We start from the raw sequence: 72,089 nt of genomic DNA, 5'->3' as shown, positions 1-72,089 counted from the left end.
ATGTAACTATGAACTACACTAAACCAGGCTCTTAGTGACTGTTCGAACAAAAACACGCAAGCATACACGGTCATAAGTAGTATAAGATTAAGTTTAGTTTGTTCTCACAGAGACTGTGTAAATTCAGAATGTGCACTTATGCAACAATGTGTGATTATTATTCACTTCTAAGTCAAGTATCAAGTTGAATTTGATTATCTAATTATATTAACTAAAAGTAATTATGCTACAATGAATTAACTAAGAGATTAAAATCAAGTTACTTATGTGAAATAAAACATGGGATTCCAACTTCATTAAATACCTCATTCAAAGTTTTTGCCTTCAAACCGTAGTATGTGACAGTTATAATAAATAATCAGCCAACACAAAATTGGTACACGCTATCTTTCGATATACGTATACCCTACCACTCAACATCCATAAATTAGATAGAAGCTGGAATACACCAATTATCTTTCGACCCTATAAGTCTATAAGTTCTAAAAACATAACAGGTTAAGAGCAAGTTATTCATTGAGATCACATAGGGCAGCGTAAGATGGTTAAAATTACAATACGAATCATGCATGTCAAAACATCCATAAACCTATGCTAGCATGGCAAGTACTAAACCTCTATATCCACTTTCGCATTCAATAGAGACTAACAAAACAACTTAGATGTTAGCTATGCATCCAAGAAGATTAAGCACAACCATACAAGGAAATCAATAATTCATTACACCCTGAAAACTTTAAGGCAATCAACTACTAATCTCCTTAAATAAATCCGTTAGAATCCCATGATAATGATTAGTTCATAATCGAATGGCTCATCATCATGGGTGTAATATCTGGGATATATCGTGTAATTATTTTTGCTAATAAATAAATATTATGTACATTCAGTATTTATTCTGTGAATTAATTGTTAAGTGGTATATGTGTTTGGATGTTTAAAAATAATATAAATTGAGTATTTTAATTTTTATATGTCCAAAATAAAATATAGACAATTGTTATATCTTCCTATTTATTTTTATGATGATTTATGGTTTTATAGGAAATTTGTGGATTTAATAAATTCTTTTTCCGAGTATTTATAAACTATTTTATATAATCGGGGACCATCCGACGTCACCCGTTTTTACGTGTTTATAACCCGAAACTCTTCCGAGAACTCCTTCCTAACCTAATTGCAATATTCCGAGCATTTTCCATATTTTGACTTTTTCGATCCGGTGTACGGTTTGTCTTGTGCGGGTCCTGGCGCAATATTTTCGATACAAAATTCATTTCGGTAAATCAATAAAACTCGTATTTTCGATAAACCGGATCTTTTTATTAAACTATTATAATTATCACCTCATAATATGTGTGACCAGGCGCTGAGACCAAGATCGCAGTACAAATTGTACATATTTGGATAATTATCTCGAAAACCGGTACCGTTTGGATCTGTTTTTATAAATAAGCGTACTATTTAATATCCGGAATGATTCAATGGAGTATTAATTTTCCGTAAATATAAATAGCCCTTATCGTAATTTATTTCGTACAGAAAATCATTTGCAATCAGTAAAATCTATATAAAACAAAGAAAATACTATATTTATAAACCGTTCTTCGTAATCAAACCTAAATCCGGAGGCGTTATCGATATCGGATTGAGCCGTGCATATACTCGAATCGAAGCCTGGGAAATATCTTATCTGATTCAGCCATTAGTTTCAACCCAGAATCAAAGGTTAATTTCCTATAAACTGATTTATATCCGAATTTTTAAGAATTATAATTAGGGTTTTGAGTTCGGGCAATTGTTTGTATGATTTGATGATTGCATGTTGATGATGTTTTCTTCCTGATCATTTTGGTATATTATATGCTTGATTTGGAGTTCAATAACATGTTCAAATTAGGGGTTGATTCTCAAATTAAATGGACACACGTAATATACATAACAATTATCCAAACAATCATGACCTCTATGAACAATAATGCAAGACTATAAATGAACTACCACTACACCTGCAATATGATTCCTATATGAACACGACTCTACTACTACTAATCCTTAAATTACCACCCCCAAACTTAAAATATTCAATGACCCCATTGAAGGCAATAATATGGATAGAAAGAGCAGACCTAGCTTTTGGCAGGATCACCCTCTTCTGATAGAGAATCAGGTGAAGGATACACCATGTTAGCTCTAAAAACTGGCCAATCCCTGCATCCAGCGATTTAAGAATTTCTTTCCCCACAACCCCTTTTATGATAGGATTAAGTCTTCTCTGATGTTCAACAGTAGGTTTACTTCCTTCCTCAAGAAGAATTTTATGCATACAATAAGAAGGTTGATTCCCTTGATATCTGCTATAGTCCATCAGATTGTTGATTTAAACTCTCTCAAAATTTGCAAAACCTTTTCTGCACCACTACTTGACAGGTAAGACGGAATAATAACAGGTAATGTACATGCGTCACCTAAAAGTGCATACCTCAAGTGATCCGACAGTGGTTTGAGCTTAAATGTGGGAGCTTCTTCAATAGATGGTTTAAGAAGCTCCTGAGAATTTTTTAGCTCTCCTAATCAAAGAGAATCGAATGGCATATCCAACTTCCTCCTAGGACAGCGTAAGATGGTTAAAATGACACTACAAATCATGAATGTCAAAACATCCATAAACCTATGCCAGCATGGCAAGTTCTAAACCTCTATATCCACTTTCGTATTCAACAAAGATTAATAATACAACATAGATGTTAGTTACGCATCCAAGAAGATTAAGCACAACCATACAAGGAAATCAATAATTCATCACACACTAAAAACTTTCAGGCAGTCAACTGCTAAACTCCATAAATAAATCAATTAAAATCCCATGATAACGATTAGTTCATAATCGAACGGCTTGTCATCATGGGTTCCAATGATGATAGTAAAAAGGTTCTTAATACTAAAAGAAAATATTAAAGTATTAGGGTTTAGAAAACAAATCCAAATCGAGCATCGAAAGTATCGTCTAATTAGAAGAATACAAAAATAATATGTAGAACTAAATCTTATTCTTCTTAGCCATCTTGTGCTCTCTGCTTTAGGTTTTCCCCAGAGTTGCATCCCCTTTCTGATTGATATCTTTCTGTATTTATACGTTCCAGGTAACTTGACCCCACAAAACTTCCAAAATAGAATTAAAATATCCTAGCAGCACGGGCGCGCTGAGTTTCTGTCCAGGGCAGCGCGGGCGTGCCAGGGTAGAGGGCGGTCGCGCTTGCCTTCTGCCGAAGAAATTCTGTTTTCTTTGTTTTTTGCTCTACTCCTCATGCAAGTTTTTGCCCTTCCTTTCCTGAAATCATACTGCCATAGAAGCATAAAAAACTCCATTCTTGCCTCCAGTTATAGCTCTACAAAGACTCAACAAAAATGCATCAAAAACACCACATACTTGAGGTCAAGTCATCAACTTAAGCCGATATGAAGCGTTCTAAATGGATATAAAATCAACTTATCAGTGACTCCTCAAATAAGTAAGGGTCTCCCTTCTTTCTTTATTTTGAAGAGTCACAACCCACTCTTAACTTATATTTTTTAATAAAATTATCTTTCCATTTTCCTTCTCTCATATATTTTTTATGTACTTTTATAACTTCGATGTACTTTTATTTATAAAATAATAAATAAAGAGTTGGTTTAAATATTATTGTTAGAGATGAACCTTCTTTATCATATTAAGAGCTAATTTTTTATAATGTTTATAAAGAGTGTACTAAGAGTCTGTTGGAGATACTCTTAGGATTTTTAAACTATATGTTTACTTTGTGTTTTGTTTATTTGAATATGTCAACGTGGTTGACATCTTATTAGTAACAGTGCGATTAGAACATGAAAGTAATAGTTCAGCTGGAGTAGTTTTGGGGAAATAATAAGAAGGGGTTGCTGGTTTGTAGGTGCCACTTTGCTCGTAGTTATATTTAGGTGTAGTAGTTCCTTTTCTTGATGTTACGTAACCCGCTCTCTATATACTTCATATATACAAAATCGAGTTTACACTCATCTAAGTTTCCTTCTTGTTTACGCGTTTATATATTTTTAATATTCTGGTAACAGAGCCACAGCCCTGTGACCATAAAAATACACACGTAAGTGAAGAAAATGGAGTCTAGGAAAAATTAAGAAGTTTCATTTGGTTTCCTCTATCAAATGCTTACTAAAACTATTTATACGACATCGGCTATGAAGAAGAAACTATTTATGCCAGCACATGAAGTATGGGAAGTAATAGAACCCAAGAATTTCAACGCAATTTTTGAGGATAAGATTGACAAAAAAGCATTACCTGTTATTTACAAGGGGATTGCAGAGGATTTGCTGTTGACACTTGCTGAAAAGAAAACAGTTAAGTAGACGTGGGAGGCCATTAGGACATTATGCCTAGGGGCAGAAAGGTGAAGAAGGTAAATGCATACACACTGAAAGGAGAATTTGAATCACTAAACATGAAGGAAATAGAGAAACTCGATCAATTTTATATGAAATTGAATGGCTTGATTACAAATATCTGGGCTTTGGGAGAGAAATTTGAGGAGACTTACATGGTGAAAAAATTGTTTTGAGTAGTACCTTTAAAAATTTATACGAATTGCTTCATCCATTGTACTATTTTGGAACTCGGAGGAGCTATCAGTGGAAGAAGTTACTGGGTCCCTGAAAAATCATGAGAAGATAATTTGGGGAGAGACAAAAGTGAACGAGGGAAATAATATTTTACCGATAAAGAACGAGGGGAGAAAACATGAGCAATCAGATGGACTACTCTTGCTTACCAGAGATGAATGGATAAAAATATCATGCAAGAAAGGATATCGAAGGAGTTATGAAAGTCGTGGAAAAGATGGTCAACATTGAGGATGTGGCCGAAGCAGAGTGAAGTGCTTTAACAGTGGAGCTCTTACTGCCAAAAACCATGATACGATAAAAAGAGTAACTTTGAGGTAAATTTAACCCAAATCTAACTTGGATTGTATAATTCTGACTTTATTGTTAATTTTTTAATTTTAGATTTTGTCCAGTTTACTATTGTGCAAAGATGTATGACATATAATTCTATAATTTTATTTTTAAGAAATTCATGAAGCACGGAACTAAAGGGTTTCGCAGAGAAAGTATCATCACCTCTTTGTCCGGGAAGGGTTATATTGGTCTAAAAGATGATGAAGTAAGAACAAAGTGAATATATCAATATTGTAAGCCTATTTGTCATGGATATTTATATTTTATTCCATTTTGAACAGATCAAGAAAGGAAGGTTGGAGCCAAAAGTACAACCTGATAAAGCACTTTTTTTGAAAAAGGCTCGCAAGGAAAAAAATGGGGAAGAGGTCGGTGAAGACTTGACTGCTGTATGCGACGAAATTTTAAGTCACATGTATGATTATATTTACATACTAGTAGGGCCATAAGTTATACTGAATATAACTGATTGAAATGACATTATTCCACTAATAAATGAAAAATTAAATGATTTAAATCTTCTTAATTTATATAAATAATTTGCATGATGTAGTTATATTTATCGTGAAAATGAAATATATTAATATAACATAGAGAGAAAGGTCTCTATGCCTGATAAACAGATAAATATTAACAAATACCGAAATGTCTTTTGAAAATAACAGAATCTATTATGCAAAATTCAAAATTTCACAGAACATTGTATGTAACAAAATTATTTCAATTTCAACCCCAACAAATTCTATTATGCAAAATTATGTTGGAAATAAATTTTATTTAATTTTATTTCAAGTCAATTGGATGCTTAGTTGGAAAAAAAAAGAAGGGTGAAATATAATTTGATGGATGTGATGATGTTCTCACTACAGCTTTGGAGAGTCGTGAGCATTGTGGAAGGGTTCATGCTATTGAAGTGTACATACCTCCGAAATTATACTTTAAGTTGCCGAGGAAAAAAATATTCGAATCAAGAAGGAAGAGTTGATGGCACTAAATCGACAAAGAGATGATAAGGTCGAGAAAAAGATGCAGGCTCTTGAGGCCGAGATTGCTCAATAGAAGGAAATGATTGCTTTAGTAATTCCTCTTCACTCTCCAATGCAGTCCGAAAGGGAAAGTCATCAGCCAGTTAAAGGAATTATATGTGATGCTAATGATGATGATGAATGTCTTCCTATAGTTTCTCACCCTAGGCCTTTCCCTCCTAATATTTTGGTAAATTTACCACAAGTTAGTATTTTAATTTTATTAAATAATTTCCTGGATAATTTGGTCATTTATATAATATAGGGATTGCGGTTATGATGTTTAATTGATTGTATTATTAATGTAAGAAAATCCGAAACATGGGTTTTAGATTGTATTATAATATTAGCAAATAGGTTACACAATTTGATGTGTTATATTTTTATCGAACCGCAAGTGCATATTGTCTACGGTAGTACAAAGTTGCTAGTGCAGGTCGTATCCATAAGAAGACTAAGCTTTAAGAATTTTAATTTAACTGTTACGAATTATTTCCGAGAGAAGAACGAACATTAAAGGTTTTTAACTAACTACTAATGCAAATAACTAGGTTTTTAATTCAATTAACTAAAGGTCTATGATGGTGTAGGTTCACCATGTTTACACCAAACTAATCATAAAGGTATAACAATTTAGTGGGACGAGTAATTAAAGTAAAAGTTAATCTTTCCCAAGCATTAACACTTTCAGAAATTCAATGATGCTCCCACTCTCACTTTCAATTCTGCTATCATATGTGTGTCTCTAGTCAGTAAAATCTCCCGGTCTATTTCCCCTATTGTCTGCAGTTTTACATTCGTTTATATTTAACACAAGAAGTTGAATAAAGATTTGTTAACTTTCCCAGAAACTTGTTTTCCTCGTTTATATATACACAAACACCTATATCTATATATATTGCGTTACAGGCAATTACAGGAGGGCTTCTATAGTTTGTATCGGTGTTGTGGTTTATGGCAGATATCGATGCCCAAGTACATGCCAAGGGGAACAACGATAGAGACAAGCTCAAAGAAGGGGGAGGTTGTCCGAACTAACCAATCCTGGCACGCGATAACTATACAGTATTGGTTATAAAAATGAAAGTGTTCATATACCATGGAATTCCAGAGGTTATACTCTTGTCTCTGGCAGATAAAACCACGGATAAGAAAACTTGGGTACCAAAATTAACTTGATTTGATTTTAATGTGTGTAGGGAACACTAGTACAGAAGACACTTTAGGAGTCGCCTAATGCGTCAGTTAAATAGAGAACCGACGCATTTTTCTATTTTTCAAAGCGAAAGGCGTCGGTCGTTTTAATTAACCGACGCTGCAGAGTTAGAATAGCGTAGGTCAAGTTGAATGTCGTCGCTAGTTTGGTCTTCTTTGTCGGTTGGTCAAACGACCGACGCTGTTGGTGTTGTTATTGTGTCGGTCTTTTTTTTAGCCGATGCTATTAAGATAATATACAGTGTCGGTATTCTTTTTGTCCGATGTAAGAAGAAATAATTTTAAAAAAAAGATTAAAAACAAACACGGGTTAACATACGGGTGACTCAAATTTTCATCTCCTGCTACTATTCCACTTTAAACCTTTCATGTCCTGCTACTAAAATTTTTCTTCGATTTCTAGGGTTCGATTGTTGGCTCTGAGAAAGGGTAATCGATTGGGTTTCGATTGTGGGGTTTTGGCTGCTGCTGCTTAAACAATCGAAGAGGGTACTGCTTAAGCATCTTCACAAAGGTAATCCACCAACTTGCTTTCACAGTTCATATTTGCTATATACATACATACATATATATATACACACACACGTGTATATGACTCTATAAATTTCAGAATCTGCTTTGTTTCGATTGAATTTATCCAGCATGCATCATTTACTTTATGTTAATGTTCTTGAGTTTCAATTTATTATAATTTGATTGATTGATTGTATCAGTTGATTTTAGATTCAGATAAGTTGTATTTACAAAGTGCCTCTGATCATTTTGTATTTTTTCCGAAGATGTGTTCGTTGACTTTATTGTAATTGAAATATAAAGAATTGACTTGATATTATAGAAATTCAGTTTACTTGTGTAGAATGTGAAAATCGAGCTCTGTGCGCAACCGTTAATTACCTGCTTTATTTGTTTGTTCTCAATAACGTAATGTAAATATTTGTGCTCATCCTTCAATTAATGTTTGAACACTTGAAATTCATTGTAGTTGCTGAGTCTAACGGCTTCTGCTGCTGCTGCTTCACTATTTCCTCTGTGTCATTTTGTTTTACAGGTTGAATGTAAGAGTTTTCTCTAATTTATAGATTACATCATGATCAGGTCAAACATACTCATCAAGAAAAAAGTTGAGAAACTTCTACTCTGTAATTTGGAAACGTAAAACATTTTAGCATCTTTATTTGTCACTTACTTTCCCGATCTAAATCCCTAACTGCTAATTTACAAAGGAAATGAGAACAGTTAAAATAAACACTAGGTTGCTGATATACAATAGCTGTTTATAGCTTTGTGACCAATAATTTGTCCATATTGGTTTCAGCACATTCGTCATTCAAGCTTGTTTGCGATTATCTCTTTAAAATTGATTCGTGCTGCCAATTAACCACAACCAGTCCAGAGCAGCACCTGCAAATATACCGCCCAGAAGGAATAGAACTAGAATATTTCCCAATGCATTTTGCTCCGGACCCTGAAAATGAACACTTTGTTACTAATACGTAAAATTAAAAAAACTCAAGTTCGTTACACTTCAAGCAATTTTCTGGTTGGCTTACCTTGTATCCTTTAGGAGCTACACTCATGACACACACAGTTAGGTGACCGTTGGTTAATCCCAAGAAAGAAACAAGTAATATTATCCACCCCTGATCACCATATTTCACAATGAAATAAAATACAGGTATAAGCCAGAAACGGGATTATATCGCAATCATGAGGCCTTTTCGAGATTCCAACTTGATAAATTCTATCAGAGGAACATATCTACCAACTAGACCCATCACGTTGTACATTGCTATCAGAACAAGTGGATACCTGAAAAGCTGTACTAAGAAATTAGAAAGTTTTGACAAAATTTTGAGAAATTTATCTTATCCAAGGAATCCAGTTATTAATGATAAGCTTCACTGATTAACCGACAAATAAACCTCTGAACAGTGTAAGATAAACATTATCATGGGTTTTGAACAAAAACTGAATCAGATTAATATGATTATGCTTCAAAGTAAAGATATGTGACTTCTTTTGTCCAATTTAATTTGACATAATAACTAGCCGTATAAAGTATTACACTTTGTAGTTGACATGCACCTCTGAATTGCTACGTAGATTTTCTGACAGTGTTAATCATAGATAAAACCTAGTACAATATATCGTTGGAAAGTAATCTAATAGCTGTCTTTACGCAAATATGAAATTAAACCTTGTTTTATTGTTGAAGGAGCTAAACTTTGTTGTTCAAGGTGTGCAACCTCAAATGCTAGCAAATGACTTGTTTTACTTTTGACTTTCCAAAACTATACTTCTACGGAATGTATGCTTTTGACTGTTAGTTTTGTACTTTTTGATCTGGGTTTTTAATTTCGAAGCTTGCCTTTTTAGAGAGCTTTACTGTAAATTTTTAATTAGAGAGCGCTACATTGTCATTGGTTCATAAAGTTTGATATTAAACTTGTAAGAATGTGTAGCTCTTTGTGAATGACAGCTTTAAAATTCTGCAAACTGGTTCTCAAACTCTGTTATGGTTTGCAGGAGCACTTTGTTAAAAGAAGACAACATCTTGTAGGTCCCAATAATTCATCTCTCAAGGCTTTGGAAATTTTAACTGGCTGGTATATCTTTGTTCAGGTATGGTTTGCAGGAGCGCTTTATTTTCTCTTCTGAAACTAGATAGGTTTATTATATATGCTTGTAAATGGGTGATTTCTGTTAAGTTCTGCATATTAGTTTTCTTGCTGGGCTGCATTGGTTAGGTGCAATCAGCACGCTAAAATGAATCTGAAACATTGCAATCAGCACGCTACTTTGTCCTGTAATTGTTAACATAACAGAAACTAGTATGCTATTTTATATAGAAATATGAAGCAAATAGCTTGTTGTTCTTACTGTTTGTGCTCATCAAAATGAAAGGAGTATCAATCTCCCCATTTTTTATGATTATAACCTATTTAGGAGAATTAACAGCTCCCCCAAAATCCCTGCATAAAATGTTAATATTAAATCTGCTACAAAATTAATTTAATATAATCTGAACTTCTTCCATTCATTTTTGATAGAAAGAGAACATGAATCGTCTCACGTGGATGTATAAAATACCACGAGTCTCGCATGCCTATGTTAATGGTGTTAATGAGTTCATTGCATGTGCAGTAGAAAATCTAAAGAAAAAACAGATCGGACATGGAAAGAAGACAGGATCACATGCCCATGTTATGATTGTTATAATCTGAAAAAGTATCATAATATTGACACTGTTCGTGAGCATTTATTTCGCCGTGGTTTCATGGAAGATTATACTCAGTGGATTTGGCATGGGGGGGGGAATACACACTAGCAAGACTGAGACTTCTAGCAAAATTTATGAAAGTTATGGAGACAGTATGCCTCGTAATGAAGAAGATGATGCTGAAAATGATAGGGTTGAAGAGATGATCCAAGATGTTGAAGAAATCGTAGTGCACCAACCAGAAGTTCTGGAGAACTTGGTTGATGATTCTAAAAACCCTCGCTATCATGGGTGCAATGTTCAATTTACTAGGTTATCAACAACCTTGAAGTTGTGTAAACTCAAAGTAAAAAATGGTTGGAGTGACAAGAATTTCACTGAAATGCTCAAACTTTTAGCAGAAATGCTTTCTGCAAAAAATGAGCTTCCCACTTCCACATACGAGGTGAAGAAGATATTGTGTCCAATGGGTATGAATGTAAAGAAGATACATGCTTATCCAAATTATTGTGTGCCCTTTCACAAGGAGCATGAACATTTACACACATGTCCAAAGTGTGGAGCCTCCCGATATAAGCGGGATGGAAATAATTCTTCTATTAATGACAAGAGGCCTCCTGTCAAGGTGTTGCGCTACTTACCCATAGTGGAACGATTCAGACGTCTCTTTGCAAATTCCAATGATGCAAAGCTTGTAAGGTGGCACGTGGAAGCGAGAAAATCAGATGGAATGCTCCGACACCCGGCTGACTCTCCGCAATGGAGAACCATTGATGGTAAATTCCCAGAATTTGGAGGAGAATTTAGAAGTCTACGACTAGGGCTTTGTGCAGACATCATGAATCCGTATCGCACTCTAAGCTCTACACATAGCACTTGGACGGTTCTTCTAACGATATATAACTTGCCTCCTTGGCTATACATGAAGCGTAAGTACATCATGTTGACATTGTTAATCCCTGGTTCTAAAGAAGCTGGAATAATATAGATGTTTATCTTCAGCCACTTATTGAGGATTTAAAGTTATTATGGGATCAAGGTGAGAAGATGGATGATGCATATAGTCAGACATATTTCAATTTGCGTGCCATGATTTTCTGCACTATAAGTGACTTTCCTGGCTATGGTAACCTCTCAGGTTACACGATTAAAGGAGCTAAAGCATGTCCGATTTGTGAAGATGCTACGATTGATCTTCGTCTGAAGAACTGCAAAAAAATGTATATATGGGTCATCGCACGTTTCTTCCACTTACTCACCCTTATCGTAAGAGGAAAAATGATTTTGATGGGACTATTGAGACTCGAGTGGCTCGTTTTCCTTTAACCGGGAAGGAGGTCTTTGAATGAGTTAAATACATTAATGTTGTTCTTGGGAAGCTGTATAAAAAGCCAACTCCGAATAGTATTTGGAAGAAAAGATCTATATTTTGGGATCTACCATATTGGGAACAGTTGCAAGTGAGACATTGCCTTGACTTGAAAGCATTATTGGGACACTATTGAATATACCTGGTAAGACGAAGGATGGGATGAAAGCCAGGCTAGACTTGCAAGAGCTGGGTGTACGAGCTGAGTTAGCACCACAACAATCTGGTAAACGTGCGTATCTACCACCCGCTTGTTACACTTTGTCCAGAAAGAGGAAATAAGCTTTTGTGAGTGTTTATCAAGTGTCAAAGTTCCATTTGTATATTCCTCAAATCCAAAAAACCTCGTCTCAATGAAAGACTTGAAGCTTCTAGGTTTGAAGTCACATGATTGTCACGTGTTAATACAACATCTTCTACCGGTTGCAATTAGAGGCATATTGCCGAGGCACGTGAGAGTGGTTATCACAAAATTGTGCTTCTTCTTTAATGCTATATGTAGCAAGGTCATCAATCCCTTGACTTTCGATAAATTGCAAGCTGATATTATAGTCATACTTTGTGAATTTGAAATATATTTCCTACATTCATTCTTCGACATTATGGTGCATTTAGTGACTCATCTTCTGAGAGATAAAAATTTGTGGTCCTTTGTATGTGCGTCAAATGTATCCTTTAGAGAGGTTTCTGTGCATTTTAAAAGCATATGTGAGAAATCGGCATCATCCTGAAGCAAGCATAGTTGAAGGGTATTCGATTGAAGAGACTATTGAATTTTGCACGGACTATCTAGCATCTACCGATCCAGTTGGAATTCCGAGATCTCGTCATGAAGGTAGACTTGACGGTCAGGGTACAGTAGGACATACAATGATCACTCTCGGTGCTAAAATGCTTGATAGAGCCCATCTCTTTGTTCTACAACACATGACAGAAGTTAATCCTTACTTACAAGAGCACATACTGGAGATTCGATGAAAGAATCCCTCTAAGGGTGGCAAGTGGGTTACAAATGAACATAATCGATCCTTTGTGAAATGGTTTAAAGATCGAGTGATGTCTCAATATTCAAAAAGTCCTTCAACAGTTTCCAATACTCTGAAGTGGTTAGCTTATTGCCCAAACATACCACTGAGTTCTTTCCAAGGATATGATGTAAATGGGTACAGTTTCTACACACAACATCAATATAATAAGAGCACCGTGCAAAATAGTGGAATATCTGTAGAAGCTTTTTCAACAAAATTTGAAAGAGGCAATTCCATTGCATTACGAGATGTAAAGAAGTCTTATTATGGGGTGATTGAGGAAATCTGGGAGATTGATTACAAAGATTTCAAAGTTGCACTATTTAAATGTAAATGGTTTGATATCCGTCGTGGTGTTCGAGTGGATGAGTCAGGTTTCACTTTGGTTGACTTCAATCGGTTTGGTCATGAGGACGATCCATTTATACTTGCAACACAGGTCAAACAAGTTTTTTATATTCGAGACCCGGCTGATGTGAGGTGGTCAATTGTTCTTCAAGGTAAGCGACGCATTATTGGAGTTGATAATGTCGAAGATGAGGAAGAGTATAATCAATTTGACGAGAACCCCCCTTTCTCGATTGGCCTACAAACCACATCTATAGAAGATAGTATGGATATAAGTTATGCACGCAATGACCATGACGAAGGGGTATGGATTGATCATCAATAATGATTTGAAACACCTTCATGCCAATGAAGGTAATTTTCTACCCTATAATTAAGAACAGAAGAACAGAAGAACTCTGACAAATTCATCTTCAATTTATTCATTAAGTGGACACAAAGTGTGTACAGAAGTGTTAATTTTTTTAAGTAATTCTACTTTAAAACGTTAAGTTCAACATTTCCAACCTGCAACTCCTGAAAAAATATTGCCTGGAGAACATAAGCTGATATTCCTTTCTAGACTCACTTTTACTTAATATGAAGATTATACCATACCAAAGTTTGTTAATCGGATACTATTGCCAGATGAAGACACTGATGTACTAGAAACTCGATTGCTATATATTTTACTTATGTGTGAACTTGTAGTTCTACTTATATAAATTTTGATAACATGGCCATAGTTTTCTGGTTCTAATAAATACTAATAGTTTGTTAATTCTTTTTTCTTTCATGTTCTTCCCTTCTTAATTATATGAACTTTGAGTAATTTTTAACTTGGGCTTGTAGTACTACGTAATTAGAATTTCCTTATAATGTGTCTGGGTTGGTCTTAGTGATGAACTGGTTCTCATTTTTTCCATGTGCACAGTTGGACTTGGTATTTTAATATTGGATTAGAGCATAAGCTGGTGATTCTTTTGCAGACTGTTCGTGTGTGGAAAAGGTCTGAGAAAGGGAGCTATAAGTGCAAAGATATAGTAGACCATCACACTGCAGAGGTAAGTCATACTTCATTTATTCATGTCATTAAACTGTCATGAGTAGGTAGAGTTCAAAATGTCATTAGTTGGTAGATTAGTGCTCAAAATTGCCTTTTCTGTTTTACACTGTCATGCACTATAAATGTTATGGAGTTGATTATCTAGATAGGCATTATAGTAGTCATTTTTAGTCTATTACAAGTAATGTGTTTGTATTATCATTTAGAAATGTAATAATTTGATACTATCAAATTAGTTTCTCTTTGATGTGTTTTTTCCTTAATCATTTACGCAATCATCAACAGGTGCGAGCTGTCACAGTCCATCCATCTCAGAAGTACTTTGTAACAGCGTCCCTTGATTGTACATGGCATATCAAACCCTGATATGCAAAACTGTCAAAAAACTAAAGATTTGCTCATAGATTGAAGAATATAGTTAATATCCAAAATTGAAATGATTCAGTAGTAATGAAGTTTTCTGGACCAGATCTAGTAATGAGTTAGAGAACTTTCATTCTTTCACATACGAGTAATTACTTTAAATTGTTCAACTTTCATAGGTTTCTGCAACAAATGGTATCAATTATCAGCTCCATAGACACTGTTGCAATAATCCCAGCTATACATGATATTTGATCTTACAGGTGCAATAACTTAATGTACCATATGTACCATATGTAATAGCTCTTACATTTTATAACCTATTATGTTACAGGTATAAGATTAATGGATCAAGATGAAGATAGGAGGGAGCAAAACAGAGAGGAAGACAGAGAGCAAGGCAGGGAGCAAAGTTCTGAAGAATTAGTCAAGAAAAGAAGCAGAGGTCCAACGTTGTGCAAAAACTTGAAAAGAAGGATCTCAAAACAGAATTTGGATTGTAGCATTTCTTTCAATGAATATGGTGAGCGAATTAGGAATTTGCTTAAAGATTTTAGGACTTATGTAGGATCAGTGGTTCGATTCCTAGTTGATGTAAATATCGAGAGTTGGGACCTTGTAAATCAAGGCTTGAAAGATGCAATATGGGAAGATATTAAGGTACAATAAGAGAATAATGCATTTGACTTCAACTGTATTTAACATTCTTTGGCTGCTTGCTAATATTTCACTATTAGTAATTTATAACTTACTCATTATGTTGAGACCCAGTGGAAATTGGATGATTCACGGAAAAAGAACGTGTTAGAAAGAGCAGGAAAGCAGTGGAGAGATTTCAAGAGAAAGCTGACTAAGAATTATTTTCGAGAAGGCAAGGATCTGTGTGAAAAATACAGCTTCATTACCTAGGACACGTGGAAAACATTCAAACAGAGACGTGAGACTGCAGAGTTTAAGGTAATTCAATGTCAATTCCTGAAACATGTCTGATAAATTATAAATTATAAAGAAGTATAACACATCTAGATTCTGCAAACCAGAAATTTTTTTTTGATAAATTATAAGACTATACTCAAACTTTTCGAATGGAATCCATCTCGGTACAATAAAGAACTTACACAAGTGATCGGGTAGGTCAGGGAGTTCAATAGATCTCAATCATTATTCGACAAAAATAATTGATTATAGTTGGCAGAAAGGCTTACTGATAATGAGAATTAGTTGAACTGTTAAGCAACTCAGAGAAGTTCTCATCCAACAAATCTTGTCTATACCCACCTGAAAAATCCTAGTTATTACTCAGTCTTGTAAAGATAAAGTTTACTAGTTCACATTGCTAATGAAACTAAACAAGGGATTGCAAAATTACAGTTTCGGAAAGTAGAATTTGCTGCACTGAGACAAGTCTGACATATAAAACTGAACTGGATGTGGTATCATCTGTTGTTTCTTCCTCTTTCGTACTCAAACTGGATTCATAAGATTGATATGTTGGTGGTTCAACGATGGCTCCTCATGATTTTACTGTTTTGACGGATCTGAAGGACAGTGGGGTGGTTTCAGTGACACCTGAGATGGCCCCTCCTGACTATACCATCTTCTCAGATTATGAAGAAAATGAGGTAGTGACACCTAAGCCATGTGAACTTGTCAATGTTCCCAATGTTCATGGTTCTGAGGGAAAACAGACTGAAAATATACAATCTTTTCAAGCTAGATGTGGTGGCAGCTGCAGCGCGAAGAACCTGTAATAACTGAAAATGCTATTGATATTACGAATATTTTACAAGCTTTTGTGTGGAGTGAGAAGTATGAAGTGGTACCTACTAATCTAGAAGATGTAATTGCTACAGAGCCTGCTGTAGATGTAAACACAACGTCATAAAAAGCTGACACTTAGCTAACAGAATATAATGTCCAAGTTTCTATTGTAAATTAAATTCATCACTGTAGCTAATTCTTCATCAGCATCACATTCTTCTTCATCATTGTCATCTTTTTTATATTCATCTGAATTAATTAATTTTGACTAACATGAAACTTTTTTATCTTTATTAAACAGGAAATAAGCGAAAAGGCAAAAGAAAGTCAGAAACATAATGAACATGTTTATTACCTGGGGCCTAGTGGATATGCTTCAAAAAGAACAAAGTGGTCTATTGATGACCCCATTACTTCTCTCAATGATCCTGATTGCAGCAATCTGTCAATGCTATCAACTGAGCGTACTGGACACGGTTTTGATTGGCTTAGAGCACGTGCAAGAGCTGATGGACGGGGTGGTCATTACTTTCCGAATAAGAAGACAAAGGATGTGTGCCTGACCATGGTAATTCACTATACTTTTTAAAATCAGTAGGGGTATCCTTGTGAAATGAAGTGTTTCTAATTAATTTATTTTACAGAATGAGTTGCACAATCAAGCATCAGAAGGTTCATGGACTCCACAAGGCCATGATGACTTATTAGCACGTGCACTTGGGAATAAAGAGCACGGGGGACGTGTTAGAGGCGTTGATGGAGGCGTGAAAATAAAAGATGTATTTAAGTCAGGGCCAAGGAGACATAGTGGTCTTGTATCGACAGATGAATTGGCTACCATTATGGAAGAAATCAGAAAGAAAGTTCAGAAAGAGTGCGAGGAAATGATGAATTCAAAATTGGAAGGCATCTTCAATCAGTTGAAGCAGATGGGTGTGTCACTCGAGGCTAATCAATTTGTAAATGATGCTGGTGCCGGAAAAGTTGATAATGCTCAAAGTAGTTATCACTCGGTGGATCCAGAAGATTATTTCTCAACTATCAAGGTACTGTCAACATAATTTTGGATTATTAAATCTCTTGATTAATTGGGTTGAACCCGTCAAAAAAAGTTGTTCCTGCTTAAGATTGTGGACTTGTGATTCTTCTTTCATATTAATTCAACACTGATTCAAATTGAAATCCCGACTCAACTGGAAAATTAGTGAAATTTCTACCGTATAGATTCATAGGGGCCAGTGAATCAAAGATATAGTACTTACTATACGACTGAATTATTTTGTGCTCTCAAAAGACATGACTTGAACCTAATATAAAAATCTCTTTCTAATGAAAATTTCTTTTGAATATTGCAGGTTCCAACACTTTGTCGGCTATGGGTAATACATGTAGAAAGAGGAAAAGTTGTTGCAGCTAGAGGGACTCTTTTCCCAATCAATCAGGGAGAGATGATCCATAATAACCCGATTGCCCCTCAGAATGTTAGAGTATCAGTTGATGATGTTATAACTGAATACCAACTTACTCCACTTCCTGTTCCATGTTACGAACACGAGAAAATAGGAAATGCAGCTGGTACCTTTGTTCAATGGTCGAAGGACCTTGTGATATTGGGACAGGTATATCTTGTTTGGTTCAATTATGAAAAGTTTCCATTAAATATAACCCAATAAATATGTCTTTGATTAGGATCCTATATTGTAAAAGAAAAAACTCCATGAGATGACGCCAATTCAAAAGTCATCAAAGGTTGAAAGTAAAGGGTCGGTGACTCCCCTGAAGCAAAGTAGTTAGTGATGACATAAACTCGAGTGAGCACTGTGCAGGTTTAAGTTTCTTACTCAAAAAGAGGCCCCCTTCTAAAAAATCTGATGCATTCGTTTTTGAGGAAAATGGAGATGGTCCAATATATATCACACTCGAAGATGTCAATCAGTTTTTGAGAATGAGTTGGTTAAACATACCCATTGTGGAACTGTTTGTAAAGTAAGACTCAGTCTTTCTTCCTAATTCACTTTAGAATCTATTAGCAAACACATATATTGTGATAAATAATATTTGTAGGTATGTTAGCAAGTTGTGCAAATAATTGAATGACGATAAGTTTGCATTCATGTTGCCATCTAGACTAGCAATACCACATAATCATGAGCAGCAAAAATGCAAGGACGAAGCAACTGATTACATGACAAGTCTTTTGGTTGCTAATAAGGATAAACGTTATATCCTAGCCCCTTACATCCAAGAGTAAGAATAAAATCATAGTAATTGTCATGCTATATATATTATATAATTATATTCCGGCTAATATATTATATATGTTTTTATTGTAGAGATCATTGGATGTTGCTACTTTTTTGTCTCAATGAAAGTGCTATATACGTGTTTGATTCATTGAAAAAAGAAAGGAAGATACGGTTGACCACACCTGCACGAATGTATGTTAAAATTTCAAATTTCATGTTGTATAATTACTACATAGAGACTAGTCCTATAAGTGATGTGATGAAAGTATACATATTTTACAGGGCATTTAAATTATATGTACCTTAAGGTGGATTGTTGAATAACAAAAAAGAGTTTATTTGGCACCACACCGAGGTTCAGGTATAACTTACTTTGTTTTGTTTATTTCACTTATATTATATGCTCCTCACTTTTTAGTTATTATTTATGAATCTTGTTTGTTTATGTGTAGTGTCCCCAACAAAAAGGAGGCACAGAATGCGGTTTTTTTATGATGAGGTACATGTATGACATTGTCATGCTTTCTCAAAAAAATGCCAACATGAATTGGAAAGTGGTAAGGAAACTAAAATATCATAAATATTGGTTTACAATTTTTAAAATCAAGTACTAATATTTGAAGTATGTTAAATTTTTGGTAGGGTCTTGGTTCTAGAAGCTATGGTAGAAAGGAAATTAGCGAGATACGAGAGATTTGGGCTCAATTTTTTACTCTTGAATGTCTATAGTCAGGTAATTTTTTTCAGTACATGTCATTAATTCATGTTCACAATAAATATTGCCATTAATTCATGTTTTGTTGAATAATTTATTACATATATGATTTTATGTACTAATATAAACTTCTTTTTTCAGGGCATGGTACTTGGAGATACAAGAAAAGAGTGCAGAACAATTACAAGGAGTCTAGATATCATCAAGAATCGAGTTAGTCTGAGGGATTTGTCATGAAAACATTAGTTTTGGATGAATTTTTGTACATATTGGGTTGTAAACTAAAATTATGAACAATTCCAAATTTATTTTAATATAATTTGTGAACTTTTTTTAATTTTAGGGTGTACCTCTGTTTTTAATATGTGTAGTAAACACGTTAAAAATGATCAGTAAATAACAAATGCAAAAAAAATTGATCAGGAAAAAACAATTGATCAGGCAAAAAAATGCAATTATAGAACTAAGGCGTCGGCATTTTAGGACCCGACACATTTGCTCTACAACTTTTAGCGTCTGCATTTTAAGAAGACCGACGCAATTGATAAGCACAATAGTGTCGGCATTTTAAGAAGACCGACACAACAGGTCTAAGATTTAGCGTCGGTTGCTTAATTGACTGATACTGTTTGTAAAACTATAACGTCGGTTGTTTAATTGACCGACACTATTTGTAAAACTATAGCGTCAGTTTTCTTGCCTTCTTCCTGTGTTATTTAACCGACGCTAAACAGTTTTTTGCGTCAACCATTTAACCGACATTGTAGGCATTTACCTACAACGTTCCCTGCATTTACTGCGCTAAAAAACCGACGCCTTAGGCCTTTTTTGACCGACACCTTAGGTCTTTTCTTTACTAGTGCACTGTTTCAGCCATTGTAAAATTCAAAGGGGAGATGAGCCGTGAATTTGACATGATTGATCTTGGAAAACTTTCTTATTATTTGGGTTTGGAGGTTGAACAAACAAAGGGTTGTATTGAAATAAAGCAGACGACATATGCAAAGAAAGTGCTACAAAGAGCTGGGTTAAGTGAATGCAATGCAGTTAATTATCATGTGGAATTAAAGCTGTAAATCGATGTTGACAAATATGGTGAACCGGTAAACCCAACTCATTATAAGAGCCTGATGGGAGGATTGTGCTACTTAGTTTATACTCGACCCGATATAGCCTATTCTGTAGGCATAGTCAACCGTTACATGGAGAGACCCACTATCATGCATTTGAACGCAATAAAACGGATATGTCGATATTTGAAAGGTATTTTGCATTAACAGTCTGGTGTACACAAAAGGTCGTGGTAATTATCTATTGTCTGGCTTCTCCGATAGTGACCTTGTTGGGAGTATTGAGGATCAAAAAAGTATAGGGGGCATGGCTTTTTACTATGATGAAAGCTTAATTCTGTGGGTTTCACAGAAGCAGAGATGTGTAGCCTTGTCATCATTTGAAGCCGAGGAATATGGCTTCAAAGTGTACTAAGTCAGATCATGGGTGTGAAGGCTGCACCAGTCGTTCTCTATATTGATAATAAGTCTGCCATAGACCTTGCAAATAATCTAGTTTTCCATGGTAAAAGTAAGCATATTGATGTGCGTTATCATTTCACAAGAGATTGTGTGGAGCACGGTTTGATCGAGATCAAGCACATCAGAACAAGTGAGCAACGAGCAGATATATTCAAGAAGGCATTGTCTGCAGCAAAGTTCGAAAAGATGAGACATTCATTTGGAGTTCAGGAACATGTTTAGGTTAAATGGGGAGCATGTCAGGCTTAATTCTAAACATCTTTTATTTAATTGTTTTGTTTTATATCTTATTGAATAAATCAACAATTACGTTGAAGTACTAATAGGCAGTTAAGATATCATGGAGACAAATCAGGAGTATGACATGATCTTTATGAGTAATAGACGTTGGTTGCATATTTTATATATTCCTTGTACATCTTCCACAGACTATAAGTAATCCCAGTTGCAATTTCATATAAAATCATTACTCTGATTCTTAGCATAGCAGTTTGGTTCTATCAAATATGCAGTCAGACCCATGGACTAAGGGTCTGTTTAGTATTGTTGTTGCAGACACCTACAACAGCTTTTTGCTCCAAAACTGTCAGAAATGTGTTTGGTAAATTCTAAAAAAAAATTTCAACAACATTTTTTCTCACATCACAGCAGTTTTTAACAGTGCCAAACAGAGCCTAAGCTGATTTGCTAAACCTGAAGAGAAAGTGAAAATCATAGGGTTTAAGTTGAATTGTGAAAAGTTGAAAGCAAGCTGGCTAGATTAAAAGCCATATGGGTCGATAGGATTTGTTGAGGCAAATTTAAATTAATGGAGAGATTGTTGGGATTTTAATATAAATAATATTTTTTTCTTTATGTTTTATTTATGATTTCATGCTACCACCTTGTCGATTTAATTCTATTTAAATATCATGTAACCTTATTATATGATAAGTGTATACAAATTTATTTCTCAGGTTTCACATAATAGTATATATGTATATTCTAGTTTTCTTTCTCTAGAGTCAGTACATATTATTACACACTTGTAGCTAAAAGGAGAGGACTATTTTATTTTTTATTAAACATTTACTTGTAATTGCATATATGAAAATAAAATAATAAAATAAGTTTGATGTTGAATACTTTTATTTGATGTACAATTTTTTTTTAAGATATTAAAAACTACTATATGATGAGTTTGATACGTGAACTAATCACATGGGTCTAAGGTTAGAATCCTTTTAACATTATTTTGTAGTTAAATATTAATATTCTTTATTTGTATTATATTTTAAACTATTTGTCTCCGAAATAACATTATATAAATAGAATTTAAATTATTTATTTTTAACAAATTAGTAAAGGATCATGATTCAAAATACCATTAAACTTGTATTATTAAAACATAATTATAATCATCTTTAATTTATGTTTTGTCTAATCTAGAGATCAAAATTGCCCATCTCATACTTCTAGAGAATTAAATCTCTTACTTCTAGAGAATTAAGTATCAGAGGGAGTTATTTAACACAAAAAGTATTAGACAGAGTAAAAGCATACTAATCAAAGGATTAATAAGGCTAATCCTAAATGCATACTAATCAAAGGATTAACAAGGTTTATCCTAAATGGACTTGGTATCAATACATCTATAGACCCTTGCTAACCTGGATCACCATCCTTTTTACCAATTACTCGGTCTAACAATCACATAAGTGGACTATCTAGCTAATACAACAATTTTCTTTTGTATCTAAGCTCACAATTTATCAGAACAATCCTCTGGCACTACATTTACTGCAACTACTTTGTTAGAAGTGGTTGTACAAACTAGCTGTAAGTGTTGAGAGAAATGATCTTTGATTTGTTTGTTAAGGTAAAAATTCAATGCTTTTGTTAATTATTAACTATAGTGAATACATGTAAGTTTCCATTTTAATAAAAAATGTTCCCCATATTTTAAATTTAGTGTCTTAATGTTAAATATGATTTTTAGTAAATGATCATTTAGTAATTACATAATCTAATCTTTGATTTTTACAAAATAGTATTTATAATAGTTCGATTTTATATTTAAAAAATCTTAATTCCTTTTATTATAAAATATAGTTGCATAATTCAGTTGATCAAATACGAGTACATTTTAATTGTTTTTTTCAAATAATATTATGCAAATGAAATATGTGTTGGTTTAATCTAAATTATGTCTTTATTCACTTTGTTTCCGTTAAGGCCTTGTCTCAGCTCAATAAGTCTACATGAGGTGGAGAATTTGCAGGAGTAGTAGTTAACAAATAAACGGGTAGTTCATTTCTATTTTTAGCTCACAATTGGAGCATATTTCTATTTATCTGTATTGTTTGCATAATAATAAGAAGTATGTCGTTCTGGTGTATCTTGTTCTCTCTAAATTCATAACAAAGTGTGTGAGTTATATTAGGTAAAGCTTTGATTTACCCATCAATCTGGTATTAGAGCCTTAATTTCTTTAGTTGATGCCCAATTGTATGCCAAGGACATTAACTATGGAGACAGAAAAGAACAAGGAGGGCACAGTTGACTTGACATACCCCATGCTGACTAGAGGAAATTATACGGTGTGGGCATTGAAGATGAGAGTGAACATGCAGTCTCACGGAATCTGGGAAGCCGTGAAAACAAAATATGGTTCTAGAACTGCTGCTGAAGAAAAAAGGGACAAAATGGCATTAACAGCCATTTATCAGGGTATACCTGAAGACGTATTGATGTCCATTGCTGAGAAGGAGACAGCAAAGGAGGCCTGAGAGGCAGAGAAAGTTTTTTGCCAGGGCACAGAACGTGTGAAGATAGCGAGCATTCAGACCATAAGATTGGAGTTTGAGTCGATGAATATGAGAGATTCTGAGTCTCTTGACGATTTTTGCATGAAATTGAATGGTTTGGTAACCAATATTCGTGCACTGGGAGATAAAATGGCTGAGTCGTACGTAGTAAAGAAAGTATTGCGAGCGATGCCAAAAAAGTTTTTGCAGATCACGTCTACAATCGAACAGTTTGGTGATCTCGAGAAGATGACCATCGAAGAGGTAATTGGGTCATTGAAAGCACATAACGAGAGACTGTGTGGACAAACTGAAATCACTAGAGGTACTAATCAACTGCTTCTCACTGAAGAAGAGTGGAGAAAGAAAGATATAGAAGAGAGTAAACTTCTGCTCACCAGGAATGAATGGCTGAGGTGCTCAAATAGGACAGATGGTTCTTATCATAGATACAGAGGAAAGGGAGATACTCAAGGTGTTCGTGACAAGAGTAAAGTCAGATGTTTTAATTTTTTGGGGTACGGTCATTTTGCAGTAGAGTGTAAAAAGCCCAAACACGACAAGAAATTCAAAGAAGAAGTGAATATTACACAGATACCCGATGATGAATCGGCGCTGCTTCTCGTAGAGAAGGAGAATGACAAAGGCAATGCTCTGATGTTAAATAAAGACAAGGTGACTCCAAGGCTGAATGAAAATGAAGAAGAAAATAAATTTGTGTCAAACCTGTGGTATTTACACAACGGAGCAAGCAACCACATGACCGGGCAAAGATCAAAATTTAAGGAGCTAAACAAAGAAATAACGGGGCAAATGAAATTTGGAGATAGTTCAGTTGTTCATATAAAGGGAATGTGATCTATAGCAATCAAGTGCAAAATAGGAGAGGAAAGGATTCTTCACCAGGTATACTATATTCCCTCTCTTCGAAGTAATATCATTAGTCTCGTTAAATTATCAGAAGAAGGGTATAAAATAATGTTAAGTGGTGAATATTTGTGGATTCGAGATTAGCAAGAAAAATTGTTGATGAAAGTAAATTGGTCATTTAACAGGTTGTACAAAATTATTCTTGAACCTATTGATTACAGTTGCTTGTTATCTGAAAGAAATAGTCCAGAGTGGCTGTGGCACTCCCGTTTGGGACATTTGAATTTCAATGCAATCGTTCAGATGGCCTCAAAACAGATCGCATACGGTTTACCAAATTTAAGTCACACCAAGGAAGTCTGCACGGGCTGCCTTATGTCAAAACAAATGAAAAAATTATACCCGCTCCAATCAAATTACAATGCCACGAAAGTTCTGGAGTTAGTGCAGGGTGACTTGTGTGGTCCGGTTACGCCATCAACAAAGGCTGGGAGCAAGTATGTGTTTTTGCTAGTTGATGATTACAGTGGGGTTATGTGAGCATACCTATTGAAATCGAAGGGTGAGGCTTTTGAGTCATTCAGAAAGTTTCGAGATCAAGTTGAAGATGGACTGGAGAAAAAGATTAAAACTTTCAGAACCGACCGAGGAACACAATTTTGTTCAAAGTAATTCATTAGTTACTGCGAGGAAAATGGTATCACCAGACAATACACGGCACCTTACTCACCCCAGCAAAACAGGGTTGTTGAACGGAGAAACAGGACCATGATCGAGATGGCGAGGTGTTTGTTAAAGGAGATGCAGTTACCTTGTTACTTTTGGGGAGAGGCAATTCGCCACACTATATATCTCCTGAACAGGTTACCTACACGTGCTGTGTCCGGTGTCACCTCGTATGAGGCTTGGTCTGGAATGAAAGCTCACATTGGGCACATCAGTGTATTTGGCTGTATGGCACATATGCGTATACCAAGTGTAAATATGAAGAAGTTAGATGACAGAAGCAAAATGGTAATATATTTGGGGAAGGAGCCTGGAACGAAGGCTTATCCTTTATATGATCCAGTGAGTAAGAAAATTTATGTAAGCAGGGATGTAGTTTTTGAGGAGCAAAAATTATGGTCTTGGAATCAAAATATTGAGGACTCTACGTCACAAAAGGAAAAGTTTGTGGTATTTGGTACTGCTAATTATGGGGAGGCGAAACAATGGGAGAGAGCAGTACACAAAGTTTTAATGCTGGTAGAACTCTTACAGAATCCGAAAATACACAAAGTACTGAATTTGGAACAGAGTCCATAAGTGTTACAAATTCGACTTCTGGATGAGAAGCGAGTAGTGAAGTTCAAAATTATAAAACGCTTGCTGAAGTATATGCCAACACGGAAGAAATCGAATTACAGGATGATGAGCTATATTTTACAGCAGCAGACGAACCAGTAAGTTACCAACAGGCATCGAAAGACAAGAGATGGAGAGAAGCTATGGAAAAGGAACTGGAGGCAGTTGAACGAAATAACACGAGGAAATTGACAACACTCCCAGCTGGTAAAAAATCTATTGATCTTAAATGGGTTTACAAGATAAAGAGAGAAACCGGTGGGAATATTGTAAAGCATAAAGCAATAATTATGGCAAAAGGGTACGTGCAAATAAAAGGGATTGATTTTGAAGAAATTTTTGCCCCAGTTACTCGTTTAGAAATGGTTCGACTGCTTCTCGCTCTTACAACAAAGAATAAGTGGGAAGTTCATCATCTCGATGTGAAGACGGCATTTTTAAATGGGGAAATCGAGGAAGAGGTGTATGTTGCACAATCCGAAGGTTTTGTTAAGAAGGGTAAATAACATCTGGTCTATAAATTGTGCAAGGCCCTGTACGGGTTGCGCCAAGCACCCCGAGCTTGGTATGCAAAATTGAACAAGTTCCTAGAGGAACTTGATTTTGTTAGGTGTCCTTATGAGCATGTTGTTTACACGAAAAAGTTTGGGGAGGAAACACTGATTATAGCAGTATACGTATATGACTTACTATTAACTGGAATACAGAAGTCAATCATAGAGCAGTTCAAGAAGCAAATGAATGAGCGTTTTAAAATGAGTGATCTCGGTTACCTGTCACACTATCTCGAAATTGAGGTTAATCAGCGTTCGGGTCATATAGAATTGAGACAGACAGCATATGCAAAAAGGATCTTGGAGAAAGCTGGTTTATGGGATTGCAATCCCACAAGGTATCCTACGGATCCAAAGGAGGTTATCACGAAGGATCAAGGAAGAAAAAAGGTAGATGCGACTTATTTTAAGAGCATAGTTGGAGGTCTAAGGTATCTTGTCCATACCAGATCGGACATTGCCTTCTCCGTTGGAATTATTAGTAGGTTCATGGAGACACCAACGACAATTCATTTAAATGCTGTTAAGCATATTATGCGGTATATTAGAGGAACATTGGACTTTGGTCTTACATATACTGAAGATAGCAGGAATAATATGTTAACTAGATATTCGGATAGCGATTTGGCAGGCCACGTTGATGATATAAAAAGTAGAGGAGGTATGGCATTTTTTCTGAATGAAAGTTTAATCACATGGATGTCCCAGAAGCAAAGGTGTGTAGCTCTGAGTTCTTGTGAAGCTGAGTTTATGGCTGCAACTGCAGCACCCTGTCAAGCCATCTGGTTAAAGAATTTACTCATTGAAGTAACAGGTAAAAAGATGGGTCCTGTGGTGTTATATATAGACAACAGATCAGCCATCGACTTAGCCAAAAATCCGGTGTTTCATGGCCGTAGCAAACATATAGACATCCGGTACCATTTTATTCGTGAGTGCGTTGAAAGAGGAGAGATTGTGTTGAAGTATGTAAGCTCAGAGAACCATCGTGCAGATGTTTTAACAAAATCACTAGTAATATTCAAGTTCGAAAAAATTAGGAGGCTTCTTGGAGTTAAGGATTTAACCGGGCAAGTTTAGATTGCGAGAGATTTGTTGGTTTAATCTTAACTTGTGTTTTTATTCACTTTGTTTCTGTTAACTTGTGTTTTTATTCACTTAATTTCCGTTATGGTATTGTCTGTATTCCAGATCATCAGCTCAAATAAGTCTACATAAGGTAGAGAATTTGCACGACTAGTAGTTGAGAAATAAACAGGTAGTTCATTTGTATTAGAATAGTGGCTTCCTAGTTTCCTATTTTTTAGCTCGCATTTGGAGCATATTTATATTTATGTGTATTGTTTGCATAATAATAAGAAGTAAGTCGTTCTGGTGTATCTGGTTCTCTCTAAATTGATAACAAAGTGTATGAGTTATATTAAGTAAAGCTTTAATTTACCCATCAATATGAATACGATTTTCACAAGTAAATATTATTATTTAAGAAAAGAATTTTAGGTAAAGTTAATGAGATTTAAATTTCTTTTCTTAAATATTTTAAATGGAGAGAGTTGGAAATTATTAATATGTGGCAAAAAAAGATATTTTAGGCAATTAAAATTATATTATGTAATTACTAGAAAGCCCCTCATACCAATACTGAAATTTATTAACATCCAAGTTCTTCACTTCAAACTCTTTTTGAAGTGTGAGTACACAAGTGCAATGTTTAAATTGTGTATTTGCCATGTAAAAACTACAATATACTTAAATGCTAGTAATTGAAAATTATTTCTGTTTGAAGTTAGTTTTTTTTATTATATAATTGTAAATATACTTCACTCTTTAGATGACTAGAAAATATAACCATACTAACTTGCTTAAATACATCTATCATGCAGAGGTTCCTTCATATAAACATGTGTATCTAATTATCATTAGATACTTCAATTTCAGATCACCTAATGAACAAAACTAACATATTAGAAATTGTGTTAATAAATTTAATTTTGTTTTTGTCATCAAAGTACAATTAAAAATTTGAGAAATTCAACAAAATATATCAAGAGAACCTAAAATTTAGAGGGAAACAAGGTTTAACAATTAAGATTTTCATAGCAAGATATAGTAAGAATATTAAGAACAAGTTTTGAGGCAAATTTGTTAAAGACTGAGAAGAGAAGTGACTTAGACTAACTAGGTCTGAATTAATAGATGGGTGTAGGTGTTATCTTCCTATCAACCCAAAAAGACTCCATTGGCAGCTAGATGACAATCAAAAAGAATGGATTATGGCAACTGCACTAGGACAAGGAATAAGATTATGAAATTAAAACAAGTAAAAATTGAAAGTCTTCTGTGAAGAAACGAGAGGAAAAAAAAGAATAGAAGAAAAGATTAATTGTATATAATTAATTTTTTTTTTACAAGAGACCTTTTTTCTTTTGACATTTAGTGCTAGGCTTCCAAACTAGAGAAGAAATCACATTTCATTAGCATTCCTGGTGCTATTAAAAGATTATTGATAATATGCAGTAATCAAATTCTTTTTAAAAATAATTATATCTTTTCTTTTTAATTATACATATATATGCACATCATAAAATTCTATCTTTAATTGGGAACAAAATTTGACACAAGCTTGTTTTGCAGTAAAACCTAATTTTTTTTAATCAATATTCAATTTTTTATACTTACAAAGTAATTATATAATATATATCTTGTTGATAGCAAAAACAGATTTACCCAATATATCGTAATTAATAATTATAAATAGAGAGAGGAGATAAAAAATTGTGAGTTTAGATTTTTTTTTTTAAATGACTCTATTTCATAAAACTTGGTGCTATATGTATGCCAATTAATACATAATATTTATTGAGAGATTTTGGATTTTACTATTTAATGCAAGGTACATTTGCAATATGATTTGAAATTTCATAAATTGTAAGTACTTTTTTTTACAAAAAAGCATATGTTAATTATTGAATAAAGTAAAATTAATGCTAAAAATATTTTATAGATTTAGTGAAATAAACTCATATCTTTATTATCAGATGAGAATACATATTATTAAATGGAGATGTATCAAATCTCTAAAATTCAAGATTTAATAAATGTAACTATATTTACACTGTCAAAATATATCAAAAAGTATCATATAAAATTAAAAGTGGTTGGGAAATAATTTAATTCAAACATATCCTAATGTTTTAGTTACAATATAATTTCATCTATTTAAACGATCAGTATCTCATTATCACTAAACATTTGTATCCATTACAAAATATAAAAAATCTTTCCACCAAAATGTCTGTCTCTTCATCATCTTCCTCAGACAATAACACAACAGCCAACCATAAATCTATATTACCTCAACCAGCCAGTGCCAAAATTTATCCCTGCAGATATTGCCCACTGACATTTTCCACCCCTAAGGCCTTAGCTGGCCATCAAAATGCTCACAAAAATGAGCGAAAGAAAAGGGCCGAGTCTTTAAACAATCCATCCACTTTCTCCTCGATTTCTTCTTCATCTGGGCTAAGGTGGGAACTGACATTGATGAAAAGGAGGAGGATGGAGCAGCATGTTAGTCATATGATGTTTCCTTCTCCCTCAGCCCCTGCAGTCCGTCCCTCAGTCCATGTGTCTCCTCCCAGGTCACGCACTTTGATTCTATTTCCACCAGGCCCAGTGGCTCCTTCTGGTTTGGCCCCTGTGTCTCCTCCTAGGCTACCGACTTTGGCTCTTTTTCCTCCAGGCCCAGTAGCTCCTATGACTGCCCCCTCAGTCCCTGTGTCACCTCCTCGACCACCTCTTCTGGCTCTTTTTCCACCAGGCTCAATAGGTCCTTATCGATCTACCCCTATGTCTCCACAGTCCGCTTTGACACTTTTACCGACAGCTCCTTGTCTGCCAGCTCCCATGGTACCGGCTCCCGTACGTGCCCGTATGTCTCCTCCTCCAGTGCCTGGTATCCCCGCTGCTAGGACATATAATTTCTTTGGGCCATCTGTTGCAGCTGGTGTTGTTGAGCCTCATGAAGAGGAGGAAGAAGAAGAAGAAGATCTCAATCTTGATCTTAATCTCTAAATTTATTTGTGTTGATTATTGTTCTCTGTTTTAATCTATTTATATTTTTTTCAATTTACTTGCTGTATTAGCTGATCTATATATTGTACACAGGATTCTATAGGAAGATATGTTTATTGGTCTTATCTTTCTAAATTGACATTGGTGTTTACTTTTGAATTTTAGTCCATTATTTTTCTCAATATTTTATATATGTGTTATTGAACTTTTTAATTTTTTTTACTAACTTCGCATAATGTTAAAAGTAGTTTAAAAGATAATCCTATTTTCATGTATATCTTACTTTATTTTACTTAAAAAAGAGAAGTAAATGCTTAATTAATTTGGATATTTTGTTTATAAATATATAAGAGCATTTCAAAAGATAAATTATTGTCATGATAGAATAAATAGAAGAATAGATAATGAAAGGATAAATAAAAACGTAATCAAGTTAAATTTTAAGAGTGATTTTTTTTCAAAAGTATTGAAAAAAGTAAATTATAAAAGAAATATATCTTTCTCTTATCATGAATTTTTTTTATTTTTTTTCTCATTGAAATGTGTCTTGTCCAATTTTCCTACTTTTGTTTACATAAACATCTATATTCACTCACAACAGGAAAAACTTCAACTAGAATGTTTGTTTTGATTAATTAACAAGTGAGCATGATATTATCATCTTACTTTCAAAATTTAAATCATTGATATTCTTTTAACAAGATATAAAAATTTAATCAATTCAAGTTATATATCTTCTTGATAACAAATATAATTTGATCTAATAAGTTCTTCATGTGTGTAAAATCTAGAATAAGAGTTTTGAAGATAAAGCTCAGTTTCATTTTTCTATAACAACTAATAATGATGATAGGTTGTTCCTTCTCAAAATCCTCTTCAATAAGGGTTTTAGGGCAGTGTTAAATGAGCCTCCTTTAAAATCAGCACACTTATATTAATAAGTTCATAATAATATTTTAATGAAAGATGTTTATGTAGGTACAAGTTCATTATAATTTTTCAAATTTTTATTTCATTAGTGTGGGTTGTTTTCAATTATTTAAGTACAAAATTTGAAATTATAATATCCTATTTTAATAAAAAAATCTTTTTAATATATCCATGTACATGACAACTACTTAGTTTATGAGTTGACTTCTTTTGGTCACATAGAATTTATTGTGGGACCATTTTAATTAATAAGAATCAAAGTAATTAAAATCTATTACCTAATTTTAATTGTGTGACCGTAAACATACATTAGAAAAACAATTTTAATAAATACATAACAAATCTCTAAATATTATATATAGAATTCGTAAAGGCACTACTAATATATCATGACATTTATCTTCGATTAACAAGAAAAAAATTAAAGATTTTTCGCTCATCTAACCCTAAAGATGATAAGATACACTTATTTTTGTTATATTAAAAAAATTACGAAAAAATCAAATTTATCTTGTATGGCAATGAAAAATGTCGTAAACACACTATTTTCCTATACGAGATTCTTCCTAGAGTAACAAAGACAAAAATTTTAAATAAATTTTCGAAGATCCAACTGTACGAAGTCAACAATAAATATTTTATTCATATAAAACAATTATTAAAAATATCAAACTGTCTTGCACGATAGAAACTGAAAAATATCGAAAAAGTACTACTCACACCAGATTCCTCCCCCTTTATACTAATAATAAACAATTATTAAAATCGATCTATCCGATCTAAAATTACTTGAAATAAATATTTAATTAAACAAATTTCAATACTAAAAATACAGGCACCAAAAACCATCCAATGAAATAATGTTATAACAATTATATTTTATTTAGCTTTATAACTCAAATATCAAATACCAAAATATAAGATATGTATTAAAATATTTTTCTCAAAACTTCCCCACATTTAGCCAAATATTTGCGCCCTAAAACAACAAATTTGTTTCAAGTTGACAAAATTTTTACTTCCCTTCAACTTTCCTCCTTTTATTAGAGAAAGGTCACTCTCGATTCTGTTGAAAAAATTTTACTTTCCCCCAACTTCCCTCTTTTTATTAGAGAAAGGACACTCTGATTCTCTGTTCTATATTCTCATCTCTCTTAGCCTCTCTCAGCATTGCACATCGCTCTCTCATCTCTTTCACAACATCACAAATATCTATATCACAGTCACAAGTTTAAACTCAATTGGGCACAAACATTTATTCATTTATTTCAATTAGGTATAATGTCAAGTTAGAGTTGATTTAATTTTTTTTAAATAACTCCAATCGAGTTTTAAATTGTTTTTTGGTGTCAAATTAGTAAACCAATTAGATGAAATGGTTACTCTTAGAATCAATCACTTATCACTACAGTTGAATGTTGAATATGGATAAAATAATAATCGATAAAGTAATTTGTTAGCTAAAATAATATTTTTCTCCACTCCTAACTTAATGGACACAGTGTATTTTTACTCCGATAAATTAGTAATAAACTCGATAAAATAATATTTTTTCTTAGTACCAACCATATTACTTTAAAGAGATTTAACTATATACCAAAGACAAGGACTTATGGATAAAAGGTGAACAATCATTTATAATGTAACAACCAGTAACACAAAGACAAGTACTTATGGATAAAAGTTCAACAATCATTTATAATGTAACAGCCAGTAACAGTAACAGGTCTCAATATAGGGAGATGTTGGACATCCTAATAATCAACCCATGCAAATTCCAATACTAACAAGTCCCTGTTATGAGACAATGGCTGCATAATCAAACTCGTGACCTGATGATGTAATAACACTTGTTAGGATATATACATACGATTCTGATTACAATATATGCTAAATGTTTATGCATGTTTTGATTAACTATATGTATCCCTTACGTGCGCTAAATATTTGTGCAGATTATTGCCCAAAAAAGCTTTTGAAATTTTAGTACCTATTTCTTTGTTTAAATTTCTGCATATAATTTATACATCTAATTCATATTCTTTTGACTTAAAAATTAGATAATAGAGTCGTCAGAGTTGAAATTCCTATTCTAGAAAGTATCTCTAGAAAAGCGATGATAATAATCTAAAAAGGACCGTAATTTTAAATGTTTGCAATCTTAACCTTTTTCATGTAATACATGTATATATTTAAGATTTTATCTGAAAAGACATTGATTTTATTCCATCTGTGACAACGATCAAGTTGTAGTTTTGCGACTAGGTTGGTTAATCTCAAACATGTTTATATCTGTTTGTCTTAGTTACAGCATGCATGATTAGATAGTTTCATTTGAATAAGTCATATAGGAGTTGCTACTTTCTAGGATCACGTAGACTCACGAAATAAATGGTCAGGTAGTTTAGTTCCACTAGGAGTTTGTTGGGAGCATGGCCTGGTTTGTAGGCATGTCTTTGTAGTGCTTTTCTTTTGTATAAGTATTGCTTTGCTTAATGAAAATCGCAGGTCTTTTGACAGGCAAACACTCTGAGTATTACTTCTACATTAAACAGTTTATATATATATATATATGTATGTATCGTGTTTAAAAACAAGAATTGGTATCAGAGCGTAAGATCTTGGTGAATGTCAAAAACTCAAACGATGGATACGGGTAAAGGCAAGAATGGATCGATAGGACTTTCTTATCCAATGTTGGCAAGGAATAGTTACACCACCTGGGCCCTAAAGATAAAAATATTTATGGAGGCTCAAGGTGTGTGGAATGTAGTGTCACCGAGTGATGAGAAGGTTGTCGTTGATGTCAGGAATGATAAGATCGCAATGGCCATGATGTTTCAGGGGCTCCCTGAGGATATGTTGTTGTATGTGGCTCAAAAGAAGACTGCCAAGGAGATTTGGGGGGCTGTCAAGAACTTGTGTCAAGGGTCAGACAAAGTGAAGGCTGCACGTGTACAGACTCTGAAATCAGAGTTTAAAACAATATCAATGAAGGAAAGCGAACAAGTGGACGATTTCTATATGAGAATCAATGGTTTAGTCACAAACATTCGAACACTTGGTGAAGAGATGAGTGAGTCGTATGTTGTCAAGAAATTTTTGAGGTCTGTTCCTTCAAAGTTTTTGCAAATTACGTCCACAATGGAGCAATTCGGTGATCTCGACACCATGACTATGGAAGAAGCTGTGGGCTCACTCAAGGCACACGAAGAACGTCTAAGGGGTAAAAGTGACAACAGTGAGAGTCAGCTACTGTTGACAAAAGAGGATTGGGAGAGGCGAGAAAGAGGTGAAGAAAAGCTTTAGTTAACCAAGGAGGAGTGGATGAAACGTACGAACACTGGAGGAACCTCGAATTACAGAGGAAGGGGACGTGACAAGAGCATCGTGAAGTGCTACAACTGCCACATATATGGTCACTATGCCTCTGAATGTCGTAAGCAAGAAGAAATCGAGATACAAAATATGAGGCCAACATGACAATGGTGAGTGATGATGAGCCCGCTCTGCTTCTAGCCAAACATGTTAAGGAGGAACCAGAACTGAAACTATTACTTGAGGAACGTGTAGTTCCGTCACTGTTGCCAAAGGTTGGGGGCAAAGATAGTGAATAAAACATTTTGTATTTGGAAAACGGAGCTAGTAATCACATGACAGGTTTCAAATCCAAATTCTCGAGTCTAGATGAAAGCATCACTAGGGAGGTACGGTTTGGAGATGGCTCGACCATGAGAATTGAAGGAAAAGGGACAATTATGCTACTGTGCAAGAATGGCAAGGAAAGGGCACTAAACGAGGTATTTTACATTCCGAGTTTGCTTAATAATATAATAAGCTTAGGTCAAATGTATGAAAATGGTGATAAAGTGGTTATTAGAGGTGAATATTTGTGGATTTTCGATAAACAAGAGCGATTATTGATGAAAGTGAAGCGGTCACCAAATAGGCTATATAAGATAATTGTTGAAAATAGTAAGAATGTGTGCTTGATGTCTGTGAGTAATGAGGTTTCAAGCTTGTGGCATAAATGGTTGGGTCACTTTATTTATAATGCAATGGAATTGATGTGGAAGCACAAAATGGTACGTGGCCTACCGAAGTTGCAAGCCTTAAAGGGAGTGTGTCAAGGGTGCATCATGTCCAAGCAAACGAGGAAACCAGTGCCAAACAAAGAAAATTTTAATGCTCAGAATGTGTTGGAATTAATTTATGCCGACCTTTGTGGTCCTATTTCTCCGGACACCAACTCGGGCTACATATATTTTTTCTTACTGGTAGATGACTATAGCCGATACATGTGGGTGTACTTTCTCAAAAGCAAGGATGAGGCATTGGGCGCATTCAAGAATTTTCAGGCTCAAGTCGAGAAGAAGTTAGATCGAAACGTGAAGGTGTTGAGAACGGATCGATGATGAGAGTTTGTGTCAAAGGAGTTCAGGGACTTTTGTGCAACCACTGGGATCGAAAGACACTATACTACGCCCTACACTCCTCAGCAAAACGGAGTAGTAGAACGTAGAAAGAGGACTATGGTCGAGATGACATGATGCAGCCTGAAAGAAATGCAAATGCCTGCAAAAATGTGGGCAGAGGCTGTTAGAAATTCGGTTTATATCCTTAACAGGGTCCCTACAAGAGCACTGTCTGGGCAGACTCCATACAAAATTTGGAATGAAAAGAAGCCTGATATAGCGCATATCAGGAAATTTGGATGCCTGGCACACGCGAAAATTCTCAACAACAAGACTAAGAAGCTTGATGACCGCAGTATACCTGTTGTGAATCTTGGAAGAGAGCAAGGTACAAAAGGATATCGATTGTTTGATCCTAATGGAAAACACATTTGTATAAGTCGGGATGTTGTGTTTGAGGAGTCTAAAACATGGCCCTGGAATGAGCTGGAAGATTGTGATATTGGGAGAGTACAGTTCCCCATCCCAGAGTTAAATGACTATACAGAAATACTCGAAGGTGATGAAGAAAATGAGTATGAGGAAACAAGTCAAGTCGAGACGAATACACCAGCATCTGAACCTTCAGTGTCAAAGCTTCGCAGAGATGACTATGACGACAGTGTGGAACCAAAGAAAAGCAGGCGTCTAAGTGACATATAAAATGAAACCGAAGAGATTGTCATGGACGAGGAATTGTTTCTCATGGGGGTTGAAGAACCAGTGAACTACAAGCAAGCTGTAAAGGATGAAAACTGGAAAAAGGCCATGAACAGCGAAATGGAATCAATTGAGGAAAACGGAACATGGAAGCTCACAAGCTTGCCACCTGATCAGAAGGTCGTGGGTTTAAAGTGGATATTTAAGTTAAAAAAAGATGTAGCAGGAAACATTGTAAAGTATAAAGCACGAACGGTAGCAAAAGGCTACGTTCAGGAACATGGCGTGGATTTTGACGAAGTTTACGCCCCAGTAAATCGGTTAGAGACGGTGAGACTACTACTGGCCTTAGCAGCGAAATCAAATTGGCAGGTTCATCACCTTGACGTGAAAATAGCATTTTTAAATAGAAATATAAAAGAAAATGTTTTTGTTTCATAACCTGAGGGGTTTGAAGTGACTGGACAGGAAAACAAGGTGTATAAACTTGTAAAAGCACTGTATGGCTTGAGACATGCGCCTCGTGCGTGGTATGAACAATTGAATAAATGTCTGATAAGTCTTGGTTTTATTAGATGTCCTTATGAACATACCGTATATACAAGAAAGTCAGGAGAAGAGAACATGATAGTGGCTGTATATGTCGATGATCTCCTAATCACGGGCTCAAAGGTGTCAATGATAGAAGAGTTCAAGAAAGAGATGAGTCAAAAGTTTAAGATGAGCGACATGAATAAGTTGAATTACTACTTGGGAATAGAAGTTAAGCAGCGTGATGGAGTCATTAAACTTAAGCAAACCGGTTATGCACGTAAAGTTCTATAAAAGGCAGGGTTGAGCAAATATAACCCTGCAAAATATCCCATGGATTTGAAGGCGCAGATTTGCAAGGATGAAGGGGGTGAGCCTGTTAATCCAACTCGATATAAGAGCATGATAAGGGGGCTTCGATACTTGCTAAATACACGTCCTGACATTGCTTACTCAGTGAGAATACTGAGTAGATATATGGAGACTCCAACACAACTTCACTTGAACGCTGTGAAACGGGTCATGAGGTATTTCAAAGGAACATTACAGTACGGGTTAGTGTACACCAGGAACAGTGGAAATAACATCTTGACGGGGTTTTCAGACAGCGACTTGGCTGGAAATTTGGACGACCGACGAAGCACTGGAGGTATAGTATTCTACCTCAATGAAAGTATAGTCACCTGGGTATCTCAAAAACAGAGATGCATTGCATTGTCTTCGTGTGAAGCAGAGTTTATGGCATCAACATCTGCTGCCAGCCAGGGAATTTGGGTACGAAATATCTTAATGAGAATTATAGGTGAAGAAATGGGACCAGTTATCCTGTGTGTCGACAATAAATCGGCCATTGACTTAGCTAAGAATCCTATGTTTCATGGAAGGAGTAAACATATTGATATAAGATTTCAATTCATACGAGAATGTGTTGAGCGAGGAGAAGTGGTGTTGAGGCACGTCAATAGCAGTGAACAAAGAGCAGACATTATGACCAAGGCATTGGCGACGTTCAAATTTGAAAAGATGAGAAATCTATTGGGAGTAAAGGAGTTGTCAAAACATGTTTGAGCTTAAGGGGGTGTTTGTTGGTTAATCTCAAACATGTTTATATCTGTTTGTCTTAGTTACAGCATGCATGATTAGATAGTTTCATTTGAATAAGTCATATAGGAGTTGCTACTTTCTAGGATCACGTAGACTCACGAAATAAATGGTCAGGTAGTTTAGTTCCACTAGGAGTTTATTGGGAGCATGGCCTGGTTTGTAGGCATGTCTCTGTAGTGCTTTTCTTTTGTATAAGTATTGTTTTGCTTAATGAAAATCGCAGGTCTTTTGACAGGCAAACACTCTGAGTATTACTTCTATATTAAACAATTTATATATATATATGTATGTATCGTGTTTAAAAACAAGACTTAAAACTGAATCCAGAAAGTTGTTGATGCAGTCCTTTCTGAACTAGATTAGAGAAGCAATATTTACTTACAGGTTTGTATACATCTAGCTAAGAAATTATGCTCTAACGTAAACATATTTTATTTTTATGTACCTCGAAATTCTCGAATGTATTTGATATATTCATTGTTAAACTTGTGCAATTCTGCCAATTTATTTTTTCATTGTTGGTCTTTCTTGTAAAGATCATAAACTGCTAGTCTTTCATAGACATATCAAAACAAGTTTTACAGAATTATTATCAAAGACATTTGTCTTTATATTAATCTTGCAATAAAAATGACATGGTAGGGCTGATGTTAATGATCAAGGTTATCATGAGATTGATTAGTTTCATTAGTAGTTAGGTTCAAGTGAAGTTGTGTTGGAGTCTCCATGTATCTACTCAGTATTCTCACTGAGTAAGCAATGTCATGATAACCTTGAACGCTGTGAAACGGGTCATGAGGTATTTCAAAGGAACATTACAGTACGGGTTAGTGTACACCAGGAACAGTGGAAATAACATCTTGACGGGGTTTTCAGACAGCGACTTGGCTGGAAATTTGGACGACCGACGAAGCACTGGAGGTATAGTATTCTACCTCAATGAAAGTATAGTCACCTGGGTATCTCAAAAACAGAGATCCTTTGCATTGTCTTCGTGTGAAGCAGAGTTTATGGCATCAACATCTGCTGCCAGCCAGGGAATTTGGGTACGAAATATCTTAATGAGAATTATAGGTGAAGAAATGGGACCAGTTATCCTGTGTGTCGACAATAAATCGGCCATTGACTTAGCTAAGAATCCTATGTTTCATGGAAGGAGTAAACATATTGATATAAGATTTCAATTCATATAAGAATCTGTTGAGCGAGGAGAAGTGGTGTTGAGGCACGTCAATAGCAGTGAACAAAGAGCAGACATTATGACCAAAGCATTGGCGATGTTCAAATTTGAAAAGATGAGAAATCTGTTGGGAGTAAAGGAGTTGTCAAAACATGTTTGAGCTTAAGGGGGTGTTTGTTGGTTAATCTCAAACATGTTTATATCTGTTTGTCTTAGGTACAGCATGCATGATTAGATAGTTTCATTTGAATAAGTCATATAGGAGTTGCTACTTTCTAGGATCACGTAGACTCACGAAATAAATGGTCAGGTAGTTTAGTTCCACTAGGAGTTTATTGGGAGCATGGCCTGGTTTGTAGGCATGTCTCTGTAGTGCTTTTCTTTTGTATAAGTATTGTTTTGCTTAATGAAAATCGCAGGTCTTTTGACAGGCAAACACTCTGAGTATTACTTCTATATTAAACAATTTATATATATATATATGTATGTATCGTGTTTAAAAACAACACTTAAAACTGAATCCAGAAAGTTGTTGATGCAGTCCTTTCTGAACTAGATTAGAGAAGCAATATTTACTTACAGGTTTGTATACATCTAGCTAAGAAATTATGCTCTAACGTAAACATATTTTATTTTTATGTACCTCAAAATTCTCCAATGTATTTGATATATTCATTGTTAAACTTGTGCAATTCTGCCAATTTATTTTTTCATTGTTGGTATTTCTTGTAAAGATCATAAACTGTTAGTCTTTCATAGACATATCAAAACAAGTTTTACAGAATTATTATCAAAGACATTTGCCTTTATATTAATCTTGCAATAAAAATGACATGGTAGGGCTGATGTTAATGATCAAGGTTATCATGAGAATGATTAGTTTCATTAGTAGTTAGGTCCATCTCCTCCTTATAATTTTAGACTAAATGACTCGATGTAATACGAAGATTTTTAATGGCAGAATTATGTCCTTTATGAAAATACTCATGCTTTGTTAATGTCTTCCTCTGTTTGATTGTAGGAATTTTTCTTATAATCTAATTAGTTTAGGAAATTATATTTTTTTAAATTATGAAGATAGTATTATAACAAACAAAACTGGGGATATATTATGAGAGGGGAGAAACATACATGACATAGATAAAAACGAAGATTTAAGGTTTTATCCTTTATTCTCATTAATTAATATCAATTATATATTTTTTATCAGAATATAATGTGTTTTTTTAATTTAGTTATAAATGAGTAGATTTTTTAATATAGGGTTAATTTGAAACACACACTACAACAAAAATTACTAAAATAAACCACCAAATATCGGTGGAATTTATCTATAATCGACCATATTCGGTGAATTTTAGTATAAATTCGACCGACGCATGTTGGTGGCTTTTAAGAGAATAGATTTTAAGTTTTGCGATGAAATTTATATAAAATCGAACGAATCTTTTGTCGCTTTTACAAAATTTAAAATTCAAAATTTTGTGAAAATTTGAATCTCCCGGCCCTGAATAATTTACACCAAAATCGGTCGATTTTAACATAAAATGTTTTAAAAAAATAAACCACCTCACCCATCAAGCGCGCAACTTTCGGCCACCTCCGGGAAAAAGTTTTGGCGACGCCGTCTCTCTTTCATCCTCCGTTTTAACGGAGGTTAAACGATACCTGAAACTAAATTAATTAATATTTAATAAAAAGCCTCTGTGACTTGTTTTGGAAAGAGAGAAAACTATTTGGAAATCTTTGAAAGACCTATAAAAAATGTACATTTATAGTTCACTGCTTTTCCATAAAAAAAACACATATCTTTACATTGTCCATTCGGACAATCTTCACAAATGACATTTACCTGAAGAACAGATAGAAATATCAAATGTGTTTATAATATTTCAATTCCTTCATCAACTTAAATGCGAATTTGTACAAGCAGTATCTAAGTACTTGCAAACTAAACCTTGAACTCAAGAGGATAAGATTGAAAACTAACCTGAGCTGTACGCCCCCTTTTGTCGAAACTTTGTTCACATCACATCCCATATTAAACTTAAACACAAATTGGGGGGACGAATCCGTGAGAAGAGGGGAGTAGGAGTGGTGTGGGGGGGTGGTGTATGGGAGGAGGTGGGGATAATCAATTTAAAAGCGACCGAATGGTCATTTTTGTTTTCTAATTTCAGGCTTCATTTTGGCGGCAATTTTCCCACCAAATCTTGAAATCTTAAAATCGACCGCTGACAAAAAACCACCGTTAACAAAATCCACCGAATAAAAGCGACCGCTAATAAAATCCACCGACATCGGTCGCTTTTAACCGCGGTTTTTGGTCAGGTGAGTTTGACCTTAAAAGCCAACATTTTTGGTGGAATTTATAGTTGTTCGCTTTTATTTGGTCGCTTTTACTGTTTTTTCTTGTAGTGATAGTTGTGATTGATGTATGATTTTCACAATTCCCAATTTTGGTCTATTACAAGCTTTTGCTGATTAAGTTGTGCTTAATTAACAATTACAAGTTAGATGTGAGTATGTATATTGTTTAAACTAATATTTGTTTATCAACCTATTTTGAATTTAGATGGTCTTGATTTATCCAATAAGAGGACATGAACTTCTCCATGAAAATGGGTAGAACATATTTTTAGTAAATTAGAATGGTGTGTTTAATGTTTTTCAATTGTATGATACCATAAAATAGGCTTGATTGTATTTTAGAGAAGTCATTAATAATCGAGAAAGGTTATTGGTATTTTATAAGACATTTATTTCCTTTTGAGTATTATATGATTGACCGGGCGGGAAATTGTAATTATATTAATTCATGCTAGCGAGTTACTTAATTCAAGCTATTTTTAGTTATTTGATAAATACAACGTATTTGCTTAATATAATCCTAGCTTATTTGTCTTTATAGATCGACTTGGACTTTGTTAGAGAAATCTATTAAAAATTATTATTCAATATGCACACGACATCCTTGTCAGTAGCACTGAGAAATTAGCACTAAGAAAGAACTTTTAAACTTGATATCACGGGTTTTAGTGTAATAAATTGAAATTTATGATTATAATTAGTCATCTAGAAGTTAATTTTTTTGAAAAGAATTATGTATTCAATATATCTATGTAATAATATATTAGTTCTCATGAATTCACCTAAGTGTATGTATGGGCCGTTATTATACCAATCAACCCCAAATGTATGAATACATATATTTTGAACCATATATTATCGGTCTTCATGCCTTTTAACCCTTTTTCGCTCCAAAATGACATATCGGTGAATTTCGGAGGGTAAAATTGGCTTTTACTAAAATAAAATATTGAAAAATGGTTAAAAGGTATGGAGACCGATACAATAGGGGTCAAAAGGTATGATTTCAAATATTTCATATAATTCTGAAGATTATTATTTTTTACAATAAATGGACATTGATGACTAGCAAATTAATTAAATACAATGTCTAGAAAATTATTTTAAAAATTATTTTACAACATGGAACATTGATGAATTTTCTTGGGAAGTTTTTATTCGGACCTGCATCAAACTTGCGTTTCAGAATCCGTGTTAGGGCTGGGCTAGGATGATAAATGTCAATGTGTGAGATGAATTATTGTTGGTACTAATTTCGAACCAAATTTCTAATGACCGTGTAATCATGTTTTTGTTTTTTTTTCTTCAAATATATTGTAAGATAAGGGTTTTGTTGTCAAATAAAAACTTTGTTTGGAGGTTAAGTATAACTAGTGAATTTTCTAACCTTAATTTTTTCTTAGATTATTTATAAACTATTATTTTTGTTAGCTAATTATAAAGTTGGTTTTCCTTATTTTAATGAGTTTGTGATGGTTGACACCATTTGGGGTGTCCCTAGAAGGTGGAAGAACATATACATAACGATGGAAGGTGATTGATGTTGTTGGTTATTGTTTTTTCTCGTATTATATTGGCCTTAGAGCAAACTTTTAACGAAGTTGGGAAGTTTAGATGGAGTGCAATAGAGATGAAGCTACAAGGGTAAAAGATATTACTGAGAGGAAGTTGATTAAACAAGATTTTTCAAGGGCTAAGAGATTTGTTACGAAGGCCCATAATTTGTAACCTTGTATGGATGGTATTTCCCAGTTATTGGAAATAATTAATGTCGAGTGATTCTGTTCATGTAGATTTTCATAAACAAAAATTAGTTTCTAGTGATCCTCCATCCCGCACAGAGAAACCCCATAAACGTGCATCATCTGGTAAAGAGAAACCACCGACTTGTAAAATTGGTTCATCAGAAAAGCAGCCAACTTCCCCTCCACTTCTAAAACATGCTTCTTTCAGCAAAGAGAAGCCAGCTAATGTTCCTCCACCTCATAAACATGAACCAAGTGTAGTTTCCCCTTCATATAATATACCAAAACCAGAAAAAGCTTATGTTTCATCTCATCAAGATACCCCACCATCTGTTCCTCTGCCTCGTAAACACAAATCATGTTGTGTTTTGGTTCATCTTGTTGTAATATTATATGAATCATGTGTGTATAGCTCATATATTGATGATTTATTTGTTTTCCCTTTCCATGTTGCAAATTAAACTTTGTTAAACTAATATATGATTTGGATGCACCACTGGTGCTTTAAGTTGGGATGAATTTTCTTCACAGATGAAATTGTTACATGCTGATAGGCTTGAAGCACCATACCATAGATAATTTAAGTTGTTGCTAAAAATGATTTTTCGATTCTCGTAATTGTCCCAACTGTATAAAGTCATACATCTTGACCCCTATAGTATCCGTCTTCATATCTTTTAACCCGTTTACGATATTTAATTTTAGTAAAAGCTGATTTTACCCTCCGATATTCACCAATATATCATTTAGGAATGAAAAGGGGTCAAAAGGTATGGTGACAGATACTATAGGATTAAAAGTTATGACTTAATATTTTTGGGGATGATGGGTATAACTGCCCGGCCAAAAGGTCATTAAGCTAATATATTATTTGTATACATTTTTCTTGATTAAGTTATTTTTTTAACAATTCACCTAAAATGCTCACCACAGTACAATTCTCTTCACATGTTCATATATAAAAATTACCATATCTGTTAAAACCTTACATTTAAAAGGTCAAAAAATATATCTTTTAATGCTAACTTTGATTAAGGATAGAACGTCAAACTAGTATTTTATTTGGGTACTTATATAGTGCAATAAAAATTTAGGATTCGTAATTTGAGGAAGTAATTAGGTTAATAAGTTTTGGATTCCTGTCAAAGATAACAACAATTTTTAGATCCCTAATCAAGGTATCTACGTTTCTGATTCTATCACGTAGTTCTTACTGGACTCATTTGTGACCAAGGAATATTGGTCAGAAAAGATAACTTATAACCGAACCAATAAACCGACCATAAAAATCGGCCAGAAATAATATCATAACCAACCAATAGTGGTCAGCTATGAACCAGTTCGGTCCCAACATCCACGTCACTATCATTTCCGACCAACAATATGAAAATCGACCAAGCGTCACGTCACATAACTAGTTGACTGTTAAAATCTTAAATCAAATGTTTTTTTTTTAATTTTTGGAATATTATTAAGATACATAGATCTTTACATACATACGGCTGGATTATCGAGATATATTTTTTTAAAAAAAATTGAAACATGAATTTTAGAGGAACACTATTTAAAATTATCGGTCAAATAACTGGTTTACTATTAAAATGTCAATTTAATATTATTAAAATACATATATCTTGACATCCTTAATTCTCGATCCTCGAGATTTTTTTCAAAGATCTAAACAACAATCGCAATGAAACTACAGTTAGAAATATTAGTTTAATAACTTGTTGACTTTTAAAATCTCAAAATAAATGAATTTATTTTTTTCTAAAATTTTTGTAATATCATTAAAACACATCGATCTTGACATCCATATAGTTGGAACGTTGAGAATTATTATTAGAATATTTGAAATATGAGTCTGGAGGAACAGTAGTTAAAAATGTCGGTCAAATAACCGGTTAACTGTTAAAATCTAAATTAAAATAGATTTTTTATAAAACTTTTGAATATCACTGAATATATAGATTTTGAAATATATTTCAATAAATCATCATGAACTAATTTTTAAAAAATTAAAACACCGATTCGTGACGAAACAATGATTATAAGGAGCGATCAAATGACTCGTTGACTATTAAAATCTCAATTAAAAAATAATAATTTTATTGTGAATTTTTTTTAAAAAAAATCATTAAAATATATAAACGTTGACATCTTTGCTTCTCGATCCTTGATATATATTTTTTTGAAGAATCTTATCAACAATCCAGAGCAAACTCTAGTTACCAGTATTGGTCAAATAACCAATTGACTATTAAAATCTCAAAATAAATGAATTTATTTTTTCCTAAAATATTTGGAATATCGCTAAAATACATCTATTTTGATATCCATACGGTTGGATCTTCGAGAATTTTTAATTAAAAATTGAAATACAAATTCGGTGAAACACTAGTCAGAAGTATTGGTCGTGTTAAGTTTTAAAATCTCAATTGAAATAAATTTGATTTTTTGTGGAATTTTTGGAATATCACTAAGTACATAGATTTTGAAATATATATATATATGGATGGATCGTCACGATATTTTTTTCTAAAAAAACAAAAACACAAATCCGAGACGAAACAATGATTATAAGTAGCGACAAAGCACTCGTTGACTATTAAAATCTCAATTGAAATGTAATATTTTTTGTGAAATATGTCTTCACATACTTAGTTCTGGATCCTCGAGAAATATATTTTTTTTAAAATCTAAACAAAAATTTTGGAAGAGACTCTGGTTAAAAGTAGTAAAATCTTAAAACAAATGAATTATTTATTTTCTGAAAATTTTGAAATATAAATAAAATAGATTGATCTTGACATACGTAAAGTTGGATCTGTGGAGAACTATAAATAAAATATTAAAATAGGAGTCCGAGAGGAAATTTAAAGGTATCAGTCAAATAACTCGTTAACCATTCAAATCTGTATTGAAATATATTTTATTTTTTTGTCAAACTTCTGAAATATCACTAAAATACATAGGTTTTGAAATTTATACGAATAGATCATCAGGAAATATTTTTCTTAAAAAAAATAAAATACCGATTCGAGACGAAATAATGATTATAACTAATTGACTCATAACATCACAAAGAAAATAATTTTATATTTAAATGAAATTTTGGGAATATTTCTAAAATATATAGATATTGACATCCGTACGGTTGAATCGTTGATTTTTTTTTGCGAAAATCAGAACATGAATCAATGAGGAAACTATATAAATATTTTTTTCTCATAAAAAATTAATTGAAATTATTTAATTACAAATTTATTATATTATGATGATTAGAAAAATACGTAATCATTATATAATTTTGTGCAAGCAATAAGAGAAAATAATTTGAATATAGTACTTTTAACATAATTGTATAGCCAAATTTTAATATTTTTAGCATAAAAGTATAAATCAAAAAAATTATATTTCTGCCCCTCTCCTAGAATTTTTTTGAAATTCTTAGCCAAAATTTTATGCCCGACTCATTTTTTGCCAAAATGTTGAAACCCCGCCTTTAGATCCCAATAGAATTGGGGTTTTATTATTTCACATAAGTTCCTTCAGACCAGTGCTAGGGTTTTATGGTGGCTAGACATTAATTACCTACACCTTAACCGGTAAGAATCTATATCAACTATTTATATGTATCTATATCATCTCTCCATTTTATATATATATATATATATATATATATATATCTGTATCTATCAATTGGCCTAGTATTTGTGATTGATTATATCGATTTATAAGCAATATATGTTTGTATCCACTACAAGAAAATAGGGTTAAATACAACTGATTTAAATTTGACTGGGGTTAAATTCGACCGCAGGCGGTCGAATCCTTTGGACACGGCTAAATTCGACTGGCCTCGGTCGAATTCCAGCGGTCGTACTTAAACGGTCGTATTTACAATCAATTTTAACCAAAAATGGTTGAAATTAAAACGGTCGAAATTAAACCGGTCGAATTTACCTCCTAAATTCGAACAAATTTTTTTTTCGGTCGAATTTAGCCCAAATAAAAGACTGGAGGGAATTTTCCCGCAAAATATTTTATTCGGAACTCCTAAATTTAACCAATTTCAGTCAAAGTTTTTATTTAAAAATGGAGGGAAATTTGCTCATACTTTTAAAATTTTTGAAAAGAAGTGAGGGAAATTTTCCGCCGTTTTCGAAATTAAATTTCAATGGAATTCAGTTGTGTTTATGATTTTTCAGAATTTTAATTTTTAATAAAAAAACTTATTTAATGGTAGTGAATATTTTGAAATTATGAAAATTGAACAGAATATTTTTATTGATATCCGTACGATTCGATCGATGAAAAATATTTTTAAAAAAATCGTAATACCAATTCAGGATTAAACACTAGTTAGTTGTACTAGTCAAACTCATACTTGACTTTATAAATGACAAACCAAATAAAATTATTTTGATCTGAAATTTTCGTTATATCACTAATATATATATTTATTGATATCCGTACGGTTGGATCGATGAAAAATATTTTTAAAAAAATCGAAATACCAATTCAGGACTAAACACTAGTTAGTTTTACTAGTCAAACAGATGTTTGACTTTTAAAATGGCAAACCAAATAAAATAGTTTTGATCTGTAATTTTTGTTATATCACTAATATATATTTATTAACATCTATATGGTTGGATATATGAAAAATATTTTTTAAAAAATGGAAACACCAATTCAGTGTTAAACCCTATTTGATTATACTAGTAAAACTGATGCTTGATTTTTAAAATGGCAAACTAAATAAAATTGTTTTAATCTGAAATTTTCGTTATATCACTAATATATATATTTATTGACATCCGTACGGTTGGATCGATGAAATATATTTTTTTAAAAATAGAAACACCAATTCAGGACTAAAGACTAGTTAGTTGCACTAGTCAAACTGATGCTTGACTTTTCAAATGGCAAACCAAATAAAATTATTTTGATCTGAAATTTTCGTTATATCACTAGTATATATATCTATTGACATCCGTACGGTTGGACCGATGAAAGATATTTTTAAAAAAATCGAAATACCAATTCAGGACTAAACACTAGTTAGTTGTACTAGTCAAACTGATGCTTGACTTTTAAAATGGCAAACCAGGTAAAATTTTTTGATATGGAATTTTTGTTATATCACTAATATATATATTTATTGACATCTGTACGGTTGGATTGATGAAAAATATTTTTTAAAAAATAGAAACACCAATTTAGGACTAAACACTAGTTATTTGTACTAGTTAAACTGATGCTTGACTTTTAAAATGGCAAACCAAATAAAATTGTTTTGATCTAAAATTTTTGGTATATCACTAATATATATCTATCGACATTTGTAAGGTTGGATCGATGAAAAATATTTTTAAAAAAATTGAAATACCGATTCAGTACTAAACACTAGTTAGTTGTAGTAGTCAAAGTGATGTTTGACTTTTAAAATGGCAAACCAAATTAAATTGTTTTGATCTGAAATTTTCGTTATATTTTATAACGAAAATTATTTTATAAAAATAGTTTTATAAATAATAATTTATGAAAATAAAGCAAATGGTGAAATATTTTTAAAAAAATTCGAAATAATAATTTAGGATTAAAACTTTAACTTAGAAAAAGAAAATTTTAAAAAATATTATTTTATCTAGGCGGTCAAATAACTTAAAATTGTGTGGAAGAAAATCAAACGGCATATAAAAAAAAAGAGGGAATAATATAGATGTTGAACGTTTAGCCCAACCCACAAATAAGCCAACCCAGCCCATAACCCTTGTCAAATCCAATAAAAAACCCTACTATCTCATTCATCCACTTCTTTTATTTTTTCGAATCCGCCTCCATTACTCTCCTATTCCTATTCTCTGAGTTCTATCTTCTTCTTTCCTTCAATTACATCTTTACCAAATGCTTCAGACGCACACTTACACGAGTTTTCTTCACTCATTTGTAGATACCTTTTAATTTTGCCTCTTAGAAACTGATCTTGTATTACTGTTTGCATATACGTTTTTATATTTATGTTTTCTATTTTCAAATCTAAACATCTCTCTATTTTCTCTATTTACTGTGTAGTTTCAACGCCATCTTCGCCCATCGGTTCATTCGCCGCACTCCCAGTCTCAACAACGCCGCTCGTTTCCTCCGTAGCGCCAGTAGTAGTCGCCTGATGCGTGAACCAACTATGCGCGTCTGCGAATCAGTAACAGAGAAGATCGAAGAGCTGCAGAACGATTGGTCGTACTCGAAGTCCGTGATGATTCTCGATTTAATTTTGGAACTTAGCGTTTATCGCAGTCTCGACTTGCGTTATGATTATGAGCTGGAACGAGGCTCCTGAGGTGCCTTTGAGGCTTTGGATTGTTGGATATGTGGTGCAGTGTGTGATTTATATGGGCTATGTGGTTTTGGAGTATAAAAGGAGGTGTTATCAAGTTAGGGTTTTTGAAGGGGAAAGTTTGAATTCCGAGGTGGTGGAGGGTGGCGGTGGAGTTTGGAGTGGACTTAACTCGAATTCGAGTTACGAAAGTGATGGAGACTATGTTTTACAGAGTAATCAGTTTGATGATGATACTAGGCATTTTTTTATTTTTGTGTTTAGTTGTGAATTCATTTTAATTAGTCTGATTAGACTGACATGGATACAACCTCTGATTGTGCTTACACTATTGTTGTATAGAAATGGACAAAAGAATAGAGAAACTAACTCGGCCAAAACAAACTTGGTCGGCGCGAACAAGCGGGTACCGGAATACGAATAAGACCGGAAACTAGGTTCCTGGTTAATAATCATTCTTTTTTTTTAAATGGTGTTAGTGAAATCGACCGAATATAGTTAAATTTAGAATTATATTTTCAATCACATACGGTCGAATTCACGATTTAGGCAGACTTTTCAATTTTTTCAGAAAATTCAATTTTTTGAGTGGGAATTTCAAATTTCAAACGAAAATTTAAATTTCACCGCCCTTAGTGGAATTTTTTCGGTTGAATTTAAGCGGTCATAATTATTCAATCATAATTAGCCGATCGAATTTAGTTAAATACGAACGAATTCATAAATTCGACTCCCTTTATTACAACCGATTCAAAATCGGTCGAATTTATTTAAATTCGACCGCACGCAGTTGAATTAAGCTAAATTCGATCAATTTTTTTCGGTCAAATTTAGCCTTTTTTATTGTAGTGATCCTATATCTGTGTCTCGACTACCCTCTATGTATCCTTGTTTTATTCATCCAATTTATCAGTTGTTCTGTTTGTTGCTCCATTTCTCTATTTAATTTGGTGTATATTGGAATTTAATCTTAAACTTATGTTTTGAGTTATTTTGTTTTATTTAGTTTTGATAATTTTGCTGGAAATGTATTTACGACTGGAAACTGAAATTGCAGCAGTCCATCTTAGTCACAGTTTGTTTCAGTATTGTTAGGAGAGCCCTGATATTGTGGAAGTCATGGAGTAATTTCAGGAGCACACTGAGTAAACTTTGGAGTGGTGCAGGTTGTATTATATATATTCTTTTGGTTATTAGTTTAAGATGGTTAAAGAGAAATACAATGTAGTTTAACGAGTGTTTTGCTCTTGTATTGTATATATATATTTTCATCTTATTTAGTCTGAATTTATCATTTCATTAGTTTTATTTTTAACATGATATCAGAGCTACCGATCCTTGTGGCATGACAAGGACTCGGGTGATGCACCGTTTTCCCCAGTCGGTTATAGTGGAGGTGGGTTGGTGGCGATTGTCTCACCAGGTGCGTAGTTTTGACCATATGTTCGATAAAATACCGGACTAGGTTCTTTATCTTGAAGTTGGTTTAAAAGTGGGTTTGTTTTGTTTAAGTAAGGTTAGATTTTGGTGTTATGGGAGAGGCTCTATTGTGTGTAAATCAGGTGTTTGAATGAAGTCCCCAAGAAAATATGATGGGAGAGGCTCTATCGCCGAGAGGTTTTGTGTCGATAAATTATTGATAGTTTTTTATGATGATCTCGTTGTTGGCTTGCTGCAGTGGTTTAAGTAGTCTATGGGATTCAAAGCAAGTTTAGTGTTGATAATAAATATTTTTTGTTCCCTGTTATCAGACGGAGCACGATGGTACTGGGAGCCTAGAGAGAGTTAGAGAAAGAAGGTGATGAAAGAAGTGGATGGGAAGTGCAGAGCGAAGTACAGGAGGTAGGTTGGTCAGGTTAAAGTGGCAGAGTAGAAAAGTCGTGTGCTTGATAGCAAATGGTGGCGAATAGATGGGGTTGGCAGAAAATGAGAACGATTAATGGACTTTTGGAGTGGGAGTCCAGTTAAGGACGTGTGGAGTTTAAGTTGTTTGTTCCGAGAATCGAAAGCCTATGCAGTTATGGTAAGAGCAGAGGAATTGTTCGGAACACAAAATTACGATTCTGTGGAGTTTGTCTATATGTTAGGCCTTGCATGCATGTTAGTACGGCAGAAATGGCATGTTGCACTGGAGTGTCGATGTAAGGGTGTTGCAATGAGGGTTTAGAGAGTTGAGCGAGTGATTGCTTGCATTGCTGATGGAAGGGCAACTTCAGGGATGGAGATCTAGATGTTCTTGATGATATTGGTGATCTAGGGTAAGACATTTATTCGTGGTTAAATATTGAGGATGATGGGTTACAAGATGATGACTTTATGGGCATTGAAATTCCAATGAATGACCTTCAACATTGAATCGGATGGTTAGAAGGTGCTTATGTTATATAACCCTGTTTATCATACAGTTTTGTAGAGGAAACTTGATCACCATAGTAAGACGTGACAACTTACATGGTTGACCATGTTACTGCCCATTTGGTAATTAGGGCACAAATTTCTTTGGAGACCCCTCCATAAGTTAACATCAGAACAAACCTTTCAGATTTTGTCAAAACCTGAGTTGATTACTTTAACTCATTAAAAATTAGGGCAACTCTAGGGTATGCGCCGGCTGCTACGGATAAGCAAGTGTTGTGGAATGGTTTTACAGAATTGAGGAAGCATGCGAGGTTAGTGCATCCAGAGGTGCGGCCAACATGCTGCTAAGTCAGAGAAATGGCGAAGCAAGTTCAAAACTCATGGTGTGGAGACATCAAATAAACCGCTGAAGATCTTGATGATATTGTCAATAATGTCAAAATTGGTGCACTAGTCTCCAATGAGGAAGTTTTGAGTTTCGGTAATTGTTTAATAACAAGCTTACATTAGACAACATTAGAAGGCCTCGATTATTTAATATGTGCAAAATTTGTATGCAACATACACATATTTGTATTTCATTCCATGGAAAAGATTGAAATCGATTTTAAAAAAATTAGTTAACATACGTGTATCACAAATTAAAAACTTCATTGAGGCTACGAAGCAAGATTATAAATAGGAAAAGGTTGGTGGGAATGTAGTGAAAAGAGCTTTAAGCTGGTGATAATGGAAATATAGTCCATGAAAATATGTTTACTTAGGGAGATTTGCAAAAGAGCTTGTCGGCAAGTGGAGTTGTTAGGCTAGTCAAAATGGTCAAGTGATGCAAATGCATGTTGGAGTGTATTGCAAGTTCAGAAATTAAGGGCCGCTGCAGAATTGCGCTTGTAGTGGTTGCTCGAATGCAGCTCTTGGTGTTTGGTTTGGTCTAGCATGGTGATGCAAATAAAATTTCTGGATATCATTCTGGAAATTACGGGGCTCCTCCTGGTGGTCGTCGCAATGGTTGTAGCAATAGAGGTGTTACATATGGTGAACGCCCTCGAAAGGTGTATGAATGCCATAATGGATATGACAGTGGTCAAAGAGGAAGCTAAGGAGATCCGAAGGAGCTCTAGCTGAGAAGGCTGAAGGCCGGGAAGAAGTCCCAAGGGAAGCCTTAGCAACAGCTAAGAGGGCCGAATGCTGGGAAGAAGTCCCTAGAGAAGCCTCAGAAACAGGAGCAGGTTTTTTCGATGAAGTGATATTTGCATGGTTGGCATGTAGGCTAGATAATCATTGGATGATTTGGGCTTACCGGAAAAGAATAAGTAATGCTGATAAAGATTGTCAAACGCGCCACAAAATGCCAGACGGGCTGAGTTGAAAAACCAGACATGTTGAAATCCAGACGGCTAAGTGGAAAGCCAAACATGCTGATGACAAGTTTAAGATTAAGGGGGTGGTTGTTGGAATTTAATCTTAAACTTATATTTTGACTTATTTTGTTTTGATAATATTGCTGTCAATGTGTTTACGGCTGGAAACTGAAATTACAGCAGTCCATCTTATTCAAAGCTTGTTTCAGTATTGTTAGGAGAGCCCTGATATTATGGAAGTTATGGAGTAATTTAAGGAGCACGTTTTCAGCATGATTGAGTAAACTTTGGAGTGGTGCAGGTTGTATTATATATATTCTTTTGGTTATTAGTTTAAGATGGTTAAAGAGAAATACAATGTAGTTTAACGAGTGTTTTACTCTTGTATTGTATATATATATTTTCATCTTATTTAGTCTGAATTTCTCATTTCATTAGTTTTATTTTTAACATGATATCAGAGCTACCGATCCTTGTGGCATGACAAGGACTCGGGTGATGCACCATTTTCCCCAGCCGGTTATAGTGGAGGTGGGTTGGTGGCGATTGTCTCACCAGGTGCGTAGTTTTGACCATATGTTCGATAAAATACCGGACTAGGTTCTTTATCTTGAAGTTAGTTTAAAAGTGGGTTTGTTTTGTTTAAGTAAGGTTAGATTTTGGTGTTATGGGAGAGGTTCTATTGTGTGTAAATCAGGTGTTTGAATGAAGTCCCCAGAAAAATATGATGGGAGAGGCTCTATCGCCGAGAGGTTTTGTGTCGATAAATTATTGATTGTTTTCTGTGATGATCTCGTTGTTGGCTTGCTGTAGTGGTTTAAGTAGTCTATGGGATTCAAAGCAAGTTTAGTGTTGATAATAAATTTTTTTGTTCCCTGTTATCAGACGGAGCACGGTGGTACAGGGAGCCTAGAGAGAGTTAGAGAAAAGAAGGTGATGAAAGAAGTGGATGGGAAGTGCAGATCAAAGTACAGGAGGTAGCTTGGTCAGGTTAAAGTGGCAGAGTAGAAAAGTCTTGTGCTTGATAGCAAATGGTGGCAAATAGATGGGGTTGGCAGAAAATGAGAACGATTAATGGACTTTTGGAGTGTGAGTCCAGTTAAGGACGTGTGGAGTTTAAGTTGTTTGTTCCGAGAATCGAAAGCCCATGAAGTTATGGTAAGAGCAGAGGAATTGTTCGGAACACAAAATTATGATTCTGTGGAGTTTGTCTATATGTTAGGCCTTGCATGCGTGTTAGTACGGCGGAAATGGTAAGTTGCAGTGGAGTGTCGATGTAAGGGTGTTGCAATGCGGGTTTAGAGAGTTGAGCGAGTGATTGCTTGCATTGTTGATGGAAGGGCAACTTCAGGGCTGGAGATCTAGATGTTCTCGATGATATTGGTGATCTAGGGTAAGACATTTATTCGTGGTTAAATATTGAGGATGATGGGTTACAAGACGATGACTTTATGGGCATTGAAATTCCAATGAATGACCTTCAACATTGAATCGGATGGTTAGAAGGTGCTTATGTTATATAACCCTGTTTATCATACAGTTTTGTAGAGGAAACTTGATCACCATAGTAGGATGTGACAACTTACACGGTTGACCATGTTACTGCCCATTTGGTAATTAGGGCACAAATTTCTTTGGAGACCCCTCCATAAGTTAACATCAGAACAAACCTTTCAGATTTTGTCAAAACCTGAGTTGATTACTTTAACTCATTAAAAATTAGGGCAACTCTAGGGTATGCGCCGGATGCTATGGATAAGCAAGTGTTGTGGAATGGTTTTACCGAATTGAGGAAGCATGCGAGGTTTGTGCATCCAGAGGTGCGGCCAACATGCTGCTAAGTCCGAGAAATGGCGAAGCAAGTTCAAAACTCACGGAGTGGAGACATCAAATAAACCGCTGAAGATCTTGATGATATTGTCAACAATGTCAAAATTGGTGCACTAGTCTCCAATGAGGAAGTTTTGAGTTTCGGTAATTGTTTAATAACAAGCTTACATTAGACAACATTAGAAGGCCTCGATTATTTAATATGTGCAAACTTTGTATGGAACATACTCATATTTATATTTCATGCCATGGAAAAGATTGAAATCGATTTTAAAAAATCAGTTAACATACGTGTATCACAAATTAAAAACTTCATTGAGGCTACGAAGCAAGATTATAAATAGGAAAAGGTTGGTGGGAATGTAGTGAAAAGAGCTTTAAGCTGGTGATAATGGAAATATAGTCCGTGAAAATATGTTTACTTAGGGAGATTTGCAAAAGAGCTTGTCGGCAAGTGGAGTTGTTAGGCTAGTCAAAATGGTCAAGTGATGCAAATGCATGTTGCAGTGTATTGCAAGTTCAGAAATTAAGGGTCGTTGCAAAATTGCGCTTGTAGTGGTTGCTCGAATGCAGCTCTTGGTGTTTGGTTTGGTCTAGCATGGTGATGCAAATAAAATTTCTGGATATCATTCTGGAAATTACGGGGCTCCTCTTGGTGGTCGTCGCAATGGTTGTAGCAATAGAGGTGTTACATATGGTGAACGCCCTCGAAAGGTGTATGAATGACATAATGGATATGACAGTGGTCAAAGAGGAAGCTAAAGAGATCTGAAGGAGCTCTAGCTGAGAAGGCCGAAGGCCGGGAAGAAGTCCCAAGGGAAGCCTTAGCAACAGCTAAGAGGGCCGAAGGCTGGGAAGAAGTCCCTAGAGAAGCCTCAGAAACAGGAGCAGATTTTTTCGATAAAGTGATATTTGCATGGTTGGCATGTAGGCTAGATAATTATTGGATGATTTGGGCTTACCGGAAAAGAATAAGTAATGCTGATAAAGATTGTCAAACGCGCCACAAAATGCCAGACGGGCTGAGTTGAAAAACCAGACATGTTGAAATCCAGACGGCTAAGTGGAAAGCCAAACATGCTGATGACAAGTTTAAGATTAAGGGGGTGGTTGTTGGAATTTAATCTTAAACTTATATTTTGAGTTATTTTGTTTTGATAATATTACTGTCAATGTGTTTACGGCTGGAAACTGAAATTGCAGCAGTCCATCTTATTCAAAGTTTGTTTCAGTATTGTTAGGAGAGCCCTGATATTATGGAAGTTATGGAGTAATTTAAGGAGCACGTTTTCAGCATGATTGAGTAAACTTTTGAGTGGTGTAGGTTGTATTATATATATTCTTTTGGTTATTAGTTTAAGATGGTGAAAGAGAAATACAATGTAGTTTAACGAGTGTTTGTCTCTTGTATTGTACATATATATTTTCATCTTATTTAGTCTGAATTTATCATTTCATTAGTTTTATTTTTAACAGTGTAAGATTTGTTTTGTGGGTTGTATATTCGTTTTTTTTTGAAAAATTTGGGGAATTTATAGACATTGAAGATTTCAATCAATATGTGTGTCTATATTTGCACAGACAATTCATCTCTTGATGCCAGGGTGAATTTCTATATTGTGTTTGTTTAGATAATTATAAAAGAATGCATCTTTTTGATGTGAAAGTACCATGTGCATTGCGGGCGTGCTGATAATTTATTAAGTTTTAACAGTTCCTCAAAGGATAAATCAGAAAATTATAGTTATGCCGCCAATGCTCTCTCAAATAGAAAAATGCTTGTGAGCTTCTATGCAGAAGCTATTGAGTATGACATTTTAGACTTTTTGAGATCATGGTGCTTGATGCTTCAACAGGGGCAGCATATATACAAGGTCTTATAAAAGGAGCATATGGTGCTAGGTTTATTTTATTATTCCAAACTCTATAGACCTATCTAACCCACACTTTACCAATACAATTTAAGTCATATGACAGTATAATTTGGTGCAGAACTCCTATGCCAGAGGCAACTATAAATGAATTTTCTTACAATAGAGAGATGTTGTTCCATTTTCTTCAGGTATCTATTTTCTACTTATACTTTAATATATTACTTGGTCAACCTTGGGTTCGTAGGCACTTATAAATCATTTTATTGGCGTCATACTTCTCAGGTTAGAACTTGAAAATTCATCAAACTGCAGGCATGTATGAAGTATGAAAATAATGAAAAAGATTAAAATTAATTATATCCATCAAAAAGATTACAACATGATTCAAGCAGGTAACATGTATGTAATAACTTTACAACTTCAGGCAATTCTAGTTCTACTTTTAGCAAAAGAATTATTTTCTTTGTACTAAAGTATAATTATGTGTTAATTTAAAATGCTTATTATATCTTAAAGTTGGTAAATGCACACTACTAGAAATAGTAGATACGACATCGGTCCTTAGACATCGGCATATAATGCACCCGATGTTAAAATGCAGTTTAACATCGGTTTTATAAAAAGTGATATTGAATACGCATATTGACATCGGTTTCACTTAGTAGCCATTGTCTATCTTCAGAAATTAAAAAGGCCACAAATATGTTTTTAACTTTGACATCGGTTTATTTTGTTAACCGTTGTCTATGGCCTTTTAAAAAAAATAAAAATTACTTAACTCCCCCCCCCCCGCTTTTCAGTTCACTTCCCCCTTTAATTTTAGCAAAAAATTCACTTAACATATTTTCCCCCCTTTTCCAAAAAACCTCCCGCGACCCTCTCATCTCTCCCCAACCCTCACCTCTCTCGTCTCTCTCGTCTCTCTCATCTCTCTCGTCTCTCCCCTCATTCTCTCTTAGTCTCCTTACCTTTCTTCTCTCTTCTTACCTTAGTCTCTGTTAACCGTCTCTTCTCTCTTTTCTCCGAAACCCTAATTTTAGCCCCAATTCTAATTCAAGATTTGGAGCTTCAAATTAGAGCAAATTAAACTTGAAATTGAGCTAGTATCTGGAGGTTGGAGCTAGTATCTGGAGGTAGACAGCATAATAAGTTATATAGTTTCTCTTGCATTACTATTCAGATTTTCAAAAATCTGTGATGAATTTTGTGATGGTGGGTATGTCATGGCAGTTCTTTGTGGCCAGTCATTTATTTTTTAGCTTTTAACTTGATGTTATAACACCGTTTACGATTTCAGCCATTTTGAAGTTATATGTAACAAATTTGTCATTTCTTTTATGTTCGGTAAGATGTTGAAATAGTTGTTGCCTTTTTCAACTTAAACAATCCATTGGATATTTGGACCTTGGCATTCTAAATTACTATGGTTTGTGGATGACTTTTTGATTTTTATTCAATAACTTGCATCCTTACCATGCAGGAGATGTATACTCACATTGGGCCTCAATTCCGTGATGAGCTCTTGCGTCATCATCTTTCTACATCAATGGTAATTGTTATGTTTATATTCAGCAAACTTTGCAAGTGTACCCATCTTTACCAAGAGGATGACTTTTATGTTCTAGTGTCATTGCCTATTACATACGGTGATCTCGTAAAATTATTTGTTGTTTTAAGTATCGAAATCTATCGGGTTCGGGAAATAAATTGATCTTGGGGAAATTGAAAGGGCTGACGGTCAAAAAATAATATGGAAATTTTCCAAACATTGAATTGCTCATGTCGCTGTTATTATGTCATTCCTTATCGTTTTCCTTGTGCATATACATTGGCTAGTTTGGTACTTTGAAAAACTATGATGCCATTATAGATCTTTGTCCATTAAAAAATAGTCATATGCATGAATTTAAATATGCACACTTCTGCCCCCACTGAGGTCTTAACCCTCAACCTCTTGTTATCAAGACAAGATGGGTGTTCGCTATGCTGTAAGCCTGCCGATCCATTTTTTTATAAAAACAAAAGAAGTGTTACGCATTAGTAGGTATTCCCTGTTCAACCTTTTCCATACTCTACAGGTTATCTTATATAGATCAGGCTTGGTGACTGTTGCTGCCTACTTTGTCTTTGCCGCTTCCACGGCTTTCCTGCCTGACCATTCCTTCCTCACGGATCTGATCAAACCAAATTTTGATTTCTTCTATGCACTTGGTGCTGTTGGGTTAGGACTATCCATACTTTTGATACACATCTATGTAACTGAGATTAAGCGCACTCTTCAACTATTATGGGGCCTTGGTGTTTTAGGATCGATAGCAACCAGTTTCACCCTTGCTGAACCAGTTGGTCAGAACTTGGTACAATATGTAGTCAACCACCCAATTGCTGTCTGACTTATTTGTCCACTCTTTGCTGCATTCACGGGGCTTGTCTTTAAGGAAGGTAATTTGCTCATTCTTTGTTGTGTGCTTGATTCGTAATTTCTGATATCTACATTTAAAATAATGATTGGTGTATGATTCTTTTCTACAAATGAAATGGATGGCTACTTTTTCCTTAACTATTGAATATAATATCTATAGAGGTCAGTTATTTATTAATGAAGCTTGAAATGAAAAATGAACACAGTTTTTACTGTTGTTTCTTAAAAAATATTCAGCTCTATACCAGGTGCCAGGTTGAGTGTTTCAGATAATGATTATCAAAAGCGATCTTTAGAATTAGTGTAATGTGCAGGGGCTATATTATTTTAGGTCTCTCCAATGTTAATTTATCATGTTAAATGATATACCGATTCCTTTTATTAATGGACCAGGGCTTTGCTATGGGAAGTTGGAAGCTGGAGTTCTTACATTTGTAGTTCCTGCAGTTCTTTTAGGGCACTTGGTAATTTTCCGTACCCAACTAACCTTTCCATTTCTTGAACATTTGTTAAAATAATGAGTATTTACTTTGTTGAAGTTGTACACTGACACTTATTAGTTTAGAAACTTTGATAGGAATTTGATCAAAAACCTTGACCTATCTGCTAGAGTAATTCCAAACCTCTCATGTAACAGAAAACAGAACCACAAACAGTTTCTTATAATTAACACAGAATAAAACCTCCTTTAATTCATTGAGATTTTCAGTTGTATTCAGTTATGATTGTTGTTTGATTTGAACTAACGAAATTGCTAATGTTTTCTTTAAACTCAGTACTTCATTATTTAAGTTATGAATTGGAAAAGTTTTTCCTCTCTTCCGGACTTTGAGATGCTCAATTGCAATGTGTTCTTTAAAAATAAGTTATCCTTTTAACCTATATGGTGATTTTGCCAATCCTCGATCATCTTGGAGTTAATCACATGATATTATTATAAACACCATTTATTTGTCTATCATAAATGAAGAATATATTTAGTTCTGAAACATAATAGACAGAATATGTATCTAATTTTGAAGTCTGAGATGGTAAATTATTGCACCATCTATGCTTCCTATGCTGACTATGGGTTATTTTGGAAATACAGACAAGTCTAATGGATGATGGACTTAAGACTACTTTACTTGGTCTATGGATGGCACTCTTTGTGGTGTTTGCTGGACGGGAGTTCACTCAGCCAATTAAGGTAAATCCTTCATTTACTCCAGATGTTCTTAAAAAATAGATTTTATGCCATTTCTTACAGATTTTGTTTGCCACTAAAGGACGATATTGGTGACAAGTCGGTCTTCATATTCAATTCTCTTCCAGAAGAGGAGAAAGAGCTTTTGATTGAGAAATTGAACAGCAAACTTATGTAGACAATCTTGATAAAAGGGTAAAAGACTGAAAGTATAGTTAATTTGTTAATCATATTTATAGGATGTTTTCCTGTAATGTTATACATCTTGTAATTCCCAGACTTTATCAACGCTCTACACGATCTTTGTGCATGTTTACTATTGAGATTGATATAATTTTACAGGGTCATGCATGGAGTGTAAATAGGTTAAATAGGTGTACCTTGTACCCCCACATGAATGTTCTTTTATTAAGATGGCGCTATATATATAACTTACAATGTTGTATGATATATTCACTGTCTATCCTTTGATAATGTTTCAACATTTTTACATTTTGTTAGTTCTTTCACTTCATGGCCTAAAGTTTGTATAAAAGTCTGAGCTTGCCCTGCACTGAATCAATACAAGTTCAATATTGAGCACTGAAAGCTTAGCTCTAATTTTGTTGTGCTTTAGACACAGACATTTTTTAATAGATAGGATTCATCTACTCCCACCTCACTACGACATGGCATCTCGAGGGGAATCAAAGCCTTCACAGTCAACTATTTTATGTCCGAGTGGATCTTCTTCATATAAAAAACTCCATCTGTCCCTAGTAGGGAGCCTCCAAGTTCTTCAGCTGATGCCAATGTAAGTACATTCCCAGTGGAATTTCCTACTGTATCACTTCTCAATTTACTGTTGGATCTGGTATTATAGGAATCTTCCTCCAGATGCTGTCTACCTCCAGATACTACCTCCAGATACTATCTGGTGGTACATATTAACTAGTCAAATATGTTTAGAATGTTGGATGTAATAACTTTGGAATTTGGGTTTTATTATTTTTAGTTGGGATGTTTATTTTAAACTTGGAAAGTAATGTCCGAATTGAGCTCTTGTTGGAATGGATGTTAGTAAATTTTGTATCAATGTATACCTCTATGTTTTTACAAATTTGATTGGATGTATTGCATATTGTTGGTATTTTTCTGGCTGAAAATGCAATTGGTTCCCTGGGCAAATGCAATTTATAGTACATTAACATCAGAATGGTAATTTAAAACCGATGTAAAAATGAACAAAAGATATCAGGTGAAACAATATTAAAAGAAAAAGAACTACAAAAACCAATGTCAAATAGTCATTTGACATCGATTCTGTAAAAAAATCAATGTATTTTAAGCCAAATAACATCGAATTTTTAATAGCTGGTGTCTTAAATTTTATAATATTAAAGATTAAACATTGGTTAGAAAAAAACACTGATGTTAAACAAAAGGATTTAACATCACAAAACGAACGAAACCGATGTCTAACCCAGTATTTTACATCGGTTGATAAAAGTACCCGATGTCTGATGGACCATTTCACATCGGTCATACAACATAACCGATGTCTAATCTAGACTTTCACATCGGTTTGTTCGAAAGATTTTAAAAAAATGTTTTTTATAGCTTGTAGGTTTCATGTTTTAATCGATAATTACCCCATAATATACTCATATTCACCTAGAAATACTGTAATATAAGCTGAAATTTGTTGCAAAAACATTAGAATTATTCTTAAAACTGATGTATAGCACTGTAATAGACATCGGATGTGAACCGATGTCAAAGGCTGATGATATTTAACATCACACGCGAAGACATCGGTTCAGTTTTTTTTAACATCGGTTCAGAACCGATGTCTGATCCCATATTTCAAGTAGTGGCAAATAAGTATAATGTGGTAGGGGATGTGGGATAAATTATTGTGGACTAGTTTTGTTATTGAGGGGTAGTTTGGAGACTCTATTTAATATTTGCCTTTGCATTTCTAGTTCTGAGGAATTATTTTGTATATTTAGGCAGTTCTGTGTATGGCTAGATGATTGGAGTCTTATTAGAAGCATCTCGGTCAGACTACGACTTTTGTGACTCATTAAAGTTGGATCTAATATTACAGCGCATAATATTGACACTTTATTCCTGTTTAGTGGAGGTAACACTCGGTAAGATTTTGGACCTTGTAGCGAGACACAGGGTTATTGGACGTTTGCTCAATCTCAATTCTCATTGATGGTTCAGTAAGTTATTTTCTTATGTTTTTAGTTATCTTTTCTTAACATATTTGTTTTACTTCTATGCATTGTTAGTAATACTATGTTTTTCAAAATTTCACATCCACTAAAAGTATTGCTATCAATAGGTAGCCGAGTATAATATTAATGTTCTTGAAATCTATTATTTTAATATTGACAGGTATCCTAGTACCTGACAGTTGCTATTAATTTTAATTTTGGGCATTTTTTGTGAAATGTTTAATATTGAGTTGATGCCTGGTAACTTGTGTTGGTTTTAATCTTAAGCTTGTCTAAATATTTATTTATATTTGTGTGTGTTTGTTTTGTGTCAACAGCTTGTTATGACTTGGTCATATAAGTTGTGGAGTCATTTTAGGAGAGTACTTGAATAATGGTAAGTAGTGGAGTAGTTTTAGGAATATAGTTCCTATTTCCTTGCAATTAGTTTCTGTTTGTATTTTTCATATATTTGTAATATTGCTGATGAATAAAGATGACACAGACTTAGCAGCACTTTGTTTTTCTCAATTTCAAACATACAGTATACTTCCATATATATCAGGTGGGCATTCCTATAACAAGAATTGGTATTGGAGCCTGGTTGCGTGGTGAATGGCCAAATATATGCCCAAAACTGCAGAGATGGAGCCGAGCAAAATCAAGGAAGGTGGAGTGGGTCTGAGTTATCCGATGTTGACAAAGAGAAACTATGCTTCGTGGTCCATAAAGATGAAGGTGAATATGCAGGCACATGGTGTGTGGGAAGCTATTGACCCCAAGGACCCCAAGGGGAAAGTTGTTGAAAAAATCGATAAGGTTGCTTTGGCAGTGATTTACCAAGGTGTACCGGAAGACAATTTGTTGTTGTTGGCGGAGAAAAACACAACAAAGGAAGCTTGTGATGCGATCAAGACTATGTGTCTCGGTGCAGATCGTGTAAGAACAACCAAGATACAAACTCTGAAGGCAGAGTTTGAGTCATTGACAATGAAAGAGATAGAGCAAATTGATGAGTTCAGTATGAAACTTAACGATTTGGTGACAAACATCAGGGCTCTAGGTGAAGAAGTTCAAGAGAGTTATGTGGTGAAGAAATTGTTGCGAGCTGTTCCAACAAAATTCTTACAAATAGCTTCAATGATTGAGCAGTTTGGTGATGTTGAACATATGACTATTGAGGAAACTGTTGGGTCCTTGTAAATTTATGAAGAGAGATTGAAGGGATCGAACAACTACGGAGGAGGTGGGAGTCAGCTGCTGCTCACAGAAGAAGAATGGACGAGGAGGGAAGCTAATGAGGGAAAGTTGCTGATGACTCGAGAAGACTGGGCAAGACGAAACAACAGAGGAAGTGGTGGTACTTTCGCTAATCAGAGGAGTCCTAACAAGGAAGGGGGACGACTGGTTCGTGATAGATCCAAAGTTAAGTGTTTCAATTATCACATGGATGGGCATTTTGCAATTGACTGTACTAAGCCCAAACGCACTAGAGATCAAAAGGCTGAGGTTAACATGGCTCACATTGATGATGATGAACTTGCGTTGTTGTTAACGGAGCATGGAAACAAGGATGTGAACATGATGTTGCTGAATGAGGAGAAGGTCACACCAAAACTGAACTTACGTGGTGACGAGAAATCTAGTGACTCTAATATCTGGTACCTAGACAACGGTGCAAGCAATCATATGACGGGATAAAGATCAAAATTCAAGGTATTGGATAAAAGTGTCACAGGCCAAGTTAAGTTCGGTGATGGGTCGATGGTTGAGAAAAAAGGAAATGGCACGGTGAGCTTAAAGTGTAAAACTTGCGAGGAACGTGAACTACAGGAGGTATTCTTTATTCCATCTCTGTGCAATAGCATAATTAGTCTTGGACAATTATCAGAAGCTGGAAATAAGGTTGTGTTAAATGGGGATTTTCTGTGGGTCTATGAAATAAGGGAAATTATTAATGAAATTCAAGAGATCGGCAAATCGATTATATAAGATAATTATAGAAAGTGTTGAATCAAAATGCTTGCTGTCAAGGTCGATTGAAAATGCGTAGTTATGGCATACTCGTTTGGGACATATCAATTTTAAGGCCATGGAATTGATGTCCACAAATGAAATGGTGCTTGGATTCCTGAAGATTGTACCCCCGAAGATGACATGTATAGGTTGTTTGATGTCAAAACAGACTCGAAAGCCATTTCCTGTCAAGTCTAAATATTTAGCTAGCAAGGTGCTTGAACTCGTTCATGGTGACATATGTGGCCCGATTACTCCTTCCACTCATGCTGGTAACCGCTATTTCATGCTTCTTGTTGATGATTATTCACGGGTTATGTGGGTTTATCTGTTGAAGAATAAGGATGAGGCGTTTGGCGCATTCAAAAAAATTCAAAGCTAAGGTTGAGAGTGGTACGGAACAGAAGATCAGAGTTTTCCGAACAGATCGTGGGGGGAGTTTAACTCAAAAATGTTTGTTGATTTCTGTGAAGAAAACGGGATTGTGAGGCATCTTACGGCTCCATACACTCCACAACAAAATAGCGTCGTGGAGCGTAGGAACCGAACTATTGTAGAGATGGTGAGAAGTTACTTGAAATAGATGCATATGCCAGCTAACATTTTGGGGTGAGGCAGTAAAACATACTGTCTATGTGTTGAATAGGATGCCAAAGCGAGCATTGTCAGGAGTGACTCTATACGAGGCCTGGAAAAATGAGAAACCTAATATTGGGCACATCAAGGTCTTTGGGTGTAAAGCTTACATGAAGGTGCCAAGTAAATTGACAAAGAAATTAGATGATCGAAGTTTGAGTGTTGTGAATTTTGGCAAGGAACCGGGAACAAAGGCGTACCGATTGTACGACCCTAAAAGCAACAAAGTTTTGGTTAGTCGAGATGTTGTTTTTGCTGAGACAGAAGTGTGGTCATGGGAGAAACAAGAGAATGGAAAAGAGTCGCAACAAGGAAAATTAATTATGATGGGAGTAGGGGTGCACGATGAAGACTAGGTAAATGATGGAGTTATGAACGAAAATGGTGTTTTTGACAGTCCAGTAAGACAAGAACGAGGTGAAGTGCGGTCTTTCGAGGACGAAAATGTTGATGGAAGCACAAAACCAAAAAATTACCGGAGTCTGACTGATATATATCGTAATTTAGAGCCTGTCGAGTTGCATGAGGATTTACAGCTCATGGGTGTTGAAGAACCAATCAACTTCAATTAGGCCAACAAAGAAAAATGCTGGAGACTAGCTATAAAGAATGAGATCGAGGCTATACAAATAAACTGAACATGGGAATTCACAGACCTTCCAAAAGGGCAAAAAGTGATTAGATTGAAATGAATATTTAAATTAAAGCGTGATGCAGATGGGAGTATCGTGAAGCATAAAGCTCGTCTGGTAGAAAAGGGCTACTCGCAAGAATACGGTGTCGATTTTGATAAAATATACGCACCTGTTATGAGACTCGAAATAGTATGTATGTTGTTGGCACTTACTGCAAAGAACACATGGCAGGTGCATCACATGGATGTGAAGAATGCTTTTTTAAATGAGGAGATATATGAAGAGGTTTATGTGATGCAACCGGAGGGATTTGAGAAAAAGGGTCAGGAATCGAAGGTGTACAAACTTCTCAAGGCCTTGTATGGTCTTCGTCAAGCCCCTCGGGCATGGTATTCAAAACTGAACAGGTGTTTGGAGAAGCTTGGATTTCAAAAATGTCCTTATGAGCATGCTGTATATACCAGGAAAGATGAAGGTAAAACTCTTGTGGTGGGTGTTTATGTTGATGATCTTTTAATTACAGGCACTAGTGTTGATATTATCAAGGAGTTCAAATAGGAGATGAGTAAACACTTCGACATGAGTGATCTTGGAAAACTTACCTATTATCTCGGGATAGAGGTTGAACAGGGAAACGACTTCATTTAGTTAAAGCAGTCGGCATATGCTTGTAAAATACTTGAAAAGGCGGGGTTATCGGATTGCAATCCATCAAAATACCCTCTAGATCCTAAGGAACAGATTCCTAAGGATGAAGGGGGTAAATTGATCGATGTGACATAATTCAAAAGTATGATTGGTGGCTTAAGATACTTGGTACATACTCGATCGGATATTACATTTGTAGTGGGCATTGTTAGTCGATTCATGGAACATCTTACTGTTATGCACATGAATGCAGCAAAACGCATTCTCAGGTATATTAAAGGGACAATAGACTATGGATTGGTGTATTCGAGGGAGAATGGTAATAACATGCTGACAGGATATTCCTACAGCGATCTGGCTGGTAACATTATTGATCGGAAAAGCACTGGGGGAGTTGCATTTTATCTGAATGACAACCTTATTACTTGGATCTCTCAGAAGCAAAAGTGTATAGCATTGTCGTCGTGCGAAGTCGAGTTCATGGCGGCAACAGTAGCAGCATGCCAAGGGATCTGGTTACGCAATTTGTTGAGTCAAATAACAGATGAGAAGGTTGGTCCAGTTACTCTGTTTATCGATAATAAATCAGCCATAGATTTGGCCAAAAATTCGATGTTCCATGGTCGTAGCAAACACATCGATATACGATACCACTTTATATGTGAGTGTGTTGATCGTGGTGAAATAGTGGTGAAGCATGTAGCTACAGAAAATCAGAGGGCTGATATATTGACAAAGGCGCTTGCAACGGTGAAATTTGAGCGCATGAGGAAGCTGTTAGGAGTGAAGGAGTTGTCTCGATAGATGCCTCGACAAGCTTAGATTATGGGGGAGATTGTTGGTTTTAATCTTAAGCTTGTCTGAATGTTTATTTATTTTTGTGTGTGTTTGTTTTGTGTCAACAGCTTGTTATGACTTGGTCATATAAGTTGTGGAGTCATTTTAGGAGAGTACTTGAATAATGGTAAGTAGTGGAGTAGTTTTAGGAATGTAGTTCCTATTTCCTTGCAATTAGTTTCCATTTGTATTTTTCATATATTCGTAATCTTGCTGATGAATAAAGATGACACAGACTTAGCAGCACTTTGTTTTTCTCAATTTCAAACATACAATTTACTTCCATATATATCAGGTGGGCATTCCTATATCAGTTTTCTTAACATATTTGTTTTACTTCTATGCATTGTTAGTAATACTATGTTTTTCAAAATTTCACATCCACTAAAAGTATTTCTATCAATAGGTATCCGAGTATAATATTAATGTTCTTGAAATCTATTATTTTAATATTGACAGGTATCCTAGTACCTGACAGTTGTTTTTACTTTTAATTTTGGGCATTTTTTATGAAATGTTTAATATTGAGTTGATGTCTGGTAACTTGTATGTATTATGATTCATATTCAAATTGATGCCTTGAGGTATAATTTTACTACTTAAACGATATTGTTTTTCACATTCATGTTAGATGGCAATTTGGAGAGAGGTTTCATTTCTTGCACTATATTCCTGTTGGCTTCCAAGTATTAGGACGAATGGGAAACCTGAGACCAGGCACTAGAAAGCTAGAAAGCCAACCCTACCAGCATATGCAGATGACCCTGCTTCAGCTTTAAAAACTAATCTATGTAATTAAGTGAACCGAACAGGAGGATGCAAGTTCGATGATCTGTTGTTTAGCCCTTAGTGAGATGTAGCTGGGTCGGCCAGATTTCCCATGTTACGAAATTCTTAGAGCTATGCTGACTGGTTTTATTAATTCACTGATGTTCTTTCAATTCAAGATTTTGGAGACAATTTCAGGAAAGCTTGGGCACCAAATTAAATATGAGTACCGCTTATCATCCACAGAAGGACGGGAAAAGTAAAAGAATAATCCAAATAATTGAAGATATGTTACAGGAATGTGCAAAAGACCTTGAAGGTAATTAGGATGAATATATATCGTTGGTGGAATTTTCATATAACAACAGCTATCATGCAAGCATTGGGATTCCACCTTATGAAGTTTATACAGAAAGAAGTGCAGATCACCCGTGTATTGAGACGAAGTTGGGAATCACAAATTTCTAGGACTAGAATTGATTCAGCAGGTAAAAGAAAAAGTAGAGCTTATTCAAAAGCGACTAGAAGTAGCCCAAAATCAACAAAAAAATACGCGGATCAAACTAGAAAGATATAGAATACCGGGAAGGAGAGCATGAGTTACTGAAGGTATCATCTTGGAAGGGATTAACCAGATTTGGAAATAAAGGCAAATTGAAGCCACGATACGTTGGTCCATTTGAGATATTAAAGAAAGTTGGAATGGTCGCATACGAGTTAGCCTTACCGCCCCTTATGCAGCATATCTATAACGTGTTTCATGTATCAATGTTTAAGAAATATAATCCGGATTCTAAGCATGTAATAGAATATGATCCGATAGAGTTTTAAGCTGATTTGTCATATGTCGAAGAACCAATAAAAATTCTCGATCGGCAAGAGAGAGTACTGAGAAATAAGTTTGTACCTTTAGTACGAGTTTTGTGGAGAAATCCTATGGTTGAGGAGTCAACCTGGGAACTTGATAGTGAAATATTGGAAAAGTATCCCCATTTATCCTCTTAGAGAGATTCTGAGGACAGAATCCTATTAGGGGGGATGTAAAGGTTAAGATATGTTAGGTCACACACACTGTAGAAGGGGGTTGAATACAGTGTATAGCACAATCAAATCAAATTTAAAGAACACAAGTAACATAAAACAAACTTTATTAAACTCTGTTACAATGTAGAACTATCCTCTCTCAGTGATGAACAAATTATCACGAGAGTTGCTAGGGTTACAATGAATAATATTCTCGATAATGATAACACTTATAGTGTAAACCCTATGTCTGTGTTTATATACTACACAATTACAAGATAATCGCTAATTGATATGGAATTTAATTTTGCTTCCTAAAATATATCAATCAGATATCTTTTCTTCCAAATATTCTATTCTTCATAGAATTCCTTCTTCATGCATATCTATTCTTGCGTTTGTCTTGATCTTCTTTCCTTTCAATCAACCATCTTCCTTATCTGAAAGTTTCCTCTATGTCCTGATATTATCTCCTAATAAATATCTCCTGAACCTTAAGTACTGATAACTTAAGTTCTGTCTTCAGTATAAGTGTTGATATCTAGTTAAGTACTAATTTGTCTCGTTTAAGTAAGATCTGAAAGCTAAACACAAATCATTTAGACATGACATTATCAAATATATCTAACAATCTCCCCTAACTTGTAAGTTAGCATAATATACAAGTTTAATAGATATTTGATGATGTCAAAAACATTAAGTACAAATGCTTGAAAATTTAACTAGATAACTATAACTTACAGTCCTTAAAGCTTTACCAACTTTAACTTCTAATAACAACTTCAGTCTGTACACACATCAGAATTTGAGCAGTTGTAGATCTTGACTTGGCTTCACTTTCTGATTTCTTCGATGTCAGGAGTTGTTCTGAGATAGTTCATTAACAAACATCTCTCAGCATATCTGAGTTCATCAATCATCCTCCTTTTAGCATTTTTAAGCTCTGCAGTATCTTCACCAGTTTGGAAGATAACATATCTGAGATCATTAATTTTTGCTTTTCTCAACTCCTGATCTAGTCTGATGATATAGGCTTTGTCAGACTCTAGATTGAATTTAAGTCCCTTAATACTAAGATATGTTCTGATCTTTGCAGTATTAGGTTTCATATCAACAATATCACCCTTGTGATCTATGTACTTGGGATAGTATGTACTGTCAGACTTTACAGAATAAAGCTTCTTCTGTCTCTGAATTTGAGTCTTCAAATAATTTGCAGCAATTTTTGTTAATCTGTCCTTCACTTGAAGTAAGAATAAAACATGTTCTAATTCCTCAAAATACTTCAGTTGTATAGCATTTTCCCTTATATGGTAAACCCTTCCATCTGTCATGAAATATAACAAGATTTGTTCTTTCAAGAAGGTATGGTAGACCATCTGTACAGATTCAAGTTGATTCAATCTTTCAGGAGTTGCTCCAATACCTGGTTCACTTAAGGAAATTGGATCATTGGTTGTGTTCTGCACTCTTCTTTCATCAGCACTACCCAATCCAGATTTATATCTTGCTTCCTTTCCAGTAACCACTCTTTCTTCAAAACCACCTGCTGTAGTCTTCAAGGGTTGAGTCTGTTTGGCTTTAGTGAATCCTGGTATTAGTAACTTTGAGGATTTAACATGAGCAATCTCAGAGGTTTCCTTTGACTTATCTTCTGATATCAAGCCAACTTGAGCTATGAAAGAGGTTGCTTGCTTCATAGTCATATCAGAACTAACCATATCTTGACTCTGAACAACTTGAGCCATGTCAGAGGTTATCTTGGAAATCTTCCTTGAAGTCAGAGTAAGATCAGCATCTTCATCAGAAATTTCCTCATCCATAGGAGGCACATAAACCTTTACAGGTTCACCAACTTTTTCTTTGCCCTTGGACCTTGGATCTATCTGCAATTGTGATATAGCTTTAGTGACCATATGATTTGTCCTTTCTTTTATCACAATGCCTTTAGTCGTAGGAAGTTTCTTTTTAACAATAGAAGCTTCAGATTTGGAGTTGACCTTTTCTAACTTGAGTCTAGCTTCTTCTTTCATTAGACTCTCAAAGTCCATTCCTGGATTTTCTTTTAGAAATAACTGTCTTGAAATTTCTTCATCAAGTTCCAAAAGTTTATCAGAACTTATCCTTTTACCAGTATCAGAAGTTATTCTTCTCCCAGTATCAGAACTTGTTCTATTTCTTGTAGTTCCAGTTCTACTTGATGAGATACCTCCACCTTGACCATGACCTCCACTCATTCCAGAGTTTTCCAGGTCATTACCATCCTTTCCCTTCAGTGTCTTATCAGGTTTGCATTTGGACTTAATTACTTTCTCCCCCTTTCTGGCATCAGCATGTAAAAGAAGATAGAGAAGCAATTCCACTGAGGATTGGATCTCATTGAGTTGAGATTGCTGAGAAGCTTGATTTTTCAAAATTTCATCAATCTGAGACTATTGCTTCTCTTGGGTTTTCTCAATGTTGGTAATTTTGTCAAAAGAAGCC

General features: G+C 34.5%; 5 protein-coding genes across 5 annotated transcripts; all 5 read left to right on the top strand.

Annotated features, from left to right (window-relative positions):
- Window positions 1–34,066: 34,066 nt before the first annotated feature.
- Window positions 34,067–34,729, top strand: LOC141713783 (uncharacterized). Its single transcript, XM_074517358.1, has one exon. The coding sequence runs from the start codon at window positions 34,067–34,069 to the stop codon at window positions 34,727–34,729; it is 663 nt and encodes a 220-aa protein (XP_074373459.1).
- Window positions 34,730–37,398: 2,669 nt separating this feature from the next.
- Window positions 37,399–38,133, top strand: LOC141713782 (secreted RxLR effector protein 161-like). Its single transcript, XM_074517357.1, has one exon. It carries the CDS (start codon window positions 37,399–37,401, stop codon window positions 38,131–38,133), a length of 735 nt encoding a protein of 244 aa, XP_074373458.1.
- An 800-nt stretch (window positions 38,134–38,933) lies between these two features.
- LOC141713781 (secreted RxLR effector protein 161-like) lies at window positions 38,934–39,362 on the top strand. Its single transcript, XM_074517356.1, has one exon. It carries the CDS (start codon window positions 38,934–38,936, stop codon window positions 39,360–39,362), a length of 429 nt encoding a protein of 142 aa, XP_074373457.1.
- A 24,994-nt stretch (window positions 39,363–64,356) lies between these two features.
- On the top strand, window positions 64,357–65,034 carry LOC141713780 (uncharacterized). The gene is made up of 2 exons (XM_074517354.1): window positions 64,357–64,647; window positions 64,759–65,034. Exons 1-2 carry the CDS (start codon window positions 64,357–64,359, stop codon window positions 65,032–65,034), a joined length of 567 nt encoding a protein of 188 aa, XP_074373455.1.
- A 2,087-nt stretch (window positions 65,035–67,121) lies between these two features.
- LOC141713779 (secreted RxLR effector protein 161-like) lies at window positions 67,122–67,781 on the top strand. The gene has a single exon (XM_074517353.1). The coding sequence runs from the start codon at window positions 67,122–67,124 to the stop codon at window positions 67,779–67,781; it is 660 nt and encodes a 219-aa protein (XP_074373454.1).
- The last annotated feature ends 4,308 nt before the right edge of the window (window positions 67,782–72,089 follow it).

Source organism: Apium graveolens, chromosome 3 (assembly GCF_009905375.1).
Source record: "Apium graveolens cultivar Ventura chromosome 3, ASM990537v1, whole genome shotgun sequence".
Lineage (NCBI taxonomy): Eukaryota > Viridiplantae > Streptophyta > Magnoliopsida > Apiales > Apiaceae > Apium > Apium graveolens.
The sequence above is the reverse complement of the archived record's forward strand: the minus strand, read 5'-3'. Positions and strand labels throughout refer to the sequence as shown.

What these genes read in the sequence shown, in the direction of transcription:
- LOC141713780 (XM_074517354.1), top strand. Translation starts at nt 64,357, where the DNA reads ATGACTCGAGAAGACTGGGCAAGACGAAACAACAGAGGAAGTGGTGGT. An exon ending in TGTTGCTGAATGAGGAGAAG is followed by an intron (nt 64,648 to 64,758) that starts GTCACACCAAAA and finishes TCAAAATTCAAG; the next exon opens with GTATTGGATAAAAGTGTCAC.
- LOC141713779 (XM_074517353.1), top strand. Translation starts at nt 67,122, where the DNA reads ATGATTGGTGGCTTAAGATACTTGGTACATACTCGATCGGATATTACA.
- LOC141713783 (XM_074517358.1), top strand. Translation starts at nt 34,067, where the DNA reads ATGGATACGGGTAAAGGCAAGAATGGATCGATAGGACTTTCTTATCCA.
- LOC141713781 (XM_074517356.1), top strand. Translation starts at nt 38,934, where the DNA reads ATGATAACCTTGAACGCTGTGAAACGGGTCATGAGGTATTTCAAAGGA.
- LOC141713782 (XM_074517357.1), top strand. Translation starts at nt 37,399, where the DNA reads ATGGATTTGAAGGCGCAGATTTGCAAGGATGAAGGGGGTGAGCCTGTT.